This window comes from Elgaria multicarinata, chromosome 5, assembly GCF_023053635.1.
Source record: "Elgaria multicarinata webbii isolate HBS135686 ecotype San Diego chromosome 5, rElgMul1.1.pri, whole genome shotgun sequence".
Taxonomy (NCBI): Eukaryota; Metazoa; Chordata; class Lepidosauria; order Squamata; family Anguidae; genus Elgaria; species Elgaria multicarinata.
In genome coordinates, this window is record NC_086175.1 from 42,591,178 (window position 1) to 42,663,266 (window position 72,089).

General features: G+C 39.1%; 1 protein-coding gene across 1 annotated transcript; it reads right to left on the bottom strand.

Moving 5' to 3' along the window:
• Window positions 1–554: 554 nt before the first annotated feature.
• MRPS9 (mitochondrial ribosomal protein S9) lies at window positions 555–51,291 on the bottom strand. Its single transcript, XM_063126223.1, has 11 exons — window positions 51,126–51,291; window positions 34,525–34,704; window positions 25,544–25,606; window positions 25,428–25,458; window positions 23,668–23,747; window positions 16,158–16,243; window positions 11,469–11,544; window positions 8,056–8,224; window positions 3,341–3,449; window positions 1,295–1,464; window positions 555–721 (listed from the first exon to the last, which is right to left on the bottom strand). The coding sequence occupies exons 1-11, from the start codon at window positions 51,216–51,218 to the stop codon at window positions 630–632; spliced, it is 1,149 nt and encodes a 382-aa protein (XP_062982293.1). The 5' UTR covers window positions 51,219–51,291; the 3' UTR covers window positions 555–629.
• Between the last annotated feature and the right edge of the window lie 20,798 nt (window positions 51,292–72,089).

Here is a 72,089-nt window from a genome sequence, read left to right on the forward strand (position 1 = left end):
TAGGTGGTACTAAGAACCAGCATAACTAATTTAAAAGTTTCAAAATATTTGTGTGTGTGGATTAAAATCTAAAAAGCTATATTTTTGGAGGGTGTAAAGTAGTTACTTTATTACATAAAATATGAAGACATCACTATGGTTCTCTATTTTCACTGCGAACAGAGCAAATATAGCAATGATATGCCATTACTCTTCTGTATCCTGAGGAGGGTATCACAGTTTACAGGGTTTGCAACTGTATGTGATATAATATTATGATTATTTAGAAAGGAGCTGCAAATCCTATTCCTATTTAGGAATAGGTTTGCCATCACTTTCCCATTTGCCCTTGCACATCTCTAGATCTGCTGCATGTTTCTTAACTTTTTAACATCTTCCATGTCTAGTTGCCTCTGTCTTGAATTTATTGAGCTAAGCTTTCACTGGTCATTTGGTAGAAAAAACATTCGTTCATAACCTCCCACCGATTAGGAGACTTAGTGCTTTTCAGTTAGTCAACAGGCCGAGAACTGAATGCTTCTTCCAATAAAGAAACACATGGATGAAAGGAAAAAAACTTTGTAAACTTTCATTGAAATTATATATACACAAAATATAAAGAGCTGCAATGCAGTGTTTGATTTTCAGATTTAGCGCTTCTTCCAGGTGAATTTCCTGCGGGCTCCCTCTTGACCAGGTTTCTTTCGTTCTCTCACACGTGGATCACGTGTCAGGAGACCAGCTGTAGGGGTAAGAGGGAAAGTTTTAAGCAGTGCAGTTACAATGATTTAATACTACATTAAAAACAATAGTCAAGCTTGAAGCAGGGGAAGGGCAATGTGCAAGCCCATGGGGAACCTAAGTAAGAGAAACTTCAGGAACGTTTACATTTATCCAATGTTTGTACATTGGTATAGAACATCTGAGAAGTCCCTGAGTTGAGCTCTATTTTAAGTAGTTAATTAGCATGGTGTGTAACTGAGGCCATCGCTTCTTGATGCAGGCAGTTGCCTCATAAGCAGGTAAGCTCAGTATTTTCCTCATTCTTAGGAGTAATGCTCTGGAATTTAGTTAATAGATAGCTGGCTGACATAAACAGGGACTTTTGTTTTCTTCTCAACATCCATAAAAATAGCTTTTCATCTGGCCAACACAAATCAAAGCTTACTATTTCCCAATACAGGGCTGGCCATTTTTATACAATGGAACAAGTTATTTTCCATGGCATGCCGTTTTGTTCAAAATATGTTGAACATTATTATTTAGATAAAGCACATAAAGGAAGTCAGGTCAACTGTTCTCTTTATGCTTGTACCTTGCCTCATGAACTCCACCTCGCTTTCAGGGACAAAGCTGCATAACGCCTTTGCAGAAGCTAAGCGGATTGCTCCAGCCTGTGCTGCTCTTCCTCCTCCAGAAACAGAGCAGATCATGTCATATTTCTCCAGTCGATCAAGAAATTGGAACGGGAACATCAGCTGTTCTCTGAAAATACAAGCATAAAAATAAAAAAAGACCCTTGAGGTCAGATATGAATAATCTAGTAAACCATGAAAACTGTGCTGTCCATGGATCAGATGAACACAAGCTATTATGGAATTACCTTCTTGACATACAGATATACTCTTTTGCAAGCCACCCTACCTTAACAGAATAAAATCAATCTACATTTCTATTTGTTAAAAATCAAATAAAAAATCAGAGTAAAATGAACTAGATCAAGTGATAATTCATGTAACACAAGTGCTTTGCCCAGGTAGCCTTTCACCCTCTCAATTATACAAAGTGTTTTCAAGTGGGAGCAAAAATCAAAAAACATTCTACAGTGTGGTGTCAAGTATGATTGGCTTAAAAACTAGCATGCTTCCTTTGGAGTATGTAAGGTTTAATGTCAGTGGGGGAAAATGATGGTGATAAAGCACCAATTCAAATGCTATTCAAATGCTTTTCCCTTATTCAAATGTAACAACCTGGACACAAAAAATATGTGCTGGTGGCATGCAATCTGCTTTTAATTCCAGCAATAGTGTGATAACAAGGGAGACTATGTTAAGAAGAATCACTACTAATGTCAAAAGTCTACTTACTCCTAAAGCAATGCCTAAGCCAGAGACATTTGCAAGGACAGATGACCAACGTGAATCAACTGAAGCAGATTCTGAAGCCAGGCCTGCATAACTTGTTTTTCAACAAGCCAAATGCAGCTTAGTGGCATTGTAATGTGCTCTGTGAGATGCTTGATCACTACTGGTTTTTGCAGTCTCACAGGAAGCAAACACAGAAGTTATTTTTGGCTTGGCATGGGTCAAGTTATGCAGGCCAGCTATAAGCAGTGGTAGGCAACACATCTCTGAATATGAGATGCTGGGGACAACACAAGAAACCTGCTGCCTTCTGTCTGGCCATAGTTGGAAATGGGAGGCCTTTGGCTCAATTCAATAGGGCTCTTACATTTATTATTTATTATTGCATTTATATCCCACCTTTTTTCTTCCAAGGAATCCAAAGCAGCATACATAATCCTCCTCCTCTCCATTTTATCCTCACCACAACAACCCTGTGAGGTAGGCTGGGCTGAGAGTCTGTGACTGGCTCAAAGTCACCCAGTTGGTTTCCATGTCTGAGTGGGGACAAGAACCCGGATCTCCCAACTCCCAGTCCAACACTTTAGCCACTACACCACACTGGCTCATAAACGGTACCTACCAGATCTCTCAATTTGTTCTGTAAATCTGTGCCCAAGATTAATTAGACTAGGGTCTATTATACCCCCACCTCTGAAATACTCGCTTTAAGAATGGATTTGCATAAATTACGTTCTCACATTTCATGGTTGTTTTTGCAGACACTTTGTGGAGCTATCCACTCGGTGAAAGGATGAGCAGTTATTTTGCTTGCAAGCGGGTTTTCAAGAGGGCACAGGAGTCTGACCTGTGTTTCACTCTTTGACAAGTTACGGGATTCATGTGGACTTCATAGCCAAGTGGAGTGCAAACAAAAAAGAAATGGTAGAAAATTGGTTTACCCTCGAAAGTTCTTATTTCAACAATGATCTAGTACAGCCTTCTCCAAAACTGGTTCCCTCCAGACACCAAAGTGGAGGTTGCTGCTCTAGTTGTTTACAGAAATTTTGGATCATACTTCACTCAGTTTTTGGCTCAAGTAACAGAACAGTAAGGCATGGGATACTACACAATTTTCTTAAATGTATATGAAAAATAAATTGTTTTGATAATGAGTTACTGACAGTACAGGGATATAGACATGTTATACAACCCTAAGGAAAGAACTGCAAAGACTAAGAAAATGGCTATAGTATCAGTTTTGAAAATTAAAGTAAACTCTCACTTAGTGTACTCACCTATCCTGCAATACTGGAAAGTATAATACATAATCTTCTCCATTTATAGTAATTTTTCCACTTCCATTGTCATAAACAGTAGCAGTAGCAGATGCTGTCTTTCTTTTTCCTTCAAAAGCAAATCACATTGTTTATTCATTTATCTTTAGCATTTCAAATAGCATATGCAACAAGCTGATGACAGGAAAGTCCTAGCAAACCTGAAGTAAGTGGAGATTCTTACAAAAATATTATTTATTCTAATATTGTTATGCAGCATTCTTTCCTGGTCAACTGCAGTATTACCAACAAACAAAGAATGCATCACAGGCTACCACTGCTTCTATTTCCTAAGATGCCACTTTTTCAATTTTTAAAGTGGCAAAAACTACTATAACCAACTCATGGAGATGGTTACAGTAATGACCTAGATTCTAAATTTGTTGCAGGCTGGGGAAGACTCAAGTTGCCATGCTTCTGACACTTGCCTATCATCAAGATTATCTCAATTTTTCAGGTAAGGAAAAAAAGAGCCAGCAGACAGGGACCTGGTTTGCACAATCACCACTGCTTAAACAAGCCACCATAGCTGGTTAAAGCACTGCACAGCTTGTTTAAGCTCTGGCACACGTTGGGCACCATTTGCTTAATTACCCGCCTGGGCATTGTTTGTTGTGTCATCTGAACCTAGGCAGCATGATTCATTGGAGGGGAAAACAACCATCATAGGCTGTTGTTGGATTATGTGAGGGTTGTTTCCCCTTCCAACAAGGGAGGGTGCCTGGGTTCAGATGACATGGCAAGCTAGACTTAGGTGAGTAATTAGGCTAATGGTGGCAGTCATGTGTTGTGTCTTAAACAGATTAACACAGGTTGTTTAAGCCACAGTAATCATGCCAACCAGCCTGCTTAGCAGTTCCAGGTATTTACCACTGATTTGTTAAAATGCTGCCAAGGAAATCTCTAACATCTCAAAAACTTAAGTGGCATGGTTGAGTCCTGATATTAGCAAATTGTATTATACCAAAACAGAGACATTTTTTAGAACAAACATATTTCTATAACAGGGTTAGAAACAATCTCTCCCTGTCCCTGCAAGTAGTAGTTATAAAAACACTTATCTGAATAAATTACAAAGCAAAAGGAACAAAAACGACTTATTCAAGTTGAGAAAAATGGATTTTTTTTAAAAAAAATGTTATTACAAATTATACATACAGTAAGAGCAATATGATACGTACTATATAAACAATCAGTAAGAAAATATATACTACAATCAATAAGAGATCACTTCTCTGGGTTACTAAATTAAGGCATATATGTTTTCAGATTCACATATTATACATTATATGTTTCATATGCAGAGTCTAAAACAACCCAGCTGGGAATTGTCATCTGTTAAATGTTACTAGAGTTTAACTGTAGGAGTTCATTACAATCAAATCAAGGTCTTTACATCTTTATTTTACTTCTGATAGCAGATCTTTAAGTGAGAGTCCACAAAAGCCAGGATGAGCACTGGTTATCTTAAAATAAAATAACAACAACACATGGAGTAGGGTTTAACATCAATAAATTTGGAAATTGACAAGGATATAAGGTGATGTCAATCACAGAGGTTTTAGAGAGTACATTGATAAGCTTCCCTCTTTGCTCAGGTTATAACAAGGAGAAACAGTTATATCTATCGATGTCTAAATTATATCTACCTCTCATACAGACAGTGAAAGGGTGCCAGGCATTGGAAAAATGAGCAATTTTGTTTGATCAATTCCATATCGCCCACACTGGTCTTCACAGTTCCTGTAAATACGACTCAGTTGATTAGGGGTCACATTGTACTGGTATACTATTTTATAATGGTTCTCTTTCATGTTAATACAAGGGGAGCATGCTGGGCCTTGTAAGAATATTTTCCTCCACATTTGTGGTATAATTGGACAGCCTATTGCTCTTCCCCATCTAGGTTTGAAGCTGTTACCCTTGTTTTCACCTCTCTATATAATTAACAAAGCAATCTGTGATAGCAAGCCCTTCCATTTCTTCTGTTCATAAATTAATTGTTCAAAAGCAGTTAGATCTGAATTCAACATGGTGTTACGAACGTTAGAATTTAATTGGTTACACTGCAGCCAAAACGGGCCTGTCCTATTCTGTGTGTAAGATCTTTTAAGAAAATGCATGTATAGTTTTTCACCACTTGTATGAATCTATATACTTTTATCCAGCTTGATAAAAGTATATAGACTCTACCAATTACTGTGAAATGATCATTATAAATGAATGATGCAAGTAAAGAAATTTTGGAGGAAAATATATTCTTAAACTTATCCCAACTAGCGTAGCAACAGTAATACAAGGGTTATAATTGGTTAATACCTGTGAGTCATTGATTTTCTTTTTACTATACCATGGCAAAATTGCAAGAGGGACCTTGTGCATTTTGCTCGATCACATACCCTGGTATACTAGGGACGTACGTTACTACATTGTGCAAGCACCTTTAAATGGGTTGCATAGTAGTATGCTATCACATTAGAGATTTTCAGTCCTCCCTTCTCGTAAGGTTTTTCTAAGGTCTTTGCTGAAACTGAAAAATGATGGATTTTTCGTATAGCCGCCATTGCTATGAATTTTTCCTTTTTCCCCCCAGTAGAGGGTAGCATACTCTGAGAATTCAAAATGGCAGCCAGCATCTTAAACAGAAAAATATTAGATTTCTATATTAGATTTTTTCTGCTTAGGTTCAGAGCTATATGACTACCATACACAAGGAATTCTTCACTAATAGCAACCCACAAACCTGTTTAAGTAGGAATACTTCAATTTAAGCATCCTTTGTCTCATTAATGTAAAATGAAGTAAAATATGCTTCTTAACTCCAAAGTACTCCAAGTAAAGTGGTTTGCATGGTAAATATGCACTCTAGGACAGTTATTTATTATTTAAATTGATTTTTTGTTGATTAGTTTCTATTGTTTTTTTAAATATTGTAAGTTATTTTGAGTATTACAAATACACTGGAACAGTGGAATACAGGTTTTACAAAATAATTATGATGTTCTGAACCTGAACTTTAGAAACAATTTGGTTCTGAATTGGGAAGAACAAATGCACTTTAGCACATTGTAACAACCAACAGAGGCACACAGGGCACTACATGTATTTAAGGCTGCAATCCTAGACACACTTTCCAGGGAGTAAGCCCAACTCAGTGGGGCTTATATCAGAGTAGAAATGCATAGCATTGCACTGTAAGACAGACATTTTTTTTCTATGCTGCAAAATGACAGTCAAGTCATTTGAGAAAACAAGTTTTGTACTACAATTAATCACACTATCATACTGCTTATTTCTCAAGGAAGAAAGACTAAAGTTATAAGCATTCTATATAATAACTTATAGAGAAGCTTGTATTAAAAGACATTTTGATCCCCAAACACAGAACAAATTTAGCGAAGTAAGAAAATGAAATGATGCAGTTTTGCTTATTTGTCTAATTTAACTCCTCTTAATACAAAGAATGTCTTCAAATACAAAGAATGACTTCAAAACCAAACTCCCTTTTCTTTGGTAGAAGAGTTTGATCATCTTTAAACAGTATCAAATAGAAGAATTTTTGGGGGGTTGGGGGGGGGGATAGCCCAGAAGGAAGAGGTTTATATTCAACTGAGACACTGTGGTGCTGAAATCTTGTCAACTTGGTAGGTTAAAATTTTGCTCATTTTTCTACATTATGTTTTATTATGTTTTTATATTGTATGATTTTAAGCTTTATTTTGTGAACTGCTCTGAAAGCTTTATTGCAACAGCTTAAATTAGGGGTGGGCAACTTCAGAAGATCCGGGGCCAATTCCAACCCACTCCCCCAACCCACCACAAACTATAACCCCAACATCACATTTGGCAACGGCAATAAAGCCGCTCATTCACTTTAAGACAAGGCACAAGTTTGCATTAAAGCAAGGTGTGTACACTCCCTGAGCGCCTTGTTTTAAAGTGAAAGACTGCCTTTTTTGTCGCTGCACCACTGCAGCTTAGCAGCAACCACATCAAGGATGGCAGAGCCACAAAAAAACAGGCAGGAGAATTGCACTTAACCCCTGGCCTAAATGAAGCTTTGCTGGATTTAAAAAATATGAATGTGAAAGACTATGTTGTAGATATAGTCCCGGTTCAGATGATCACAGGGGAAGGGGGGATGGCTTCTCCCCCACCCCCATGTGTGCACCTGCTGATTACAAAATTACCCGTGCTCCAGAGCAGGTGGTCTGAATCTGGCATCTGGCGTGGCAGAGTAAACTTCATACCCACCCTACAACCCATGACTTGAAATAGGGATTGTAAGGTGGGTACAAATCTACCCCCATCGCGGTGCACACAGGTTCGGGCGACACACCAGGTAATTATGTACACAATGGGCATGTGTGGGGGAGAAGCCACAATAACTTTCCCCCCTGCGATAATCCAAACACCCTCAAAATGACAAGTGTTTAAATGCTTCCTTTTAGGTGCTATTTTTTGTACACATATATAATCATTTGAAAGAACTATTTTGCCCACTATGGAGAAGCAGCTAAAGGATCCTTATGCCCTGGTCACCTATTGGTTACTAAAGCAAGTACTGGAGCAGCATCTTTTTTCAGTGTTAACAGACAGCAGCCCAATATTGGAACATCTTTTGATTTCTCAGGTATCCAAATATGTCTGAACTAAGGAAATAAGCCAAAAGTTACCTTCTGCAGTGCTAAAGGCCACTCCTCGCTCATCATACTTCAAGGGTTCAATTGTCTGTTTCTTGGATTGGATGGGTAATTGCTTGCGAAATTTTAGCACAAACTCTTCTTCAATGCCACAGCATGGCAATGCTACTAATCTTTCTAGCAGCTGAATACACCGTGAATACTGTAGACAATAAAAATTCATTAAGGGGTGGGGGTGCAAGTGTAATTGCATTTGCCAACAACTTCTATTTTTACATGCTTGATCTTTTTGGTTTTGCTCTTATTGATAACTTTTTGACAGGATGACACTTCTGCATTTGCATGCTGCTTTCAAAACAACTCGCAGATGTATCATTTTCTATGTGAATAAAGATACCTAATCCTTTCCCCCCTAACAAATGAATCCATAATTCAAAAATATAATCAAACTCTTTGTAAGACAGGATTACCACATTAAGATGAAGTTCCATCTTAATTTTCAAAGAAATATTTAGTGGGCCTCGAAACAGAATTCAATTCTTTGATGAAAAGTGGCAAGAGGTAAGCTTCCCAACTCATTTGAAAAGAAGTTGATGCATTACATTTAAATGGAAATAATTTTATTTTCTTAAACTCCACTTGTTAGGTGATTATATTTCATAATACATACAGGAAATGTGTATCTATGCCATTGGCTGTTCATGTGAGACTTACTTTAATGTTTATGATTTTCTTTAAAAACCAAACAATCAAGCTTTTAAAAAATTCAAGAGATACTTGACTTAAAGGGCAACCTCTTGAAATAAATTATCCTTTGCTACTGTATACTTCTCTTCCTACATCTTGAACATGTGATTAGAAAGTAAAATGCCTCACTGATAATGCATGGTCTTGTTACCAAGACTTATTTGAAGGCCTTGTGCCCCCCCGCCCCCCGGCAACAAGGAATCAAACCAGTCATAGGTATAAAATCTTTTCACACAATGACAAACATTTCTTTGTCGATGGAAATTCACATTGCAAGTTGAGGAAATGCAGAGAGAACATACCTTAAATATTTATTTAGTGCCCCAAACAGCATAAGGCTCTGTATGCATGCACACGTGTATGCATACGTGTACACACACACACGCGCATATGCACATGAAAGCAACAATAAAGAAAAGAACAAACAGGATGGGAGAATCAGTCCACAACAGAGATGAGGCAATGATGATTCAGGGAAAGCTACCTGCACTCTAAGCATTACCTTTTTGTTATAAGTAATCTGATGGCAGACATACCATCCTAGCATCCCAAATGTATCATCACTATCTATAGTGCTGCACATTTCTTAAGTGCCAACAGTGTGCTAGGCCTTATAGATGGGCAACATTTTAGGAGCACTTATTACTATGTTTTTGCAGTAGTTCCTGGCTATTCTGTTTTTCTTAACAGACAAACTGGTTGAAATTTTTTTAAAAAAGGATTTCGTTATGGAGTTTATTCTGTTCTTCCAGAGAATGTCCAATTGTCTTAATATTCACTGCAGAACTTTGTGGTTTCCAAGCATAGCTGCCCCCCACAGGATAGTTTGAAGAGTGTGGAAGAAGGGAAGCAGCCAACAGCAGTCAAGAAGCTTTAATGCACCAGGTTTCCAGAAAGCCTTGCTTTGGTATTAGTTAGGAGAAGCCATCAATGATTCCCAGGCATAAAAATGCAGATGGGTTGTGGCACATGGTTGCCAGTGGTCTCAAATTGGGACAGATATGGGGAAAAAGAATCATGGAACGTGGGTCGGGAAGAAGTTGGGAGCATCAGGGACAAAGTGGTCAGAGAATAATTGAATGGGTACTCAGATGAGAAAAGTCAGATACAGGAGGGGCACAATGCACAATGAAGTCTTAGGGTTCAAAAGAACAGACAGATTCTTGGATTGATCTGGTGATGCAACCAAGTCAGATTATTATAGTAGTAGGAAGCAGAAGTCAGATTTTTATAGAAGTAGGAAATTGTATGTTTGAATGCTCATCCATGGCCAAAACCCCCTCACTGCTTCTGAACATACTGACACAGTTTGCACATAAGGTCAATTTAAAAACCACCGGGTTGTCATGCACGAGTGAGCGCACTGCCACTTTTTCCTGTTTTGTGCACAACTCATGATCAGCTCCTTCATAGACTGTGCAGCCTGACATGCAAAGCCAGACTACTGTGTTGTTTATTGTCTAAACAACTGAGTTTTTAGCCCATGATTTGTTGTTGGATTAACTGCTGGGTAGTTCAGCCCTTAAACAACCCAGTAGTCCAGGTTCAAATATCGCACTCCACAACCTAAGAAGGAGCTGATTGAGAGTTATGTCAGATGCCCAGTCCCTGGCTTCCTTTGTAGTCAAGCTCCCAAGCTGTGCTTCTAGTCAATTACTTTTATTATGCAAACTACAAATAAATAGGTCTTGCTTCAGGATACAGAGAGTATCCTTATGTAGCAATTGACAACAAGCTTTCCTAGCAGGCTTTACATAATACAGTAAACTTCAGATAACTACCTGGATTAAAGAACCATGAATGAGAGTTGCCACGCTGGCTGCTACAGACCCACCATTACAGAGTGAGTGGCCTACTGAGTCCCACCCTCAAGGTGGATTTTTCCACGGGGTCGCCTCCCTTGCTGCAAGTCTCTTGGAGTGCCTCATGACCATGTTGCTCTTTCCTTTTCATCTGATGTCTCACCCTTGGGTCTCTTATTCCTACCTCCTCTTCCTGTTCATTAGGACCCTGTGATCCCACGAGTTCAGGAAAAGGCCCAGCCTGGCAAGCATCCAACTGATTAGATTGTAGTTGGGCTTCACTCTCTCTGTCACTGTTATTCTCCCTGGGGCCCTTGATCCTGCAGCCTTGATGCCTTGACAACTCTTTCCACCTCCACCTCCCCATCGTACTCAGAACCAGTTCTCATATTTTCTTGGAGCACATCACCAGAAGTGCTGGGCCCAATTTCAGAAGTGCTGGGCCCAAGGTTATGCACTAAAGCAGAAGAGGCAAACATGCTTGCAGGCAGCGCACCCACTTCTACACAACAACCCACTGGGCCACTGTGTACAGAGAGGTGTTTTGGGAGGGGGGGCATTAGTGTTTCTTCAAACATACAATTTCATACTCCATAACATTAAGTGACATAGTCTGAGAACTGCTTTACCATTGGATTCAGTTAAATCTATGAACTATTCCACAATTTTGGTAAACAAGATGCCCAACCGTTACTTAAATAATTTGTACAGGAATCAATTAAGTTATTCCATTGTGTGTGCGTGCGTGTGTGTATGCACGTGCATGTGACAGAGTTGAGAACATGAATAATCCCTGTCTCCAAGGAGCAGATTTCCCCCCCAGAATCCTTAAAAAACCACCAGTAGCTGTTCCGTTAGGATACAGGGTTCATTAAATAAAGGAGATTAATTACTCACATCTTGATCTGACAGTTTTTCCACTAACATTTCTTCCAATTCCTCTTTAATCAGCCATCTGCTGCCAATCAGGTTGCTGTTTAAAATATCACATATATTCTCTTTTTAACTAATCATGCAATTAGAGTTAGATTGCAAAGGACCACACATACAGTCATACTTCATTTGGAAATATACTTTTCTTTCTGCTTTGAAAAAGTGCAAGTTAGAGTTTCAAACTTTATTCTAAAAAGTGAAGAACAGTACTTCCAACCTGATAATTTCATAAATTAACTACGGTAATAATAATTTTCAATCTGTTAAAGTTCAAATCAATTTAGTTTAAAGATTAATTTTCTGCAGGATTCTCACAAATATTTAAACCATTTGTACCGCAATGAAATTTGATACACAAAGTTTCAAAAACAACAGCAAACAGGAAGTATTCACACTTTTTATCTTTCCTTTAACTTTCCCCTCAGATTCAATGATTGAAGTAATACAGTAGTAATGGCTTATTGAATCTTACTGGATTCTGCTCTGACCCAAGAAAGACCAGCCACTGGCCTCAATGCATCAAATTTAGCAGTGGTCAGACACAGTAGGGAGTAGCATAGGATTGGATTTGCCACATTTTTAAAACAAAAAAAATTCTAATGAATTGTCACATAATCATTCTTTGGTTTCGACTATTCCACAGGTCGTGTATATCGCTGAACACAGGGAAGTGGAATGGTAACAGTCCCCTGGGTTTGGTGCTGTTCCTTCATTTAGCCACTTGTTTCTATGTACCTTGTCTTGCCTCGCTACACCTCAGGCCAGGAGAAGACAACCTCTCAAACTGGCCTAGGCTGGAGCCCAATCCAGCCCACGAATGTTGAGCAACCACTCTGGGATTGCCCCCTGCTCTCCCTAAGCCCCGCCGCAAAGCCGAGTAGTGCAAAGGGGGAATCCCTTTGTTATTTCCAATCAGAGGTAAGCTGGGGATTCCCCGAACGCCACTTCCCCTGCCCCTCACACACCAACTGGGGTGTAAACAGTACAGAACGGAGCACCTTAACTTAGCCAGCGCTCCCAGGCAATCCCTGTGCAGAAAGGCATGGCGCTCCATACCCCTTTCCATGTGTGTATGTATGTATGTATGTATGTATGTGTGTATATATATATATATATATATATATATATATATATATATATATGTGTGTGTGTGTGTGTGTGTGTGTGTATGGGGACTTTGGGTGCAGCCTCTAAAATCATCTGGTTTGCCGGCTTGAATGGGGTGGTGGTGGTAATCCAACCCCCAGATCAAAAGTGGTTGCCTTCCCCTGCTTTAGGCCATGTACTTTTCTTCTGCTCCTTCTCATACATTCTCTACCTCAATGACTTTGTTTTCTACTCAACCTTCTGCCCTTCAACCGACTTCTACCTCTTTTTTCAAATTGGATCCCCTCCTTTCATGCTAGACTCCTCTCCCCTCCCGCCCCCAATTCATACCTATTACAAACCCTCACTTTGACTTGATGGTTTATACTTCAAGCTTGGCCCTAACCAATTCTGTTCGAAGTCTGAACTTTATTCTCAGGGACAAGAAGACTGGTCACTTACTTTGAAGATTCCTCCTGGTTTAGTGTGATGGAGACATCCAATAATGGGTTAAGTCTACCCCACCAACCTGGAAAGCTAGGGATCCCATGACCAAGATCTTCCCTTAGTACCAATGAACTTGGCCCCCTCCTCCAGTTCCATCCATGACTGAGCTTGAGTGACACAGAGAAGCCCCGTCCTAAAAGTATGGCATATTGAGACAGAAAGGAAAGACGATGGCTTTGAACCTTGACAGGGCATGGCAGAACAGATAGCATCACTGTTATGTAATGAATCCTGGATGCTTGGAAGACTCTGCCAGTCTTGGATGCTTGAAGACTCTATGCTTATGGTGTAGTCTGCATGTCTCTGTCACATCAAACCAGAAGGCGCCTTCATGGTAAATAACCAGTGTTTCCTTCTCAGTTTGGTTTCTTAGATAATTTTACTAGGCCCTTGTAGAGGGAAGCCTGGCCTAGGTCCTTATTACTGAGATCTTCCACTTGGACACAGAATGAGGTGGTGGAAGAAGCTCTGTGGGTTAGTGCCCTCCACATATGCTTTTTTGAGATCTGTGATGGAAAATCTCACCAGGGTCTCTGAGGGGGCATCACTGTCTTTCGGATAATCAACCCCGTCCAGAGGTGGGCAGCTACTGGGGCATTCACCACAGGCACCTTTAAACTGTCAACAGCCTGCTCCAGTAACAAGTTAATTGGTATTGGAATAGTCCTCTATGTGGCTGATTGGACCATTCTTCCTCCTCACCCTGAGAAGTCTTTGCCTCTGGTTTGGAATTTGAGTGAGTCATGCTGCTATCCTGTGCTCAACTAAACTATGGGGGTCTGGAGAGTCCTCCAGGTACTCTTCAGAAGAGGAGTGCAGACTTAAGAGTGGGTGTTTTTGTTTGGCTAGAGAAGGGGAGGATTCAGACAAATGTTCCCTTCTATTATCCTGTTGCTATTGTACTATTTGATCAGAGAGCTTCAAAATGACTGCATGGTTAAATCTGCTAAGAAGCGTGTCCACTAGATCAGAGAGAAATAATGCTGGGGGCTGCGGTGACTGGTTGAAGGAGCTAGAGGTCATTGCAGAGGGCTGGCTTGATTGGAACCTCAAAGGATCCTTGGGATGGCTAAAAAAGTCTCTACAGGTGTGTTGGAGCTGTAATGAACCCAAGGGCCAGCATATGTGGACTTGCCAGATGACTCCTCCCTGGCTAATGTTTTGGGTATGGCGACAGCAGAGTCAGAAGAGCTCTGGGTTTACACTGGCTGCTTAGTGATCTTTGCAATCCAGATATATTTGATTGCCTTGTTTTTTGCTTTGTAGAGTTAGAGGCAATCTTTTTCTTCTTGGTGCCATAGATTGAGCAGCAGAGAGGAAGGGGAGACTGGAAAATGAAGCAGGAGAAAAGGGTACATTATTTTAATTGAAAGGAGAAATCGCAAGTAGGAGGCACAAGAAACTATAGGAAAGGTAGAATAGTAGCTTAGAATAAATCTAAAGAGGAAAGAGGTAACAAGGAACTAGGTCTACTCTGGACAAAATGTAAGGACAAACTGAGTGAGTACTGAGGCAAAGATCTTGGTCATGTGATCCCTGCTTTTCTTGGGAGGTGGGGAGAATTAAGTCGTTGTTGGATGTCTCATCACACCAAACTGGGAATTCAATTTTCACACTGCTTCTCTAGTCCTCAACTTCAAATTCTTTTTCTGATTTCAACTTCTCCCTCATTTTCCAATCCATTGTGAATAAGACTTGTCCGTCTCTTAACAATGACTTTGTTTCAACCAGTCTTCCTTCAACCTCCAGTCTAAGTAATGGCCTTTGGTACCAGCCAGACTGCTAGTTCTTCTGAAATGCCCAGTTTCAATTCTGTTTATTTGTTACCTCTTGGTTCTAACAAAGACACTGTTTGGAAGAGTCTCAATACAAGGTAAAGAGCGCTGCTTTATAGTGATGCTGTAATGGCTGTCCTCCATGAGGAAAGAGCTTCTAAATGAAACAGCACGAGAGGATCTGTGGAGAATGTCCCATAGCGATGCCATTTTCATTAGCATCCCTCTGGTGAATGCAACATGTGATCCAGCTCTTGAAAGGAAGTTGTTAAGGATCAATCACACTCTCAATGCTACTCTAAGTTCTGTTCTTTTCCAAGCAAAGCAATGATACTCTTTCCCCTTTAACTGCTACTCTCCATCTGTGCTTTACCTCTGATTCACTCCTGAAATCCTTTGCTCCATTATTCTCTTTCCTATCATTAAAGAGCTATCTTCAAGGAGAAGACAGACACAGTCCACCAACCCCAACTGCTCAATCTTTTCCTTTCCCTATTGCCCTCTCCAAACTGTTTTCTTCCAATCCCAAAGCATTTAGCAGTGACCCCATCTCCTCCCATGTTTTTCAATCCCTCTCCTCCTGTCTTGGCCCATCCCTCCAGCTCATTCCTAACAACTCTTAAAGAATACTCTTATAAAACTCTTTCCTGCCTTATTTCCTCCCCCAATCATATGATCTGTACCAATTGGCTTAACTTTTTGACATCTTCTTCTTCTTCTCCCAAATTTGAAGTCTACCTCCATACGACCATATAGATAACTGCTTAGTTTAATGTTATCTAATAACCTTTTTCTACCTCTTCCACCTTTCCTACTCCTTTATCAAATACTGTTTGATAAATTTGAACATTCTTTTGGTTGTTTTCAAGATTTTTTTAAAAAAAAATTCAAGTCAGACAGCCCAGCTTTTCTAATCTCTCATATGATCATCAGTTGCTTTTCTCACCCCAGTAAACTGCCTGGCAGAAAAACTGCATACAACCATTAAAATGTCATAATTCAAAAACAACAACACTATAGGTTGGATTCAGACTAAACTAGTCTCATGGTTCTCACTGAAATCAGTGGGAGGTCAGTAGTAATGATTTAACTTTCACATTGATTTCAATCAACCTAAATGCAACTAACTTAGTCTGAATCCAACCCAATGTTTTTAACCCAAATTAAATGACCTTGCAGGGAAATGGCATCATAATAAAATAATATATCTTGAAATTCTTGGAGGAAAATGCATCTGGATCCCTCACCCTCAAACTTGCATTACAATCTCAGAGAGACGACTTACGATTGGGTTTTATTCTCAGGAACTAATCCTTGAGCATGCATTTGATCCAGGTGCTCCTGAATGCGCAGTAGTTTACCATATGTTTCCTAGAACATAGGGGAAGAGGGCATTGGTGAGTTCTAGTTATAAACTTCTACAGAAAGTTAATTTGTATTGAAGATCTGTTGGAAGATCAAGTGCAAGAGTATTGTCCCACAATGCTGTTTTTCTGATCTGAGATGCAAGGGGGCATAACACATACATAAACCAAATTTCAGTTATAGCAAGGAAAAAAATATCAGTCTGTTTGTAGTAATAACCAAAAGAGAAACAATACTTCAGACAATCTAAGCTTTTTTGGCAGCAGCTGAGTATCGGCTTTACTCTGTGGTAAATACAACTATTTTATTAGCTACAAGAAGCCAACATACATCTTGACATATACAGACCTATACTTCAGCACCATCTTCAGTACATAACTATGATTGCAAATTGGAAGAACAGCAAGCTGCTCACATAAGTGACTTCTTCTGTCCTCTCCTCCACCTCAAATGCTCTATTGGAGTATTGGGGATCATCCTGAACAACATAGACTATGACGTAAGGGGGCTGCAGTGGAGGAAGGGAATTGCAGTCGCACCTTGCGCAAGCAGAACTCTGTTTGCACAAGGTGTTGCTACCCAATTTTCCCTTTCCATTGCAGCCCCTTGTAGCACATCCCAGGCCTTTCCTGAAGTTCTGTGACACCCCCCCTGAAAGGTATTCTGAGGGGCATAGGGGGCTACACTCAGGAGGAGGGTTTGTAAAAGTCACATTATGTGAGTGGCTACCACCTCACTAAAAAATTATGGATCCAAGCCATTTTAGCCAAAACATAAAGAACAAAAAGGTTTATCCCAGTGCAACAGACTACTAAAAAGCAGTTCCAAATTGAATCTGAAATCGACATTTCAAGGTGTGTACAAGTTACAGTCCATATAGCCACTTTGAGTATATTGGTTGAAAGGTGATATGCACATGTGTACAATGATTACCTTCAGCAGTAATACCAATGACATTCACTTTCCCTTGCTGTAGAGTAGAACTAAAACTTCAAAACACCTCCAAATGCCTACTGCTTATGAAGTAATTGCTATTAATATTTGATGCTTTATTTATTTATTTAAGAACAAGAGACTGAACTTGTGAAGAGCCAATCAAGAAGGTTTAAGCTAATAAGAGACTTCCATTCATGATAATAACAGAGGTAGAGCTGGATTACATTGTTTCTTGGCTAATAAGAAACATATTTAGTATTTCAACCAGAGATTCCAAAAAAAGGATTACATTTCTTTTAGAATCTTCTTCGGGGACAAAAAATCTAGGCAGTCTAGAACCATGGAGAGTGATGGTGATGGTGGGGAAAGACATCCACATAGCATTTCTGTCACAATGGAGCAATACTGTTTTTAAAATAAAAGCTAGTCAAACCTTAGCAATTATGGCAGCTCTATTTTTCTCACCTCAGCTCTATTTTTCTCTATTCCCTTGTATTTAAAAATCTAATAGCAAACTCTGAAAACTTCATTCAAGTATCAGAGGAAAGATTACAGCTTGCTATGTTCCATTATCCTTGCAAGATCCTTCTTTCTTGAGATTGGCCATGATGTACGATAGTAATATATGGCTAGAAGGAAGGAAGACGTTGCTTCACTTGTGTTAGCTGGATTTATAGAAGATTCAAAAAGCTACAGAGGGCAGGACTGCACAGCCATTTAACTTGTGATGGTTCTAAGTAGAGAGTTGGCTGTTTCCCATTTGCAGCCATGCAACGAGCAAAAGTTTACTTGTACTTGTGATTTATTTTGTAGTTCTCCTAAAGATTTTTGTTGCTGTTGAGATCAAAGCCTTTGGATTTTGTGCAAGTTTCAACTGTGCTTTGGAATCCTTTTATTTTATTTATTAAATGTATCTACCAGTCAACTGGCAAATGCCCTTGGAATGGTTTACAAACATACAACTCTTTGCCAAAGATGCTTTTTCTTTTCAGACTTAACTATGCCTGAACATTTTAAAGTTTCTCTCTGCACACAAGAGCAGTAAACTTTTTTTTATTAAAAGACCAATTCTGCACCAGGCATTACATCCTATGAATTGTCTATATTTAACACTATTGATCACTTGCAAGTCAGTCTGAACAATGGTGACAATCCATTCTCCCGGCCTTATTATAATGCTGTGTGCATTTGGCTAGACAGTAACAGCCCACAAAACTATAAGGAGAAAATAGTACATAATACCTCATAAAAGTGAATGTTTCATTTCACCTTTGCTAAACATCTATCTTATTGTTCTCAAATAAAGTCTTTGTAAACAACAAAATACAAACCACAGATAATTTGAAGAGTTTTTAACCTACTGACAGAGCACCTTGTCATATGGGGAGTTTTTACCTACTTTCTCATTTCAAATCTTATTTCCTCCATTTCTGAAAAACATTTTGATTATTCTTAAATTGTACTAATGTGCATAGATGTAAAGGAAGGCATGTGCAAAATTATTTGCAGAAGAGCAGATCAATGGGCAGGATAATGATACATGCTATCTTGCAAACGTAAAACAAAAGTAGAAGCATCTGAGAAGCATGTCACTTGGCAAATGTTCACACCTGAAACATTTCAGAAAGGAATTCTTACTTCTTCAAAATGAATAGGTGAACATTTTACTAACAGATTCAAAGGCAACAGCTAAAGTCATAAATATACATGCCTGTATCCCTTAGAAACATAGCTATTATGCAGTAGATTTTATAAGATACTTGGAGCCATATATATTTTGTCATAAAACAGGAGAACTGCATCCTTGATCTTGTCAATTAACAAGATAGACAGTTTTAAACAATGCTGTACTGTTGCTGAATAATAAGTGAAGAGCACAATCTTTGAAACACATCCTGGAAAAACAGAGTAGAGCATCAACATCAGTACATTTTGATATAGTTTTCACGCCACAAGGCTCAAATGCTGGGAAGGGGTAGGGGTAGGCGAAATAGGTGAAGAAACAACCAGTTTCTAAGAAAGGCTAGATTCTATGCTTTATTTTTTGTTGAAAAAAACATGTTTTTATATTGGTCTGGTTTCGTAGTTAAGGGCTTAAGATAAGCAAATTAGTGCATAATGTCTCTTTTCAAAAGTTTGAAAAGATCGAATTTGGATCCACTAATATGACATAAACCGTTAAAACTTCTACATTTACAGTTGAAGCACATAAATCAAAACATTGGGCTTAAAAGCAAACTGTTTATGTCCCAAACCAAACTGTTTTCAAGAAACAGAACAAAGATGAAAACAAAAATATAAAGAATGCTGAAGTTGTAATAAACCTCAGCATGAAAGCCACATATGAAATGGAATATGAATGGCTGGCTGGTGTAGGCCCAATGAAGAAGCCTACAAATATAGATTAGAGTTACCTATAAAAATGGCACAGAATAACTGTCTCAGTTGGAATAAATAACTGAGATATGCTGGTAAAGAGAACGCTGGTAAGACACATATATGCAACATTTCTTTTATCAAGATTTTAGATATTATGTTACAAATTATAAAACCTACCTATTCATGATGAAGTCATTATTTTACATTTTACATTTATGTTTTTAAGTGACAGTTTTATACTTAACAAGTATATATCTGATTTCTGTTAGCCTAAGCATCTTATCTTAAACACTGTAGTCATGCTTCACATATTCTTAGTGAAAGGTATGAGAAATCCTGTTTAATGAAATGATTTATCTCATTCTTTTTAAATGAAGGTATTTCTAAAGCCTTGACACTACTTAACTAAATTTACAAATATTCTGTAATAATTACATTTGTGTTTGTCAAAAGGATTTCATGTTGAGGGAGGTTTAATCAAGTGGCGAGTGGGACTACTCTTTAAAAAGGCTGTGTCTCAAGAAGATCTTACATACCTTTTTCAAAGGCAAAGAAATACCTAAAAAAACTAAAGTTCTGCTCCTTGTAATTTTTAATTTCTTCATTATGATGGAATGCAACAAAACATCTTGCCCTTGGGTTGCTCTGTTTCAGCCAAAACAAATGCAAATGGCCTGTCAGATGACAGCTGCTTGATAAGGCTCCTCTACAAGACCTGCATGCTTTACTTTTTGCCGTGAAACTTGGGATGAAAGGCAGAAGGCAGGAAGAGAATTAATGTAGCATACAGTCTAAAGGCAATGCTACAACCGTGATTAAGTAGAAAAGCTAAAAGGCACAGATTTTCCACAGCCTCTCTGCGTGCAACCCATCCGTGTAACAAGTTGACAGGCCTAGCGCGTCAGCTCCATCATCCTCTCCGACAGCTAAAACGCAGCGCTGCATCCCTTTTCAGAGAAAATTTGCGTCTGCACCATGAAGCGTTGTACATTATTTCTTAGCACTGCAGGGGGCTCAAGTCCATATGGAACCTTCACAAATATTACCACAGATCAAACCAGCGGCGTTTCGAGGCAGATTTGACATACCTATTTAAATGAACAGTAGGGGTCCTCAGGCTGCCTCAGGCTGTGCAGGAGAAAACCTCTCTGCAAAGCCTACACTGCAGCTCCATTACTCAGCAAAGACACACTCTACATTTATCATTCATTTCATTTCTGCCAGGGCAAGAAGCTCATTTGCCCAAGGTCAACCAAAAGAAAAAATAATTCCTCTCTTCTCCCTCTGAAGAAATAAATGTACCTGACAAGTGGGGATTTTGTCCTTTGGGTGTGTAAAGTACAAACACACAAGAGATAATTCTAAAAAGCACAGTAAAGCCATACTTTTTTAAAAAATAGAGGAAGTCCTCTAAATGCTACTACTACCTTTTTTCAGTACACGGTAACAAGGGAAACAGAATTTGACAGCATCACCATACTGAAAAGTTATCACTCTACCAAAACAGGGCATTTGTTTTCCATAACTGAATAGCAGTACATATTCAGTCTTCCAAAAAGTCAATGAATCAAGGTCCACAAATGATGCATATAGTGCAAATACTACAATATGTTACTTCTACAGTAAGTACATTCAGATATTCTTTAGTGGGGCTTTTTAGTTATCAGGGAGTACAGTATAGGCTCCCCTAAGAATTGCCTTGCTGGACTAACCAAAGTTTCAGCCAGTCCAAAAAAACATCTCCAATAGTGGTCAGCCAAACAGATATACTGCTTCTGAATATGGATGTTTGATGCTTAGCTCTTATAGTAGCAGGTATGGAGAAATCTTTCCTTCAAAAATTCCTGCACCACACTACACAGTGTTGGACAGTACCTGCAGACTTTTTGTCTGACCACCTATTTCTTTAATTGCTAGCAAATTTTGCACAAGCCATTAACATTACACATGAGTGCATTACTCACATCTTTGCACTTAGTGTCATTTTCTTCCCCACTGAGTACAGGTGTGTGTGCTTACACTTGGCCTGCTAACCCCAGAGATGCCCATTCTTTTTAAAGCTCCCAGAAAAAAACATAGACAACTGCAGATGCTTCTCACTATAGTGAAGCAGCACATCTGCACAAAAGTAAATCTAGATTTCTACAACTTGGCCAAAAAAGAAAAAGAAAAGAAAAAGGTACAACAACTCACATGTTATCTGATTACCAAATGTCTTAAGTGAAAAGAGCAAAGGCATCAGAAGAAAGGCAAGGTATGATAAGTTAGGGACTAACACAGCAACCAAGCATAATAGAGATTTCTACCACACAAATGCCTAAGTCATATTACAACTGAGTGGACAGAGGCCTGTGGTAGCTCTCACATTCTTTACCTTATTGGTACTGCCAGTGAGTCAGTTGTCAGAGTGGATTCAGATGACTGAAAGCCATACAGTGCCTATGCTGCATGGGGGGGGGGGCTGTTATATGTAGTATCTGAGTGAAGCTAATGTGCTCATTCCTTAACAACCAATCAGAAATCTGGAAATGGCTTAATTCCATTATCACAGTGGTTTCAAAATTTAAAGCAGTTCATAGCCATACAAACCTGGCCTCAGGATCCCCCTCTAAGAAAAGGGTAAAAAGAAGCACACCACATTTTGCCTGCTCCTCACTCTGTTGTTTAGAATTCTCAGCCAGCATTAGATTATAGTGGTAGACTTAAAAAATAATAATAGAAAGACTAGGGGACTCTTTTACCTCCAGTTCCACATTCTGCTTTAATTATCCTCTGTGTGTGTGTGTGTTTTAATCTCTACCCCACCCCACCCCATTCTTGTATGCTTTCTTTCATTTTCACATTTTCTTGGCTCGCTTCTTGTACAGCCCATTGCATGTTCCATATTTTAAACAGAACATTCTGAACTCTGGAGGAACCTATGCCAATACTTAGAATGATAAAAGGTAGGTTAGTTGTCATCCAAACACAGCACGAAGTGTGGCCTGAATGCTTGGGCAAACAGGGCGGAATCCAACCCTCCCTCCCCACCCCCCGCATAAAAGGAAGCACTGAAAATTAAAAGAAATAGAACAAGTTGCTCTTGCTTTCTGACTCTGCTCCAAATTTCAAGTCTCTGCTTTTTTAAAGAGTATTGTGTATGTGTTTTTGGCACATTCACATAGAACAGTGAATTTTGGATGTTCAGAACCTACTGCCCATGCTTACTCCTGAGTAATCCCATTCTTTTTACTTCTGAGAAGAAATCTGTAAGGCAGATTTTTTTTGTGCTGCGTTTTGTACTTTTACTTCTGAGAAGGTATGGTGGGAGTGGCTCTGGGGATGCTCAGAACTTGGCCATGCTTAACCCTAAATAATCAAGTCCTTCTTACTTGTGGGTGAATATATACCAGCTGGATTTATTTATTGTTTGGTACTGTGCTGTTTCTCAGTTTTACTTCTGAAGGGGGTATGGGCAGGGTTAGCTGTGGGAATGTTCATGGAAAGAGGTGGATTTTGGATGTTTTTTTCTACTGGTCTTAGGATATTGATATCATCATCATCATCATCATCATCATCTCAGTGTCCCCTTTTGCAATGTATTGTCGCTGGATCCAAACAACATTTTTGGGGGTATTTTTGCTCTGAGATGATGATCAGCAGCAGCAGCAGCAGCAACAACAACACGAGAAGAGGTGGATCTTTTGGATAGTCCCACCAGCTCCAGTGCACAGCACTGAGCAACAAACTTGCTGTATGCATTAACCTCAAACTATTAACTTGATATGTTTTAAAGTTTTAAATCTGCTTCACACATTACACATATAAGGTCTTTCAAAAGATGCCACAAGAAGCATCTTCTGCAACTTTTCTTTCCTTGAAGAATGAGTTACATTTTAAATGAAATTGTGAAAGGGGTTCTGTTGAAATTTCATTTATCATAGCCTGAAATTCTTTAATAGCCAGTCCTGTTTAATAATTATGGAAACAAATCAAAGCGTAAATGGAAAATAAGACATTCATTTCTGAATTTGATTAATAATTTGCTCTAAAGAATATTATAACTTAAGCGTACATATTATAGCGCAACTAATTTTATTTTGATCCATTAGGAAAAAAAATACTAGATCACTTACATGCATTAAAGAATAATATGACTGCTTGCCGGTGTAAAAAAGAAAGTGAAATGGACGGCCATCTTCACTCCATTGGATTGCTGAAAAAAATAAACAAAAGGAAATCATAAAAGTCTTTCATAACCCTAAAGCCCACACCTCCAGCCTTAAGTAGGACTAATTATTCCAGTTCATTATCTATTTACTTTTTAATTTAACAAGACAACATTCAGGAATTGTCACCACAGTCTCAACTGGTAATTCATCCCACTGCTTAACCACTCCAAGGCTATGATCCTGTCTGATATGTGAATTAAGTTTCTCATTTTTCACTTTAAGCTTATTATCTCTCATCCTGGTCTTATTGGCCACAGAAACGTAGTAATCCCTTACAGAAATATTTAGCATATTAAAAATGCATCTATTACCTCAGTTTTATCATCTGTTCTCAGCTAAGAATGCTTATTTTTATAATGTATTTCAATACTAACCATATTGTGTTGGAAGTCAGCCCCACTGATTTAAATAGGACTTGCTTCCAAGTATGTATGCTTTAGATTGCAACCTCAAATTGGCACAATGCATATATACACACAGAATTATAACAGAGCACATAAAAGAAAAACCAAGATCGAACTAGTATGAAAAATGTAGATCCAGCAGTATAGGGCTCTATGTCAATGTTATGTAGTCAACACTTTTTTAAACATATAGACCCATGCCTGGAGCTGTTTAACCTACAATGATCCATGGTGTGCGCCAGCTGGCATTTTGAATATGCAACCCCAATCCGGGTGATCGGGGATCACTGTGTCATGCAAACCCAGCCACCACAGATTATTTGAGGGTTAAATCCTCGCATAATACTTGATTTGATGTAGTTATGCAAGATTTGACCCTCAAATAACCCAAGTTGGCTGGATTTGCATGATTCAGCAACCCCCTCAAGTGTTGTACATTTAAAATGTGGCTTATCATGGATTAAACACGCCCCCAATGAGTCTGGCATGTTGTGCGAACTGGGCCATAGTGTTAGATCCAGATTACGGGTAAACCACAATGTTGCACGAGTGGCTCTCTGCTCACAATGGGACTTTTCCTATTTTTTTTTCCTTCAGCAGCCCTCCTGCACCCACCAAGAATCTGCCTGGAGGGTCCCCAACCCATGTGCATGGTATTCAATTAACCCAGTTGGACAACTTAACTGAATACCATCTAATGTTAGTTGAACTTAGGTCTCACTGAACTCAATGGGACAAGTTAGTCATAACTTAAAATTCATTGATATCAACCTAAACTCTCGAGCTAAGTTTTCAGAATACTTTTTAAAAATGAGATGGCAGTAGGCTTTAATCACCATTTGAAAGGTAAGAACACCAAAGTTTCAGTATTATTTCAAATTATTTTTTATAGTATTTGGTTCACTGCTAAGAAAAAAACCGCAGGAAGATAAAAGGAATGGCAAAATAAAAATAAAAGGAGTGACGAACACGCCAGCTGGGATCCAAAGAACCACCAATTGTTTCATATACCCATGAGAACCTTTGGCTTATGTTTCTTGGAATGTATTCCCATTCCAGTGATACACAGAAAGCCACTTTTGCAACAGATTTTCCAAAGTAATGTGATATAGTATGGACAAATGGGGGGCGGGGGAATCCCAGTGGGCATTATCAAAACTTTGGGAACACATATATAGCTGTTTGGATCCCAGGTTTTGTGTAGATACTTCAAGATAAACAGAAATAAATCACTTCAATGTATTATATATCTTCACGTACCTCTTTGCTTTGGAAATATTTCATAAGGATGCTGTTTAAAAATAGAGCAAAGAAAATGTTAGCATTATTGATGCAAAGTCTATCTTTATTTCTACAGCACTGAATTACATTCTTACCTTCATTTTTGGCCTGGCCCTTTTCTCAAACAGACCAGAGGGAAAGAGATATGCAATAGCTTTCTGCAAAGAGAGAAAGCAGACTTTGTTAAAAGTAATAATAATAACAGCATCATATAATAAAACTCAAATCCCAGGAAATCTACTACAGCAACCATGGAAACTAGCCATTCTAGCATTTCTGGAATGGGACTGATCAGAGGAGCTCCCTTTCACAAGCTCTGCTGACTTGTTCTGTTCCACATATGCTAGCCTGGGATAATTTCTGGTTGCTGTATAAAAGCACTAGTTTTCCTATTGCACTAGTGGTTATTCCCACTAAGCAATGGTAGCACTGGATACTGCTCATGAGATCTCACATGCCTGAGGTCCACTAACTGGAGCTAGGTGCAAAATAATGACTGGGAGAAGGGTTAGGATTGACATACATTTAGGAGCAGGGCCTCTGAGCACATGCTCAGGCAAGGTTTTTGTATTCATGTTCGGAACTAAGCTCATAGTCCTTTAACAGAAAAAATCACTACTGATTCCACACACCCCCAAAAGCTTTTTGTTTCAAGAACCTTATTAAAGAGGTGCGGAAATCCCGTTTTGCTCTTGTTATTGTTCAACAAGTGGGAGTCAGAAATCCTGTCAATCTACTACAAATCATCCAGAGATCTACCAGGAGATCACAATCTACCTTGCGTTGGTTACATAATTCCATCTGCTACTTATATCTAGTGAACGTATCTAGTTCACACACTACCCTTCTAATGAGAGAACATATTTATCTGAATCCCCTCTCTGATTTCAAATACTGCAGAAGGGAACAAATTCCCTTTCACCAATAGTAGGAAGTGGACAGAAGAGGAGGAGCTTATAGGACTGGCCTATCTTGCTTTGGTTTATGCTTCCAGAAGAAGTCATCATCTTTGACATGAACAGCTTTCTCTAAAGCTTCATCATGTGATTTCTAAACAGGGGAAATAATTGACACTGAAATGCCCTTACTGGATGCTGTCATCTTCTAGTCTGCGGTTACCCTGAAAAGCATCATTTTAAGCTCCACTTTTATTCACTGCCAGAACAATATTAACATAAAGCCTGCTTCCAAGACCATATTAACCCAACAATGAAAGGTGAGCAGGAAGGTTGAACCCACATAAGAAATACAAATAATGATTTCAAACAGTGGGTATAAAGCATCTCTGATATAAAATATATCCCTGATGTGTTTCAAACTAAGACTTATTAGGGAAAAGAAAATTGGCAGTGTTCTCCCCACCAAGTGCAAGTGCTTTCCAGGTGTCCATGTAGCTCCTCAGATTCCAGCCAATGTTTGGACACCATCTGTAGGAATTGAGACAGTATTGTGTACAGCGACAGGCAAGGATGCCTTCAAATGAGCAGCTTCTCTTAAATTGATGGAGACTTCTAAATACATGACCACAATATGAGGTTCACCAAGTATGCAGAAGCTCTGCTGCACAAATATTTCAGCTACTCCAACGCTGTAACAAAGACAATCCATGATAGCTGTGAGTTCCATGTGAGCAAGTACATGGAGAGATCTGCTTGGCCTCAATGTCTTTAGGATTGAGGTATTAGGAAGGTACCCAGTCTGACATGTTTAAATGGTCATTTGCTACATCCCATTAATTATTTTAACAGCATCTCTGTGATACAGCATAGTACAGATATTATGTAAATTATGCAAAATTCATTAAGATCCTGAACCTTGAACTGTTGTCAAGAAATCACTAGTGTAAGCAAAATTTTGTCCACAATGACAAGAAATAAAGTCTCAAGTCTGCAGTTAATATTCCTCTCTCTGAAGAATTGTGTTGCATTGCTGGCTACATTAATGCAAGGCTATTACGTACTGATAATATTTTCTGTGGATACAGATTGGTTTGTCAACGCTCTCAACCCACTTAATATGCATGGAGTGTATAAAGATCTCACCTATTACTTTATTAATACCCTATTGGCATTCCAAACAGAAATTCTGAGAATTCAGCAGCAAACAAAAAGGATTAACTTGATTTTATGGAATGGTATTTTGGTTCTCTTAGTGACTTGATGAATTCCCATTTGTTAGTCAATGGGGATATTGTACATACACAGAGTAGGTGAACATCCATTTGTGAACAAATGGGGATTAATTATAATGACAATAGAAAAACCCACTGTGAGCCAACGGATATTAAACACTATATAAAATAACACATCAAAAGAATATATTATGGAATACTGGGACCAACTGTGTACACTTATTAAGTAGTCTTTCTATACTAGCTTCTGCTTGGTGATTCAAACAATAATCTCAGCTATGAAAGCAAAAACTCTGACTGCAACATATCCATAATTAAAGAAATAGAGCATTGTTTGAATACATGCTAAAGAGGTAGAAAACAAGACTAAGGAAGTGATGGAAACAAACCACAAGTATTAAGCATAAATTAAGACTTTTCTAGACCTTGCTTCCTTTAGGTGGATGGTAAGAGATCCATTTGGTGATTCCCAAAAAGTCTGAACTATAATTAAATGGCTAAAATGGACTCACATAAGCATGCACCTTGAACAAGAAACATCCAATAGAATTTCTATAAAAAGACTTGACAATAGCAAAACTTTTTATTGTTTGCTTCAGGCTTCAAATCATGCTTTGAGATGTGGCATAGTAAATGGCACTCTTGTTCATCTAGACTGGTAACACGGAAAGATCCATGATTGCTGGTGGAGCTTATTCCTCATCACACAGGGCCTGTTTGCATAAACATTTGGCTCTCCTACGTACAACTAACTATAGATGAGATTACTGTGCAATGCCAGTATGAAAAACCTTGTTGTAGCCCACGGGTGCAGAATCTCTTTCAGCCCAAGGGCCAAATTCCATTTTGGATAAGTTCACGGGAATGTGGCCAAACATACCAACACATTTTATCTTGAAGCTCTTATTGTGAAACGCCTTAGGAGAAGCATTTTATAATGAGGGGAAATGCACAAAAGCCAGGAAACCACCAATAACCATTAGCTGAGGGGAAAGGGCATGTGGCCACCTGGAGAACCTGGAGGAGCAGACCGGAATCCAAAGAAAGTTGGATTTGGTCCCCAGGCCTAGAGATGTGAAGGCCTGGAAACCTCCCCGGAAAAAATGGAACAAAACACTCCCCCCCGGCCCCCCCCCCCGGTCATTTTTGTGTTTTTTTCTTCAAAAAATTTAACAATTTTAGATTATGAAATATTTTCTTTTAGGATTTAAGACAAAGTATTCATATACTGTTACCCAGCTTTTACTCCCCCAAAATGATTTCTAAAAACTATGTAATAAGACCACTTTTATAAAAAGACTAGAGATGTAAAATGACTGGACATAATGAAGCCATGAGAAAAAAAAGTGGTTTTTTTTTATTCTCTCTGTAAGTTGCCCAGCACAGTTATTTCTTTCATTCCTTATTAAAATTACTGATCTAAAGTATATTTTACTGATAGACATCTATGCTCAGCTTCCCAACATGTAAGTAGTCACCATTGTGCATTCCTGACAGTAAATGTGCATTCTTGATAGTTTGAGTTTTGCTCTACAGAGTCCTGTGTTTTGATGCTGTAGCAGTCATTTAATGTAGTTCTAATCTATTCAGACAATAATTACAAAAATACTGACTGTGTTTACTTTTAAAAGTTTTAAAGTATAATGATAATTTTATGAGCAAACTAAGTGATATATAAACTGTTAGGGACAGAAAGGCTGCTTTATGTTCCTAAATCAGCCCTCCCCAACCTTGTGCTCTCTGGATGTTTTGGACTACAGTGCCCAACATTTCTGACCATTCGCCATGCTGGCTGAGGCTAATGGGAGCTGAAATCCAAAATATCTGGAGGGCACCAGGCTAGGGAGGCTGTATTAAGCAACACAGTGGCTTTAGATCTGTTAAGAGCAGTAAAAACTGTGTCTTATTTTTCTATTTTCCAAAAAAAAGAGGAAAAAAGTTTTTTTCCTCTTGAAAACCTTCTTTGGGTAAAGGTGCAAGCAACAGCCATTTCTATTTGGTTTGAAGGGGAAGGTAGACTACAGAATTCAATGCAAGTATATAATATTTGTTACATGACCATTATTGTCCAGTTAATATGTACTTGTCTAATTTGTAGATATGATTTGTTTTATAAAAACTGCATCTTTCATCATTCTTTATATACCAACTTAACAGTGGGGAAGACAGCTGCTTATACTAAGTTGAATACTCAACAGAAATGGATCTCAAAAAATTGATCACTTTCATGCCAAATCAAAAATAAGGGCTTAAAAGTCAGTCTACGATGGACTGAACCTGCTGCAAGGTAGGGAGTGCAAGATACGCTGTCATATATTCAGGACCCAAAGTACACCAGACTTTATACATCAAAACAGTGAAATATTCATTCTGACCCATTCCCTTCATGCAGACCTTGGTACAGTTTTAAAATCCTGTGTGGACTTACAATCACAGATTTAAATAGACCTTGAATGTCCCTAATAATATAAGCAAGAACAGAAAACTATAACTTCACACAAAATGAAAATAGATACTTTGGCTTCAAGGAGATGTTTCAACATTAATACAAATCACTCCCATTCAAACACAAACAAACATGATGCTCTGCTTCTAGATTATATCACATAACTGAATCTCAGATTCTTGTGTCTTCTTAATATATTGTTTTGCTGACTCTTATAAATTACCATGAAAGGTTAATTTGTCCTGAAAGGTGTTTTGAAAATCCATTCAATAACAATAAAAATAAATGGATAGAAGTTTTGTTCTCTTCTAAAATCTGGGTTTAAAATTTAGACTTCATGAAAACATCTCCAACTCCCTTCAAAATCAACCTGTGGCAACTTTATATTTTGGCAATAAAATTGTAATAAACCCTCACCATTGCAACAAACGAAATGACATGTTCTTTTTGAACAGGGGAAACTCTTTCCCTGCCTTTTATTTCTTTTAATAAATATGCTTTAGGCCACAAAATTCAACGTAGGAGAACCATGCTCCCACTACTTCTTGTCAATGAAGCTAGTTTCTTAAAACATTTGTTTTACATTTAAGCATTAGACAAGTAGTCTGCATGTCAATATCAATCAAGACCTTTGGCCTACCCCCTCCCACAAAGATCTTTAGCGCTCACATATTAATTCAATATAGTAACAGCTCTCACTTTTCTTTATCTGGCTTTGAATAATAAGGAAGCTGTCTTGAATTGAGTTCAGAGATAAGTAACAGGATGTTGTGACTTCATTTAATGGATAATAAAATATCATTTTGAATAGTCTATGGTACTGTTTGAGCTACTTTTTTGAATGTTTAGATGTTAAGTGATATAACTGTTCAAAACTAAGGCATATTTTTAACTCCTTAAGTTAAAAGTGAAATCACTTTTCACTTTTGAAATAAAAGGATTACATTCTCAACCCAGGGAAAAGCACTAGGTCAGGACTGCAATCTCTATTAATTAGGTATCCCAGCTGGGCAGCGGGTATGCAGCTGTTAACTTGATCAATGACTTACCTAAATGTCATCTCTACTGATTCGCTTATAAATTACCAGCAAGTGAGACTAATGTACAGGTGCTAATTTATTTAAACTGTTCTCTACAGTTCTACATAGCTTTATAAACTGCATCTGGCACCTAATGTTAGCTGTCAGTTGTACTTAGACATGCTTGTCCTAACGACTCTGTTCATTAGAAATGAGCACAAATTATGAAATATTGTGAAAAATGATACATCAAATGGAATGGGCAAAGCGAATCAATTAGAGAAACTTCATACTGCATATTCACACATAGGAGAATAAAACATCCTGATTTCAGAGCACGGTCTATAATACCAATTAAAAAGCAATTGGTAGACTTCTGCAGAGTTATATATCAATTTGCTGGGCTTTTCCCCCCTAAGACACACAGTTGTAATTTACAGCTTAACTTTTTTTTCTTTCTAAAAAATAAAACCACTAGTAAAGCACCACTATGTGCAAATATATCCTGTGAAAGCAATGACAACACTGTTAACATATTTCTTTGTATGACTTGTTTCAAAACACACACATCCAAAATGCCAGTAAGAAAAGAACCCTAGGATGTCTACTTTGGAAATGCACTGCACGCACTGATTAACAGTAGACGACAGGAGATGCATAAGCACTCATCAGAAGGAATTATTACCATTCCAAGTGTAAAGCCTGATAATTCTGCTGCCAGTGCTAAGCGGCTTTTATATTTTTATAACAGAAATTTAATTATGCATAGCAGACACTGTTATACAGCCTAAGTATTTACAACATCTGATGTTATGTGAACAAATTGAACAAGCATTATAAGTGCTATGCCTTGCTAAGTAAAATGTTGCTCTTTGTTGTCTTCATCATTTTTTTTTAAAAAAAGATAAAGCTTTGAACTGGTCTTATTCATTACACCTGCAGTAAGGAGAAAATGTGGTTTTCAGGATGTACCTAATTTTCTTGAGGACAGGGTGCCAATATAACAGGAACTTTGGGATAAAGTAGGCTTGGGCCTAGCTGCTAGTCCATAAGAGTATATATATATATATATATATATATATATATATATATATATATATATAATCCAATCGTTCCTGTAGCCACAGGTCCAGGGTCTGGCACTGAACCTTGAGTTATTCCATATAACTGAGAATACTTTATTTTTGAGGCTCTGTTCTGGTCTTCCCAAGATTCAGGTTTATTTGCTTTTTTAAAAAAAGCATGCAATAGTGCCAGAGGTTTTTGCTGAATTGCTGCAGAAGGATGCGTTTAACAGTCTAAATCAACTATTTGGCAGCAGACTGTGTTCTAAAACATGGGCACTGCTAAAAAGATATAGAAGTATTGGTAGGCTGGGAAGGCCAATTCTTGCAGAGGAAAGGTGAGCAAGCAAGTAGCACTGAACCCTTCTCACGCCTGTGCTTGTCCCAGCCAGGTTCCAATGCTAGAACTTAACATTAAAGGAGGAAAAACAGCTAGAGGAATTGCATGCAAGGGATGAGTTCAGCATCTCCATCCTGCCTCTTCTTCTTTGTCTAAAATCCTTTCCCCAGTACTTCATAGTTGCTTGATACAAACTGCGTTCTTACAAACACAGGTTATACTATGCAATTCAAAATTGCACACATTTTCTTTCAGCATGTCTAGTCATATGTTAAGTAAAAGGCAAATATTTTTTAATGATTTTATGACGAAAGGAGGACGTAAGTGAAAGAAAAGCAGAACAAGAGTGACAGCGTGGATACTTAGATTCCAATGAAAGTGGATTAAAAGTAAACTATTCAGATAAAAGTTTTTTATTTTCAATTTCTCAACATTTTGATTTTATACAAGGTCCTGATTTGATTTTACTAGTCCCAGCATTTAAATAGGTTGCTAGCAGTCAATGGATCTAGGCCAATGACATTGCTAAAGTGTTCTGCATGCATAACACACGGGGCTTGCATCTGCCTGTCTTCACACACTCCTATCACGAATCAGAGTAACTTTCTCTGCTTGTTAAAAATCAAGATTTTCTCATTCCACCTAGGAGTTATTACAGCTCAGTATTCCTTTTTGCAGAACTATGGAGCTGGCTTACTTATATATTAGACACCTCCTACCTGCTGTGGCACATACCAACTATGACTGGACAGGAGAAGATGGAAGTGCACCTAGAACACATCTTGAAGTGGAAGTCAACAAGTATAAGCTTAGTCTGTTAACCCTAATAAAGCTAGTAAACGTTATTCAAGCCCAAATAATTGACTGGTTCTGATAAGGGTTTGAATGCTGACTTGAACTCTCTAGCGTGTGTCTACAACAGAGCCACCTTGAGAACAATGCAACTCCATATAAACATGGCTTCATGCTGAGGCAGACAGTACCAAGGTCAAAACTTGAACTAGACTAATACATAAATTTTAAATTGACTCCCACTACAAAATCATTCCTTTTGTCCCAGTGCCATGAAAGCTTCAGCTGTATGCTACAGAACCAACACTTGCTAGCAAACAAGATGCATGCAACTTTCTAGAAAGAATAAAAGAAGAGGAAAATGTACTAAGAGTGAAAATAAAGAGCAATATTAACAAATATGAAACAGGAAAGGTAAGAATCACCTTGCTAGATAAGAATTCTAATACAGTATCTATTCTCAACTCTGGTCAGTTAGATGCCTCAGAGTGTTCAGAACCACGCTTCTTGTTTGTCCCACTACCCAGTATTCAGAGATATTCTGCTTCTGTATATGAAAGTTAGATTAAACAGTCATGGCTAACAACCACTGGCATACTGTGCCATATTACCACTGGCAACACAAAAGAGAATGAGTTGAAAAAATAGGGGCAAGGAGGAAATGCTAGTCCCAAAAACTCATAGAGAAAAGCATCTAACACAAAGAAAATTAGAAAGAAATGTATAAACTTACAGCTCATGTGTGTGTGTGTGTGTGATAAATCAAAACAAGAACAAAAGCGTAAGCCATTATGTTTATTTGGAAGTTCACTTGGGTCTTAATCTAAAATAAATGTGCACAGGGTTGCAGCTCAAGTGTTGGTCCTAAAGCGTAGGAAAAGGTCACTGACTGTTATAGTATCATACATGAAACCCCAGCATAAGTATACCCAGCAGGTCAAATTACGGGTAAATGCTTCCAAATGCTATATAAACCTTGATAGTGGTTCTTACGACCTCAGATCAGGGGGATTATCCATTAGTAGTTTTAAAAAGAACCTGCTGTGCTTTAGCAAGGTATAGTATAGAGTTCTACCCTGTGATGTCTGACCTCGCACAGTAGTAGGGGTAGAATCTCTATTCAGAGCCACAGTTGCAATGTTTTCTATGTATAGTAGTATTCTCTCGTATGCTGACAGTTCGATTAAAATTCACAGAGAGCTGAGGGGCTCATGCTGAAGCAAAGAGCTTTCAATTCTGAAGCCCTGCAGTAAATTACTTCTCCAACTGAGCAACCATACTTACATCGATATCCTCTTGGGTAAAAGTTTCTGGATCTTCTCCCATCATGTTGGCTAAATGTCTCTTTCCCATGTCGAACTCTTCAATCTGTTTTCTGATAAAAACTTCTGTGAACTTTTCAGGTCCTAAAGCAGCAACATTTTTCTTCTGCACTGCTGCAGTAGTGCAGATTAGTCTTAACGTCTAGGGAGGAAAAACAGAGAGCAGCTTTTAAACAATCTGCGATATAAAAATGAAATCATGCATATCGCCTGAAGGCACTTGCTTCAGCAACCTTGATGCAGCTAAGCAGGTCCAGGCCTCTTCAACGTCTGGATGGGATATAACCTAGAAGCCCTATGTTTCTTGAGTTCTACAGTGGAAGAAAGGCAGGATATAAATGTAGCAAACATCATACAGAGAGATACATAGAGCAAGGCCTGCTCAGTTAGCAGTAACAGAAATGTAGTTAGCAGCATGGCTATTCTAATAGTTTAGGAGCCAATGTGGCATAGTAGCTCAAGTGTTGGGCTTAAACCAGGGAAGCTCAGCTTTAAATGCCAAAATCCACAGTTGCGGAATACTTCTACCGAAATGTCAAAAAATAGTGAGCAAGTTTTCAAGTTCTACAGAACTCTTCATCGGGCTGGATGTTGCACAAAGCAGAGGGCAGGGGGAAGCAGAAACAAGAGTAGAATAAAACATTGATTTAATGCTGTAGCCATAAGGGCTGTATCTAGATTAATCCTCAAGATGAAGATTGCAGACTGGAATAGTTTAGTCTCTGATAGGTGCAAGTTACACCTAGGATTCTGAGGCAAAAAAGAACAGCTGAGCCACATTTTTGGAAACAAAGTCCAGCAGATCTGTCTCCAGCCTTACATGAAACGCACTGGCCCCTTGTTAGGAAGAGAGCAGAACTAAACAGAAACATGGCAGTCTTTATATTAGCAAAACAGGAAAATAATTTGAGGTGGTGTTCCAGATAAAAAAAACCCAAGTGAAGCAAAATTGGGTAGCACGACCTAGTAGTTGGAGGGCACATGACCCTCAAAAAGCAAAGTCCTCCTTCAGTTGGTAGGAAATAACATCCTACCAACTGAAGGATGGTAGGATGTACCATCCTACTTTCAAATAGCTAAATTTAATATTCCTGAAGACACAGAAAAAGAAAAGGAAGCCATGTTGCTCCATAAGAAAAACTTGGTCCAGAAGAGACATTCCAAACGTCCCTTATTGAACAATGCAGCTTCCTTCTTATCAGCTTCAAATGGCCATTCATTAGGTTATTGGGTGGCTTCAGGCAAATAATAATTTCTCAACCTAATAACCCACTTGAAAGTGGTGCTGCAAATGCACCTTAAGCTCCAAGGCAACTTTCAATACATTTTTACATATGATATCCAACTCAGAACTCCTCTTATCCAAACATACTCATCAACGTGAAATACTCCTATACCAACATTTGGGCTTTCCGATTGTATGAACTGAATGAAACTTTATTGATCCTTTCATAAGCAAAGCTCTAGAAGCAAGTGCAAAACAAATAAATGCTTTAGCAAGATTAATGATTGCTCGGTAAATACCTGGCATATGCCCAGTAAATGAATTCTCATTAAGGGCTATTCTTTCCTAATAAACTTGGTGTTTGGAAACAGATGTCACAATGAAGCAAGTTATTATTTCCTTTGTAAACTGCCTGACTTTAAACACTACGGCACAACTAATTTACAATGCACTACCAAAAACCCAATACAGGCAAAATGTACCTACAAGATTTTGGCAAGGGCAGGGAAGAAGGGAACACTAGATAAGCATTAGCCAGCTTGCATAGTGCTGACATAAAAGCCAACTGGGGAGGGGTTTGGGGGAAGAGAAAAGGAGGTGTACTGGAATTCAACCCAATTTAGGCATTAAATATCAAACTTTTAACACTACCAATTTTTTAATAAGAAAAAAAATCCTCTTTGCCCAGGCATATGGCGGCACATCTTAATCACCCACATGTTTAGTTTTTTAACAGTTTTTAATGCTTTATGTATGTTCTGTGTTTCAAAATTTTAAATTTTGTATACTCGTTTTAATCTTAATTTTAGAACTTCTGTAAACCACTCAGAGAGCCCTGGCTATGGGAGTGGTATATAAGTGCAATAAATAAATAAATAAATAAATAAATAAAGAAAGAAAGAAAGAAAGAAAGAAAGAAAGCAAGCCCAAGATATACAGGACGTATTTCATACCAACAACACAATCTAGCACATATTTACTTCTGCACAGTGATTAACAGGTGTCAAAAATGGTAGGTAGACATTTCTTGAATGCATCCAGAATATGGTATTAAAACTCCATTCACTTGGAATAATTCTTACTGAACTCATTTACAAAAATGAAGCCTTAGTCACAAAAGCTAACTACCATTATTGGCAAACGTTAACCACTTCTTTAACCTTCATATGAGGATTCAAAAACGACTGCCTAACATATTGACTAAGACAGCCCATCTGAAAATCATGGTTCAAAGGCCTACAGTTTTGGCTGAACAATTTAATCCCTCCCTCTTAAAACCCTAGCACAAGTGCCATCAATGCCAACTAGCAAACACAATTCTTGCTCAAAACAATGGTCCAAAAGACAGTCATCTTCTGGCTTTTGTGGAAGACTATAAGATATGGCTAGACAGATTTGTTTTTCTTTTACCAAGATAATCAGTGGGTAAGACAACTGTAATTTCAATCAAGCACTCTGCCAAAGGAATAGAAGAATCACTGGCAAAGCAGTAATGGCTCAAGCTTGGCAAAGAGCCATCTTTATGCACTACTTTATTTGTCCTGTGTTCATATTAACAAAGCTTCTCAGCAGTCTAATTATTCCATAAACAGATTACTGGAGTTGTCTCCCTGGAAAGAAGAAAGTCACAAAGAAATACCCCAGAATTTGGAGGGTGCAATCTTGTAGGTGTATTCAGCATGCTATTCTAGACCAGAATTTAAGGAGATAGGCATCTAGCAGCCAGGTATTTAAATTTGCAACTTGACACCCATTCTTATTTCAAGTTAGTTCTGTGCCGCACAGTGCAATCTGATATATTCTACTCAAGAAAGCCCTAATGATTTCAATGGTGTGTTCTCCCAAATAAGTGAATATAGGATTTCAGTTTTATTTATTTTATAAGTAAAGAGTATTTAGGAGCATGAACAAGACACAGATTGGGTTCAGACAACACAATGACCCATGATGGGTTATTGAATCATCTGATGGGAGTTTTTTTTTAACCCACAATGGTTTATTTGGCCAAACTAACCCATTCTGATAACCCAGGATCTGCAAAATGGATTATTGTGTCATTTGGTGGTCACAGTGGGCTGGCTACAGAGCTATGCAGCAAGAGCAGTCAAAACAACTGCTGCTTTCCTGTTTGCCGACTTACTGAATAGGAAAATGTTAAATGGGCCAAGCCAGTAATGTAGAAGAGGCAGGCTATGAGGTTTGGACCTGATCCTGCAGCCCCCACCCAGGTGTTATAGACATCTCCCCTTTTTGGTGCACTTGGTATTTTCCACTGCATTCTGAGTTAGGGCACTGGATTTCATAGTGCATCAAGTGCCGCCTTATTAAAGGAGGTTGGCTATGAGGTTTGGTCCTGATCCTGCAAACTCCACTTCCCCTTTTGGGGGCACTTGGGATTTTTGCTCCTCAGGAGTAAATGCACAGGGGTTTGATGGTGGACTGGGTGAAACCTAGCTGTGTATGAAGTTCTGTCCTGATCCTGCAAGCCTACAGTCCTTCAGAAGTGAAACAGCGCCACTGCTTGGGTGGGAGGGCTTTAGCAGGACATGATGGCGAGTCAAATTACACACAGTAATTTAATAAGCTACTCACAGTAGCTTATTTGTCTGATCATGTGGGGGATAGCAGCTTATTTTCAAAATAAGCTACTGTGAATATCTTATTAACCCATTATGGCTTAAAGTGATGTCCAAACACAGCCATCAATTTGGTTTCTGTTAAAATTAGAGGTATGACATTTTTCCTGGCAAATATCTGAAGCGTTGAACTCAAGACATGAAAAGTAATGCATTTCAATAATAACACAGGCCTTATACCAAAGAAATTAAAGTATCTTCCTATAATCCATTAATGTGACAACATCCAAGATTGAGCTGAGGAAACCCTTTACCAGTGGTACCATTAGAAGCCAAAGCCAGACCTAGTTGTGGAACCCAATGCTCTTTTTCCTGATGCAACACAACAGCGTTTCCATGATGTTATAGGACCACCTTATTCAGTCAAATATGAGCTTTAAGTAGAAGCACAAGACAACATTGTCCATAGTCTCCAGTTCTGTTTGCTCTATGTATTGAACCTTTAGCTATTTCTATTAGAGAGCTTCTGTCCGAGGGATAAGAAAATATTGAAAGATTTGTTATATGCTGATGATATAATAATTTCTCATTTAAATCTGGTGAGGGTTTTGTCTCATTAAGTTCATCTATAAATGCTTTTTCAGAGATTTCAGGCTAAAAGAAATCAATTTTTCAATATCAGTTGGGATGGGTTTTAATTTATCAGAACACAGAAAGATCAATTTATCTAATCAGTTTAATATACAACAACAAAAAACCAGAACCCAGAAATTAAATACTTGGGAATTAGGGTAGTAGAGGACATGGAGGAATATCAGAACTGAATCATAAGAAATCATTTCAGTAAGTACAGGGAGATATGAAAAGATAGTCAGAACTGAGGTTACAATGGATGGGGAAGATTTCTTCAATCAAAATGAGTATTCTATCAAAACTTATTTTTATATTACCGCATTTCTTCAATTCTAAGACGCACTTTTTTCCCTAAATAAACAGCTCTAAAAATGGGGTGCGCCTTAGAATCGATGGTGTCTTAGAATCGAAGAAATATGGTAGCTAACACTCCACTGAAGGTTAAAAGGTCTAGACTGAAGGAATGGCAAAACATTTGCAATATGTTTATCTGGTCAAGCAATTGTCCTAAGAATGCACTACTCATTTTGAGGAAGAGGAGAGGAATTAATTATTTATTTATTAAATATTACAATGCCTGTACATTGGCAAATTGTTCATATTGGATCAAGAAAACAGACACGTAAATGTATGACCAAATCAGAATATATCCATGTTTAGAACAGGCAGTATGGTATTAGAAAGAAGTAGATATGGACAGACTGTTAAGGAATCCACATGTCAAGCCTACAATGGAAATATATTTGATTTCCCCTATAGATCCTGGAATATCTGTCAAGGAAACAAATAAAACAAATATTTTGAATGTGTTCAATAGGAGGGAAAAAGTTTAACAATGGTTAAATATCTTATTTGAAGAAGGTACTATTTATAAGTTTCAATATCTTACACTTCTGAGGGTGCCATATGCTCCTGAGGTTCGCCTCAATAGCACTTGCAGTAGAGCATTTACTGTTGCAGCCCCTACCCTCTGAAATACTTTCCAAATTGACATTAGGTAACCCTGCCCTCACACTATACCCCTGTAAAAAAATTGAGGTCCAGAGATTCAAATCAACATACAGGTATTGATGTATTGTTTTTGATTACAGTCAGATAAGTAGATTCTCTTCTTATCCTCTCGCATTCCTTTACTGACAGCTGCAAATACCTGTCAAAAACAATACCAGTTCAGCTTGAAAAATCTGGTCCTCTACCTCAAACAAGACAAATCTGCAGAAGCTAGCATGAACAAGATTACAAGAGGAAGCAGGAAAAGCTATATTTCCACTGATATCTAGTGGTTCAGTCATTGTACGTTTGTATGTTGCTTTGTCAAGAAAATGAGAAAACATTTCAGTGCCATCTTGGAAAATGGTGGAAGGAGAATTCCGACAATTAAAATAACATATTCTTTGAACTCCTTGACACCAAAGACCTATAATTTGATACCAAACACAAGATACACACAACTTCTGTGGTTGACCAAAACTAGTGACCTAAAAAAAGTTGTCCACCATTTTGAAAATAGTGCCTAAAACCCAGCCAAATATAATTTGAAGCACACAGTAGAAAGTGTGGGTTTTACTGCTGACCAATTGCATTGTATTGTTTTTATTGTTATATTTATTGTTGTTTTAAGCTATATTTTATGTTCACCACTTTGATACTATTGTGGAAAGCAGAATATAAATTTGAATAATGAAATAAAAATACATAAAATTATAAATATATTACAGAAAGATTTTTCAGCTTCATCATGTGATCAATGCCCTTGTGAGGAAATATGGAAGTGCAATCCTACAGCGTCTCAGATGGTGTCTGAGGAGCCATAGAATGGTGTGATTCACAGCTAGACACAGCTACGACTTCAGGGTGGGAATCTGCATATGACTTTTTCTGCCTTCCACCTGCCATGGAAACTATTGCAGCAGCTTCTCTTACAAGGACACAACAGCATCCTTAGAAGCGACTGAAGAGGGTGAGGTTGATTCTAGAGCCTCCGCGTCACCATCCCCACCCAGTGCCTGGTAAGTCAGCTGGACAGGTTGAGGCCCGTCAAGCTGAAATCTTTTAAAATGAAGGAACAGAAGGCTATAAAACCTCCACCCTCCTCCTGCCTGGCTCTTGCTGGTAGGCTTTGGACAGACAGATTGTGCTCCGAGGAATTTAACTCCTATTGGAAATTGTTATTATAGTTCCTCTAGCAAAGAATAGGCAATTTTTATTTGACCAAAGGAATAATAACTAAGTTTTAGAAATACACAGGATAAGGATTTAGGATTTGCATTGCCACACAAACCACTCCAGCTGCCTGGGTTCCCAATGTGACAGCCCCACAGGTAAATTAAGCCATGGTGGGCTGCTGTGTTGTGTGAACAAGGTCATAGTAAGAAGTATAATTGCAATGCATTTGAAAAAATATATTTTAAAACATTACATCAATTATATCTAACACCATATAAAATTAAATGTGGTTTTCATGCATATATTTTTGGCACTGTATAAAAATAAAATATTATAAGATTTTGGTCTTGTTTTATGTTGAGCAGATAAAGGGATATAAGCTTCCAATAATGGGATATAAGTTCTTAAGACACTTCATAATTGGAAGAATTAAGGCAGGAGGGAGATTAGCTCAGTAGCTCTGCTCACTCGGAGCTCAGTAGCTCTGCTCACTTTCCAGGAACAGTACTTCGAAGCTTTTATATTGTATTTTATGTTTTGGTTTTATACTGTTGTTTTATACTTTGAAAGTTTTTAATTTTTGTGAACCGCCCAGAGAGCTCTGGCTATTGGGCGGTATAGAAATGTAATTAATAAATAAATAATAAATAAAAGGCAATTTCTTGGTTTTGTCCCTTTTGTCTGAGACAGGATTTTGCATCCAGAGCAGATAACTACATTAGACTGGTTAATAACTACTGGGTACTAAAACTATTATATGCTTCTAGTTCCAAAGAGCAAGATGTTACAGAGGCACCACTACAGAATTTAACTTCCTTTGGATGAGAACCCATTGGAGGTTTATAGTATCTTTCTAATATTTGCTTTATTTGCATATATACAAGCAGAACATTCCTGGGCACAAGTAGATCCTCCTGCAAGGCAAAACATATTCCAGGAAACTTGGATGTTCATCACCCTTGATTTCAGCCATCCCCCACTACAAACTCCCAGTGCTCTTATCTATGCAAACTGTTTTTCTCCCCCACTCTTACGCAACTTCTTTTAAATCCCCCTGGGGGAAGTGATAAGGCAATTCCTGCCAATCCCCCCTTCCTCTGCAGCCCCAACCTCCACAGTTCTGGAGGTCCCCTCAATCCTCTGGATCATTTTTTTCAGAAGGCACAAAGGGGCTGCAAGGGGAAGGAGAATTTGCCTTCTTTACCCTTCTGACAGCAGAAGCAAAGTCTAGATCCAAGCCATCTTTTTCTTTCTCTAACCCAATAACCTTGAACCTTTTCAGACAAAGGATCCATTTCTGAATGTTTTGCTATATGTTTGTGTGGTGGTAGTATTACAGGCTGCGCCCCAATAGCGTAACCCAATACAGCAAATGAAAACCAAGTTTCTGTATCTAGCTAAGTTTATGTATTTTGTAGTGCAGGGATCCCCAATGCAGCGCTTGCAGGTGCTACTGCTTTTCACTCCTGCTTTATAGGGCATGAAAAAGAACCCGCCCCCCATGTAAAAAAAAAAAAAGGTACAGGGGGTTACAAAGTCCAATCTTACCAAGGATCTTTAGAGCCATTTCTCCTATTTTGTTTTGATTACCTACTTGGCTGCTACTTTTATTTAAAAGGAGAATTACACACATAGTTGCTCATCCAGTGTGGCTTGGACAAATTTAATACCCAGATTGTTATCCTCAAGGTTGAAAGCTTTCATAGTAACAACCAAATTATCTTTGTATACTTGAGGGAAATGGAAGGAAACTCAAGGAGTGGCAACACCAGCAATAGAATTCTTACTCCAACAGGATGAGGTGTGAGGCTATCCATAGTAGTAACCACTGGCCTGTCTTGCCTAATTCATTCTTCTCCACAATTTCTTCCCCTTCCTTTCTTGAGCATAAGGTATTTCCAACACCAGATGCTGTTTGAGGCACTTCCTTCTAGTCATGCTAATAACTTTTTTTTTAAGTATCCATTCTGGTTGGCAGGGTCAGCACTAGCTCTCCTGGCACTTGAGTTGAAAGAGGACATGTGCACCTCTGCCACGCCTCCCCCCCCCATCCATGCGCCAAGGTACACAAGAAAATATAAAGCAGCAAATAATTAGGCATACTGCTAAAAACTTCAGAACCTCCGAGGGCACTTCACAATATATCAGCAAGGTAGCGTTACCAGGTAGCGAATTAGGATTGCAGACAAATTGCAATTTCTTCAAGCCTGCAGTTTCAATAAATACAATTGTGTATGTTGATCAAATTTCAGCCGAAAACACAGAGAATGACCAGTAAAAAATGGAGGCAAACCTGGGAACATCTTTAAATAGCCAACCTTCTTGTAAGTAGAACTAATACCAGGTCATTGGTGAGACCACACACACACACACACACAAAAGGTTGAGAACCTAAAGCAATATGGAAATTGCTATATAAAAGGTACAACAAACAGTACCCAACTCATCAAACATTTTTACCCTTTCAAAGCATGCACTTTGTGCAGGAAACCAATGATCAGCAAATTTGGTGTAGCCATAGAGAAGATTCTTCATCCAGTTGGATGTAACCCTCAAGATACATAATTAGCAAGGTTACATACTAATGCACAGCAGCCACATATACAGCCACATATGTGGAGGCACCTCTCAGACAAATAGTAGATTGGAGGCAAGATGCTCTAATGCAAGCATATGAGGGCCACTATTATGTGTAAGCTGGCAGTTTACCACTTTGGGGCGCTAGTAGCCTTTTGGAAGATCTTACTTCAGCATAGTGAAAGAACTGTAAAGCTGTTATTTTTCACTGTTGATCTATATACTCTTCTATTCTGGTATATGAAGTGTAACAAAATTGTAAGCACACACCAGTTGAAATGTAAAAGCTCAGGGGGGGAAATGAGAAAAGTCCAGGGGGAAATGTTTTTCCCCACCAAGGACCCTTCTTGTTTTTTCCAAAAAAAAATAACAGCTTTAGTTTATGAAATATTTTCTTATATATTGTTATCCAGCCTTTACTCACAGAGAATGATTTCTAAAAACTAGATATTAAGACTTTCTTTTAGAAAGACTAGAGATGTAAAAAGTCTGGAAATAATGAAGCCATGGCAGTGCTTTTTTTTAAATCCTCTCTGTAAGATACCCAGCAGTTATTCCTTCCATTCTTCATTACAATCATTGATGTAATGTATCTGGGTGAGCATCCCAGGGGCCATAGGATTGTTCGAATTCCTCCTTCTATCGGAGACAGTGCTCTGACCTTGGAAGAGCGTGCTGGAGATCTGACCTGCCTCCCCTGACCCCTCACATCCAGCATGGAAAGAACCGCCCCAGCTGCCCTCCAAGGTCAGAAAAGCAACCTTGAAGCAGGAGGAAGGGGGGTTCAATGAGAGTGGAGGAGAGCAGAGAGTTCAGGATACAGTTATTCTGAGCCTCCTTCAGCTTCCTCCACAGATAGACAGGTTACAAAACCTGCATAGCAAACTCTGCAGGGCATGGGGACAGGGAGGTAAAGATAGCCTCTGTTGCTCCTCCTGCCTTGCCCTGAATAATCAGATGCCTCCAATCACTAAAGGTACAATCAACAGGATTGCATTTTTACGGATGCTCCAAGTCATGTTCACTTTCCCAATGTGTGAGTAGAGTCACCGTATTATAATATGGAAGAAAATGTGCATTCTTGACAGGTTAGGTTTTGTTTCTGTGCTTGTCCTGATTAGATGCTGTAGCAGTCAATTAATATAGCTCTAACCTAAGGCCAGATGTTTTGACCATATGTGAAAAACACTGTAGGTTATCCCACCACTGACATCAGATCCAATGGAACAGCATGAGGTTTATATTTCTTTTTAAAAAAATTAACTTTGAGGTTTGAGTCTACAGAACACACGGACACAATTTTAATAAAGTTATGAATTAGATCTCATCACTACAGAATGCTGCCTCTGCTATAAAAGCTTTTAACTGGTGCCACTAGAATAAACCTTCTTTATCTAAAACTTTGTAGCTTGATTCCTATGGTGTAAGCATGGGATTGACACCAACACTATGACAACCTTTCAAAATGGAACAAAAAGATGTTTAATTCTTCCTATTTCTTCTCGCTTCTGGATGATTCAGATGTTTCAAGGACTACTTGCTGAAATTCCTCTGGCCAGACCTAAAATAGGAACCTAAAATATGTCATACTTGGTTTGCTCATAAAATTATTGTGTTTGGTATATTAAATTTAAAAGTACAATTTATTCAGGCAATAATTACAAATTTACTGAGTTTACTTTTAAAGGGTTTTGCCAGGAATATAAGACATGGCCATGGGGTCTTGTAGTTTAAATGTATGATCTGAGGTTGGACTAGCTCTCTTGGGTGGCCTATTTGACCTTTCAAGAATTTGATCGCCTGAGAGATCATATCAGGAATCTTCCCCTTCCCTTGTCCAGGTATGGAACCCGTATATAGATAATCCTTCCCTTGAGTTCACATGGAGATGGCAACGGGGAAACCACGTTGATGGGGAACTCTTCATGGTAGTAGTGAGTAGCTTTTGACTGTGGGACTTTCTCCAATAAAGAAGTCTCACTGATTTGGGTGTCCCATGTCACATTTGCTAGAATGTGTGTTTGCCTGATGGACTGATAAACCCGACACTAGGCAGACTTTAGATGTTTTAAATAGAATGCCTTTCTAAAGTATACAGTAATAGTCTAAAACTAGAACACTGCAAAACAAAAAGCAATATATATAGGTTCCAAAACAAACAAAAACAAAGGACTTCTTCACACAAGCAAAATAAGGCATGCTCATGACTGGCCTCACACGGCAGTTCGTGGGTCCTTTTGATGATCTTAGCAACGTCCTGCATGCCTCCCACACCTTCACCTCATAATTCCATTTAAAAATAACAACCCTGTGATATCCTGATTCTGCTGAAATATCTTGGGATTTACTACAATGTACAGGAGAAGTTAAACTACAAATCACCCACTAGAGGGCACTATCCCATTCAGCGGGAGGAGGGGAAGCTTTCCATTATAGACCATGTGGTCGCAGCTCTCCAGCCATGTAATGCAGCCCCATTATAATTGTGCAAGAGAAGTAGGAAGCAAATTCCCAGCAAAGAAACACCTTTCCCCCTTAATCTAAAGAAGCCCTGAACCAGCAAATGTCAGTCATAGCAGTGACATTCAGAGCTCAATGATGAAAGGAATTTAAGAGGTTTTTAATTGTCTCTGAGAAGTTGGCAAGGCAAGGAGGAACAACTTCAGCATCCTTCCAGTTTCCCGACATCTAACCACAGGTGGGCAGTAGCATTCTGCACTACCTGAAACTTCTGAGTTGTCTTCAAGCGGAACGTCACACAGTGCTTGATCCTAGAAGTTACAAAAACATGCACCAGTGGGGCACAGCCTATGTTAACAGACAGACCTGATTTAAGAAACATTTGACTGATGCTGACAGGTGTTTGTCAAAAAGAAAAGCAGGATAAAGTAGCATCCTTAGACTCATGATTACCACTCCATCCATCACGGCTAGAATTGTCCCTTCTATAGATATGGGATTGCCTGCCAGTAGTATCTGTCGCGCCTGGATTCAATTTCAATTTTTTAAATCTCCTCCACTCACCCACAGCCTCAAGACATTGTTTTAGAACAGACTATTAGAACAGCTACCCCTGGATGATTAGTTTAAATATTTTGGTGGAATTTTGGATTCTCCCAATAAATGAAAGTGAATAATCTTCCGATGAATGACATACAGGCTTTTTGTGTTCAGTTTGGAAAATTTAGACCCCTCAAGAGTGGTCTCCATGGTTGGAAACCCGCAGAGGGTCCATCAGGGATAGTGTGGGCAATTTCCCAGTGGGCTATTGCCCCAGTGTTCTCTGCGTCATCACCAGGGCATCAGGGAGATCCTGGTAGACAGGATGCCAGAGGGAGTGGAGTGGAATTCTCTTTTACATTTTCCTTGATAGGGAGAAATGGAAAATATTCCAGCAATCCCTGTGATGATGCAGAGTGCTCTGGTGTGATTTTCCCTTTCCAGGTGGGAAAGGCTAGAGATGTGAAGGCCTGGAAAAAAAAACCAGAAAAATTCAGGAAAAAAACGGCTTTTTCCATTCCCCACCCCCCAAAGTCTTTTTTGGATTGTTCCCGAAAAATTGGGGGGGGGGGGAATGAATAAAAAATGGATTATAGAATGTTTTACTTTAGCATGATGAATGAAATGTTTAAGGCATTTGTTAAATGAATAAAATGTTTAAGACATTTGAACAAAATGTTCAGATATTGACTTTTCCAAATGATTTCTAAAAACGATGTATAGTATCAGATTATTACAATTTCTGTGCACCGAGGACAAACAAATCCTAGGTTGCAAACTGAGTCTACAACTCTCAAATGCAAGAGCAAGATGAATTTCTGCCTCTAGGGGGCACTGCCACTGAAGCAGAGACAAACTGATGTTAGCTATATCTGATCAAAATGAGTCTGATTAAATTTCTTGCATATTCACTGAATTTTGGTCCCCGCCTTTTTCTCATTTCTTTTTAAAGGGAGTGAGTGTTTTATGTCTGCTTGACACTGTGGAGGACTAGTGGAGACATAATTTTCTTTGTTACTAATGTTGATGGTTTCTTCTGTTTGCTTTTTTAATTGTTTTTTGCCTGTTCCTCATAAACTGGCAAAACCAAAGATTACAGTTCAGGAGCTTGTAGCTCCATTTGTTACAAAAAAACCCTACAAATTTAAAAAAGTAAATTCAATTTGTAATAATTGTTTGAATACACTGTACTTTTAATATACCAAATGTAATAATTTTATGCCAAACCAACTTGTACATAATTACATTTTATGTTCCTAAAGTAACCAAGTGACTTTCAATCTGTAAGCAGTCCTAATATTGCATATATATTTTCAATTTTACCCCAAAATTCCATCTTTTCCACACACACACACACAAAACCCAGGGGAAAAAAACACATTTTTTTCTCCTGTGGCTTCAAAATTTCCGGAAATTTTACATCTCTAGGGAAAGGCATGTGCTAGAAGGATCAAACGTCGTTTTGGCTTTCACTTGGACTGACTTTCCTTTTGGTGCTGGTGGATGAAGATGAGGAGCAATTAAATGAGCCACTAGAGCTGGGGGATAGAAAGAGGCCCATAATGGGGATGAGTTGACCCACTGAAACTTTGGAACCTGGGAGACACAAAGACCAAGAGTGGCCCTGGGGAAAACTAATAGTCTGGATGCTGTGTGGTTTATATCCTCTTTGCTGCCTTGAGAGGGTTTCACCCTTAAAGGTGGCCTGGAAATAATTTTAGATTAGATTAGAAATACAGGAATATTCATGCTTCTTCAATATGCAACTACATAGCCAGAAGTTTTGTAAAGGGTCATACACAAGATGAAGGAACGAGTCCAGTCAATTATCAGGTACAAATGTTTTTTGCACAAGTATAACCATTAAGCTTTGCCGTGTGATTTCCTCCAATAAAGGAGTCTCGCTGATTTGGATGTCATGTGTCAGTTTGCCAGAATGTGTGCTTGCCCAAGGGACCGGGAGACCCAGCAGTTTTAAAATATATTGATAATTTTATAAACAAAACAAATTATATATAATACAACTTTAGGAACATAAAGGCTGCTTTATGTTCCTAAAGCAGCCTTCTGCAACCTGGTGGCCTCTACATGTTTGGACTACAATGCCCAGCATGCCTGATCATTGGCCATGCTCCTGGAGGCTGATGGGAGCTGAAGTCAAAACTTTATGGAGACCAGGTTGGGAAGGCTGTCCTAAAGCAACAAAATGATTTTAGATCTATAAAGGTGCCTTATTTTCCAATTTCCCCCCAATTTCCATTTTCTCACAGAAAAACCACTTTTTCCATGGCTTCAAAATGTCTGGAAATTTTCCATCTCTACAAATCAGTGGCAAAAGATTTTTCTCACCTTTCTATTTAAAAGCTTTGGTGCTGCAAAAGAAGGACTCAACCCAAGCTCCCCATCCATGACATATGGAGTCTGGGAGTGGGGTGTTATCAGCTTCCCTGCAAGTATGAGAATGGTCCTTGAGAATGAAAGGTAAATGTTTCATTCATAGCTTCATAGTACAGCCCTGGGCTGCTCCACTACTGAGACTGTACCTCTGGCTTTCTCTGCATCACTAATTTTAACCAGCAAGGAACCATTTAAAAGTAGAAGGAAGAATTGAGTAACTAAGCAGTTATTATCACAGTAATATTGCTTGAGAAAGTTTTCACTTGACATAAGCAAGTAGCTAATTATGCCACACACAAAAACCTCTTGCCAACAGAGAATTAACTGTAGGTCTCTGGTGAGAAAGATGCCTAGCAGAACGTTTCCTTTCCCAAAAGCTCTTACTTGTACTGAGATTTAGAGAAGGAAAGAAACAGCTGTCTCTACACTTACACCTCAGCACAAGAGCTCTGCTTCTCTTCCAAGCCCTTCGCATATTCTAGATAAACAGAAGCCAGCTAACAATCACAGCTAATATCCACAGACCCATGCATATTCTTAACAGGTAGTACATAGTTTCCTGCATTTGTTTTTCCAAATTCCATAGTGGCAGCTGTGTTGGTCTTGCACCACCTTCAAGACTAACAAATTTGGTGCCACAGGATTGTTCCCCCCAAGATACATCCATTATTTTCAACCATTATCCTTTTTCACTGAATTAAATGGAAGCAATGTCAAACTGCTACATTTAGGACAAGGATCCTATCCCATCACTAGAAAGGAGTTAATGGATGAGTAACAGCCTGATCTATAAACAAGGTAGCCAGAACAGGCTGAATAAAAATAAACCAGATTAACACCATAATTTTAACTATATTAATATGAATGGATGCCACAGATTTAATAGCACTTCCAAGATATTCAAAGAAGAGTGGGAGCCTGAAATTAATTTAATAGAGTCCTATCTATGAAGGTCTAAGCCTCATGCTGCTCTAAACTTCCTAGAAAAATAACAGGCTATAAAGAAATAGATATTTAGTTAGAAAAAAGGGCAATAACCGAATGGGACACTTCACAAGCAGGATAGCCATATTTATGTTTTTGCCTTTCTTTTCTTTCAAGATCAGAGCTGAACATATCTCTCTCTGACAAACACCCACACACGTTTTTTATTTTAATAGAATGAGTTAAGTTGATTCGTACAATTGGCTGAGACATAGCGATAGTTAAATAGAGAACTCAGGACTGGGTAGTGATTTGAACCTGGGTCTCTCTGATCAGAATCCAACACTGGTTCTCCTAATTCAGGACTGAGATGAGAATTTTCCTAAGAGTTGCAAATGAAGTTATTACTTCAGGCTTCAAATCCAGCCTCTTCAATCACATTCCAAGGCAGTTATTTGATTTTTGACAGCATTACTGTACGGTATAAGAATGTATTTTATCAATGAATATCTTCTTTTTAAAAAAAAATATACCAACACACACCTCATGTAAAGAGTACGTAAGTATCTACAGAATGTTGTCTTCACCTGACAATGCTTTCTAGGTTAAGAGCTACGTTACAAGTTTAGCAGGTGACGCTCTCCAGGATGGAGAAGCTGTAAGAAGAAAAGGAAAACAAACGTGACCCGTCACAGAAGGTCAGAGAAGCCAGGTAAGAAACGCTGGCTTTAAATCGTAAAGTGTGGCTGTGCCTTCTCTTTTCTTTTGGGTGGCAACTGCTTAGTAGGCAGTCGTTTTAACCTAGGCTTGCCAAATGAACGTATCAAAGCATATGGGGGAGTAGGGGGCGCGTCGTTCTGAGCTGAGGGAGCCTTCGCCTCGCACTACGAAGCCCCGTTTTAAAGAACAGCCGGGAGAAATTTCGGGGATTTAGGCTAACCACATGGGAAGGAGTGGAGATACACAGCGCAGGCGCCGCCGACTACTTCGAAAGCGACACCGCAGCCGCCTCAGCTCGACGTAAGCCGTTGCTCAGCCCCGCCCTTCCTCGAGCCCTTCTCTTACCTTTGCGCCCACCCGCGGCTTTCCCGTCCTCACCGCTGCGCTCCAGGTGCGGTTCCCCGCCAGCAACACGCGCCCAACCGCCACCGTTGCCATGCTAAGGGAGAGGGAGGGCGGTGGGGGGGGCGGGGAGAGAAGAACGGCGAAAAGCGGCCTTCTTTTGCCGTATTCCGCCACTGACGCACGCACGCACGCGCGAGCACGACAAAAACGCCGCGCCTGATTCGCAGCAAAACTTGAGCGTGGGGTGGGGGTGGGGAAGAACGGAGAACGCACCGCCCTTGGAAACGCCCACGTGACCAACGACGGGGGGACGCGAGCTCGTATGCCGCTCATAGCTAGCTTTGCGCTGGCTCGTGCAAAGAAAAAGGCGGGGGGAGGGGTTCTTTAATCTTGTTTTTTTCTGTGAAACAATGGCCTGGTTCAGACAACAGGCTAAACCATGCTGCTTAACCACAGAATGGTTAAGGGCATACCCTTAACCATTTTGTGGTTAAGCAGCATGGTTTAGCCTGTTGTCTGAACCAGGCCAAAGTGTCCACACGCGTCCCTTTCTGCCCTTCTGTATTTCTGTTTAAGAGCTTTTAACCGTAGTCGGTTGTTTCAAGGAGGCTGGGCTTCTTTCGGGAGTATCTACCTGCAGTTACCAGATTCTGGATCAAAATGATATTCGTCATTATTTCTTAGGGAAAATCTCTACGGAGGAAACCCAAAGAGCTGACTCCTCCTTCAGAAGCTCTGCAATTATCTGCCCTAGGAACATTGATACGGAAATTGATACGGATATGTGGAAAGAAATTACATCTAAGGCTGCAGTCTTACTCCTGGGAGGGAATAATTGAACTCCACGTGTTGTACTTCTAAGTAGACACGCGTTGGGTTGCATGATAAAGGTTTTGTAGTGGGTCATCCTATGTTTATATCCCTTACAATTCACTGTTTACTAGCCTGCCTGTTTTCTAGTTTCAGTGCTGGAAAAAATGCAGTGCTATGGCTGTAATCTTCTGCACACTGGCCTGGGAGCATTACCTGACCTTGGGAGTACCTCTTAGAGCAATTTGTATTCAGGAGAAACGATCAAACATTTAATACAAATTCAAAAAATACTTTTTTAGTCTGAATAAAATAAATTCATTTTGTAGAAATTCTTTTTTGCGCAATGCAAAATTTGGGTGCAGGTAGAATTCCCACTAGTATTCAGTGAGTAACAGTACACTGTGCTTCTATAGTCTTTCTTCACCTAGCTGCTCTATAAATGGCTCTTAGGAGAGTGCTAAAAAACTGAAAACCAAATCCCAGTGTAGATCACAGATTGGTTCAAGTCAAGGTCGTATTGGTTTTCCAATTTAAGGATGCACTTTTGTGAACTGCCCACAGAGCTTCGGCTATGGGGCAGTATATAAAAGCAATAAATAAATAAATAAAGCACACTGGCTATTGGTGCCGTTTCATTGACTGTCCCAACGTGTGGTGACAGGTATCGAGTAGCTATGCTGCAAGTCCCAAAACACACAAATCAAGACATGGCCAGGTACAGAAGAAAATTACACAAGAAGCATTTTAAGAACCACAAAAAGGAAACCAAAAGGGGAAAATGGCCGTCTATTTGCTGCATGCATTTCTTGTAAAACTTTTTTATTATTATTAAGGCCTATCAAGGTTTTTTATTATTATTTAAGGCCTATCAAGGTTATTAACAGGGACTGGCCGGCGAGATCACATTACGCCAGTCCTTTTACAACTTCATTGGCTGCCAGTCCAGGTCCGGGCCCAATTCAAAGTGCTGGTATTAACATTTAAAGCCCTAAACGGTTTGGGGCCAGGTTATCTGAAGGAACGCCTCCTCCCATATGTACCTACCCGGATCTTAAGATCATCTACAGGGGGCCTTCTCCATGAGCCCCTGCCAAAGGAAGTGAGGCAGGTGGCTACTAGGAGGAGGGCTTTCTCCGCTGTGGCACCCCGGTTGTGGAACGAGCTCCCCAGAGAGGTCCGCTTGGCGCCTACACTGTACTGCTTTCGTCGCCAGCTGAAGACCTTTTTATTCACTCAGTATTTTAACACTTAATTTTAACTTAAATTTAAATTTTACTGTTTTAACTCTGTATTTTAATCCTATATCAACTTTGCTGTGTGGTTTTATCCTGGTTGCGCTTTTTATACTGTATTTCGTAATTGTGTTTTAAACTGTTGGGTGTTTTACTGTGGTTTTAATTTTTGTGAACCGCCCAGAGAGCTTCGGCTATTGGGCGGTATAAAAATGTAATAAATAAATAAATAAATAAATAAAAACCAAAACGGCAGCAGGGGCAAACATGAAACCTAACATGAAACCAACCACCAAAAGTAGGTGCACGGAGAATTGTTCATGAAAGTAAAATAAGCTAGACCCTAATGTAACCACAACCAGTAACTTGTTCAGGCATCCACAAGATCCTCACAGATGGGGCACCTAAGCAAAAGGTGCCCCATCATGATGCAGTGAGATTTGATTTGTCTCCTATCCCCCCAACAAATTGCACTGTAGTCTGAATTTTCTGCTGGTGCTCTCAAAAAGATGAGGTTATCAGACACCAACATATACACAATATTGCCTTCCTGCCTCTTCTTACTATTCTTACTAGTGCCTCATCATGGTAGGCCTGAGCTTTTCCTTGCCTGGCCCAACTGCTCATTCCCCAGGCCTTGAAAAAGTGAGACTGCCTTGCTGAATGGAAGAGAGGAGAGGAGAACTGGTCGATGTACCATTGTCAGGTATGTACTATGTGTAAGCTGGGCCCAGCCCACTCCCCATCCGACAAAGGAACTTCAAAATATGTTACAGCCATTCAAGGGACCTCCCACAGAAAGGTATCCATGATGATGTAAGAAGGAAGACAAGGGTAAGAAAAAAATACCCTATTCATCTTCAGGCATCCAGAGCAGTTAACATATAAAATAAAATACAATTAAAAACAAACAAAATGAAAACATAAAAGCATCTATCTAAACAACTTAACACTGTTGATGTGCCACGCAAACCGCAGTTCATCTCTGTCTGAATCTTCTTGCTACTGCTTCTGGAATTCATTTATATGGAACACAAAGACAACGCCTTGTGGAGATTTTGGTTGACCAAAGACTTGATTTGACTGCCAGGAAGGGGTGCAACTTGCTGGGTTAATGTCGTCCCCTGCTTTTAAGTTGTTTGATTATTATTATTTAAAAGAAACTTGTTTTAATTTTGAATTACAATTTATTGTGTTTTAATATGTATTAACCACTTCAGGAACTTATAGGTCAAAAAGCTATATAAATGCTCTGGCACAGGAGAGCATGTGCTTTCTTACTTATAAAGAGGTGGGAAAGCAGCAGCATAAAATGTAAAAAAAAACACCAACCAACCAGCTGCTATCCAATGTAGAGCCAACCACTGTGTCACTGTTTCCAAGATGCTCGCTTCCTCTCCTCCAGCAGATGTTGGCATCTTAATTGAACAATTGCAGGTAGAAGATAGTGAACAATCCCTTTCCATCTGGGTATGCTGAGTGCAAACGCTGCAAATTACTTTTCCATTAGAAAGAGTGGCAAGAACATACCATCCATATGAGCCTCCAGAATTCCAGTCACTGTATAGTCTGCCCTTCAGATGTACATGTGCGCATGAAAAACAAATTGGACAAGTGCAGTAACATAAAATTGTTATTTATTTATTTCTATATCAGCCTATATAGAGCTGATAAATCAGCTAAAATTGCAAGCCTCAAGAAAATCAAAGATCAAGAATGATATATCCAGATCAGATAAAGTTCCCACATATATAACTCCTGGTAAAGATGAGAATGCAATAATTTAAAAAAAATAATGGGTTTTGTTTTTTAAAAAAATTTAAATCCCTCCCTGCTGCAAGATACTTTACAGTACTTACAATAAAAAGCTAACATCTCAGAATCTTTGTGCAGGTCACAGACAAATAATATAAATGGTTTATTACTTTATTTTACCTTTTGCATGGATTCAACATTACAGTCTTGTGACCCCAAGGAAAATCTTGTATCAGGTTTTGGCCTTGAAACAGGAGATGGGTGACCTCAACTTTGTGTTGAAGGTCATCAAGTTTCATCTTGGGAACTAATCAGTGAGTGACCTCTTCTATAATGCGGAAGCTTTCACCATTGATTTCAGGTGTCAAGTGCCTTGTAGGGGGGTGGGGGAGGCACAGAGAGGCCCAAAACAGTGTAGACCAGGTTTTACTCTTTGTCTTCCCTAATAGGTGTTAGACAAAATAATAAAGCCATACATTTTCCAATGTGATTAATTAAATACCTTCGCTTTGTTTATTGAAAACAACAAGATCTTCATAACTATGTAAACTGGTTTTCTGAATAAGCAACACTTGCAGTATTGAATCCTGTCACTTGCTTGGATGTTTTCAATGTTTGACTAGGAATAGTGGTACAGGTAGGGATATTCCTTCTGCATCCCCATCTATCCTCTCTTCACCACTTTTCTTGATAGGCCTATTACTCTTGTCATGAAACAGGCATTTCCCTTCCGATCTTGGCAGGGCCATTTCTTCATCTTTACCCGATAATGATATCTCTCTCTTTTTGCTCACACTGATATCACATTTTCCTTTACAAAACACAGATATGTACTTTACTCTTAAGTAAGAAATTGGCTGATAGTAGTCCTTTCTCCTGGTGTCATTACTTCACTGGACTAAATTAGTCTTCTCTGTAATAATACTGTGGAGGCATGTGGAGTTTCAATAGGACTGAGCCATTGTGGAAGGTGGATTTTGCTTCTGGCTATCTTTCTGTCTATTACTTGAATTTGAAAGTAGTCATTCTCAAATATAAGAGGTGAAGAGAACAGGGAAGGCATCCATCCTCTGATCAGGGAGAGGCAACCCTTTGCCATCCAGATGTTTGCTACAACTCCCATAATTTCTGAGCATTGGTTGTGGTGGCTGGGGCTGATGGGAGTTGTAATTTAAAACATCTGGAGGGCACCAAGTTTCCTACTCCTGCCACAGGAGGTTTATACATCCAAACTTGCCATTTGATTTGGTAGGGCTGAAATCAACATTCCAAATAGGGGGCACACTATGTGGGAGATCCTTGATCAGTTCTCTCATTTTTTTCTTTGATTGAAATGTTGCTGTGGAGGGGAAGCCAATTTGGCAGTGATGGTGGAGGAGGAGGAGGAGGGTGTGTTTAACCCTTTCTCCCCATGTCACTTTCCTCATCTAAATTAGGCTCCTGCTGTCATTAGCACAGGTCCAAGCCTCATAGGTGAGGCCCAATCCTTGGAAGATCTGTGCTGGTACTAGACCTTTGTCACTGCTGTGGGTCTTCAGAGTCCCCCTCCACATTGGCCTCTAAAAGCCACTTTAGAAAGCTGATGGACTCACTGTGGCAACTTCTGGACCAGTGCAGTGAAAAGATTTCAAGTCAGATTGAAACATCCAGAGTACTCCATGCACATACACAGATGCGCTTATCTACGTGCATGGCATTCTATGGATCCAAGCCAAAGTGTTACTCAAAATTACTATAACTAACAAAGCTTTATCCTGAAGCACATTTGTATTTTGTTTAATTTAGTTTTCCAATGTGGATATTGAAGGATTTGTAACCTAAAGACCTTGGAATTCACTCCCATGCTTTCTGCATTCTTGAGCAATGCAACAATGAGGTGAACAAGCACAGGTGGCTGAGACTACAACAGTAAAAAGAAAAGGATAGTAACATATTCTAAACAAATGAAATTTGGAAGCTGGAATGGGAGGAGACCTGATCAGAATAATCTTTCATGGAAACTGGCATTCATTTCTAAGAAATATTTGGACACATTGCTCAACCACATACAGCTGAAAGATATAGATATAGATATTTCAGGCAGAATCCCTTCTAACCTATTATGTGTATAGCATATGAAAATTTATAATTTCCACATTCTATATTATATGTTCTACAGTTCTTCCCAAGAGTCTTGTATTATTGAAAATTTTGTGATCTCTCTCTAACTCCTATTAATCCTTACTTCTCTCTCTCTCTCTCTCTCTCTCTCTCTCTCTCACACACACACACACACACACACACACACACACACACACACACACACACACACACATGCACGCACACCATGTATATTATGCAGCTGAAGATGCTTTCCACATTGTTTGTCCTGAACTATTGTCTATATTTCATTGCTTAGACTAATGACATATTTATTATTTGAGGTTAAACTGACAAAGAAATAGCTTTCTCGATAGAACTATAAAGCAGCTGATTACTTCCTGAAGCACCTCTTTAAATAAGAGTCCTCCCAATAAAATGCCTTTAACAAATTCCTTTAATCTTCAAATACAACATTTAATCACCTTCAAGAGCCGATGATACTGCCTCTGAAGGGGTAAAAATAGTCATCTGTAGACTGATATATCTTTTGAGTTTTAAAATAAATGCTTTCAGTTGACTTGTTTTAATTAACCACCTGTAAATAAAATGCATTTATTTACATTTTTTCTTGATGTGAAGATGCATACTTAAGCACCATGATGATGGGAGTTGTAATCCAACAAATCTGGAGTATGCTTTCAGTACAGAAATATTTACAGAAACCAATAGACCTCTGTCAAAGTGCAAGTCATGCTAGCCAGCCCATTCTTGTCTAATGAGAATTAAGAGCAAGCCTTCCTAAATTCTTTTTCAAAATACGCTCTTTTACAGATTGTTTTTATAATAGAACAACATTCTTTGAGGATATTGGACAATGTGAAGAACAAATCTGAACTATCAAAATCAATGACACAAATAACAATTCCCTCTAAACCTTGGTTTTTAACATTGCTTGTACAAGCCTCTTCTGTTGTTCCAGTACAAAATATTTGAAGTGTAGGGCTCTGGTTAGCTCATGTGTGAAATGTGACTGATACTGACTGAATGGATGATCAGCAAAATGATGTTCTTTTTCTTGGAAGCAGGAATGTGATACGAATTACTTTCTGTTTTCAGCAGATGAATATAGTACCAGATGTCTACCATAACTGTGACAACTAGCTGTATCTGGAGGCAAGAGTTATGCTGGAAGCTAATATTATCTTTAAATGGGGAAGGGGAGTTTGATACCTTTAATCTCTTTGAATTTTATATATTGCTAGCCCAAAAGATGTTGGCACACATGTCCAAACATGCCTTTGCAAGTTTACCATGAATTGCTAAACTGAAAGATTAGCCACTATTTATTCAATATTGAAAGCATGGACTTGGGCTTAACTTGTGAACTCAAGAAATACTTTTACTGTCTTCTGCAAACATTCAATAAGGACCCAAGGAGAATCATTCCTCATTATCCTTATTTATTTGAGAGGCAATGAAGATTATGCCAGGTAAAATACGTCTCATCATAAAACATTGCACTTGTCTATTTAAAATTAAGTCTAACTCTTTTTAGTGGAGCCTTAGGTTGTGATCCTATACCCACTTACCTGGAAGTAACCCCCCACTAAACTAAATGGCTTATGACTGAGTAGACTTATGTCTGAGTAGACATGTATAGGAGATATAATCTGGGCTTCAATTGAGCCATAGTAGCCCAGAATTTGATTCCTTATGTCAGGTTTTGGTCACACATGCATATACAGCACTTGACTCTTCTACAATTGATGATTGGCAGCTGAATGTGCCAAGTGATTCCAATGAAAAACTTTATTGTTTTTCAGTGTTTGAGATGATATGAACATCAAACACTGCATTGTTCTATATGTAATGGCTCATTCACACAAGCAAGGCATCATTTCTTGTTTCAGTAATCAAATGGTCAGCATGATCTGTGAATTAAACCAGCTTGGAAAGAAATTTTTATAAAGTCTGTCCAAGTTGATTGATTGATTTACCATTAAAACATTTGTATCCCACCCTGTAGCACTGGGAACTCTGGGCGGCAAACAGATAAAATTGTACAAACAAACAAAAAACAATAAATATACACATCTAAAACTATGAATATACACAGCTAAAATAGAATTTGCAAATAGAGAATAAAAAACAAAAGTTTATTTTTTTTAAAAAAAAAATCATACGTAATTGTAATAAATGATTGACGTAAAGCATAATCCAATGGTACCAAAATAAAATTGCTAAAGTAGAACTATAGTCCAAGCCTTTGCATCTTTTCCAAGCCTCAGATATGTAACAGTTCTGGAAGATACACTGAAGAATAATCTAACTATCATCACACAATAAAGATCAAAGTATTTACTCATCCCTGAAGCATAGATATCAGGCATTAATAACACATTTGCATTATGATCTCCTACTAAAGAATATTATCCAGTCACCTGCTGGAATTGAATTGATTAATTAATATCCCACCTTTCTGCTAAAAAAGGCACCCAAGGTGGCTAACAACAAAAACATACACAAATTAGAACAATACAATAAAAGAAATTACAGCCTATTCTACAGGTTTACACTTGGCCAGCGGATTATGCAAGTCCTGGGGTCAGGGCCAGGGATTTCAACCAGCACATCCCTTATATAAATTTGAGCACTGGGCACAATGACCCTTTATAGGTAATGTGGTGCAAGAGCATCTGGAATGCTGACTGAGGGATTATTCACACTACTTCCTTGATGGGGTTTTCTCTGACAGTGGTGGCCAGATGGTACGTGATTTGGTTCTACCAGGGGAAATTTCCCCTGCCGTTGTCATAAACATTGTAATAGAGAGGGAACCACAGCTGTCCTAGGAATCACAACCTGCAGCTTCTCTTGTCTTTTCACATGACCTTGTCTTTTCCTGGTGAATTGTGGCTAGATTTTATTAACATTGTCTGTTTTGTCATTACATTTTTCTGCTGGTGATCAGCACTACTTTTTGAGAAGTGGAACAGATTAGCTTTTAACACTATTCTTGACACCTCTTTCCAGCATTTTGTGAAACACCCCCTTTTCCGTTATGGGAACCCTTTTGCAATGGGAAGCAAAGACTTTCGACAAAATGGATCAAGCAGCAGGAGCCAGAATTGGTTCCTACTCATTTGCTTGTGGTATTATGGGAAGACCTTTTCTGGCTGTTGATGTCAGTGGGGTATCCTCTCCTGCCAGTCATCAAACGGTGTATCCCCTTCCCTGATTCCTGCATTTTAGGACTGAGCAATATCATGGAGGATGAATTCAAACTGGATCTTTTGAAAGAGTACTTATTTATTTATACCCTACAGTTCTACCAAAAAAATAGCCCTCAAGGCAGCTTTAATCCTTTCACTTGTCTTACCTGTATTGAAGGCATCTACTTGACTCTGGGCTTCTCTACATTAAAAAAAAAAATGCACTGCCTTACCGTGGCTATCTGTATCCGCTTTCTTTCTTGGATGTGATTGGCAGCATTACATGGGTAGCCATGGTTTGAAATTGAATAGTTCCTGTTCCATGTGCTCAATTGAATTTACTGAGACAGCACCATCTGGTGGCATAATTATAGTGCAACACCGAGATTACACACTGGGAGATGGTGTGATTCCCTTGGTATTCCCACATTGGGGGGTTTTAAACCTTCAAAATTCCCAGATATTCTAGGGGTTAGCCCTGGAAGCTGACAATGTCACGAAATGAACCCACAAACTTCCATGAGTGGCCAATCACGACTGTGTTATAAATCACTCATTTAGAGAAGCTCTCCATTATTGTAGGTCGTACTGGAGTAAATCATGATTTTGCAACAAGACATTCACTTTTCTACCAAGTGGAAATTACCATTGCCATTTTAATTATTCTTGCTTTGTAGTCGTCTTTGATTTTTGGTGCAATTCCCATTTCCTTACCTTCCTTATAGAATATATTAAACATATATAAAGCTTTTTTAAAAACAAACAAGGGATGGCCTAGGTTTGTCTTTCAGAGTTTTCAGCTTCTGAGAACACATGATACAATACACACTCTATTTATGGCTTTTCACACCCTATTTATTTCTTACTCATTTTCAAACACAGGGAAGTATTAGCAGCATCTGGCAAAAATGTATCTTTATTGGATTTTGACATAAGTTATTTAAATGAAAACTAAGGCTATATTCCTTTATGCATTTACCTGGGAATAAGTCCCATTAAAATCAGTGGGGCTTACTTCTGAGTAGACATGTATAGGATTGCACTGCATGGCTTTTATTTTCAGTCAGAAGTATTTCTGCAAAGATTAGATCTCAGGTTAGTCCCAAGATATAGCTCAAACCTACAGATCTCTGTGTTATGTTTACTTCTATATCCCCACCCTGTTTTCTAACTTCTACCTTTGAGTATATGCGTGTATGTATTAGGCTGAACTAAGGAGAGCTTTCTCTGTTCATAAAAATAAAATATTTTGCATGTTTTTGGCACTTTTGAGACCTCTATTTTAATGATTAAATGTCTTGGTTTTTCTCTTTCTTTTTGCATTCATTTCATTTTATAGCTTCTTCATTTTCTTAAAAATGAAACTGGGTGAAAATCCTGCAAAACAAAAATACAGCTCTCATTTCAGCCAGGTAACGTGACCTGGAGAATGCTATACATATTGTCAAAACAATCAGAGGTCTGCATCCAAATAAAACAAATTCAGATTTTTATTTTGTGATGTTTTATGTTCATTTCCCTTTCTGTAATATTCCTATAGAGACTTTTCTGAGTTATTACGCTTCGCTTTCTAATTTCTGTTGCTATTTGTTTCAATATGTCTTTGTCATATTTTGATATATATATATAAATGCATGACTATTACAAGGGAGATGCAGAAATTGAAGCTTTGTTTCCAGATTTAAATCACTCATATTCACACTTTATAGAGAACATTCCATTTTCATTTCTAGTGTACATTAACTGACCCCCTTCACTCCCATTGAGTCAAAGTAAAGAGGATTTTGCAAAACTCAAATAATGTAAAAGTAAAGTAAACCAGGATAAGACCCCAATTGTGTCTCTCTGTGTGTGTATAAAATATATTGTGCATGCCACAGTATGGTTATGCACACTGTGGTTATGCATACTGGACTGAAGACTCCTGGTCATTCACGGCCACCATCTCCCTCAGGGTATTTTTCAGAAGCATCCAGCAAGCAATTGATCTCAGCATAGTTGTAGAAATGCAAACGGGAGGGGGGGGAAAACTGAATTCAGTCCACAGGTCATGTCTTGTTGCCCACGCCTGGGGTAAACTCTGCCCACTGTAGGAAAATACCCAATCTGTAGTACTTTCATTCTCAGACTGGCCTATGGAGTGATCTATATTGCTGCTAGACTGACATATAAGTATTTTATCTCTGTTGCTTTGTAATTAGGGCTTCTACAGACATTAATATCTTTTGAAAGCCATGCGCTGATACTTTTAATAACTTAGAAACTTGTCTCTAGTAAGAACTTTGCTACTTCTTTCCTTTTACTTCAGCCAAGAAAGTCCCTGGGCAGACTTTATTTATATATTTTAAATAAAATGCTTTTCTAAAGTATACAACAATAGTCTAAAACTATAAGAATGCAAAACAAAAAAGTAATGCATATATGCTCCAAAACAAAACAGAGGGCTTCTTCACACAACCAAAATAAGGCATGCTCATGACTGGCCACTCATGGAAGTTTGATGGTCCTTTTAATGATGTCTGCAACCTCCTGCACGACTCCTGCACTTTCCCCTGGTAATTCCATTTTTAAAAAACAACAACTCGTGATATCCAGATTCTGCTGAAATACCTTGGGATTTCCTACCATGTACAGGGGAAGTTGTGCTATAAATCACCCACTAGAGGGCCCTGTCCCATTCAGCGAGAGGAGAGGAAATTTTTCCATTATAGACCATGCAGCCCCATTATAATTGTGCAAGAGAAGTAGGAAGCAAATCCCTGGTAAGGAAACACGTTTCCCCCTTAATCAAAATAAACCCTGAACCAGCAAATGTCAGTTGTAGCAGTGACATTCAGAGATCAACAATGGAAGGAATTTTGGAGTTTTTAATTGTCTCTGAAAAGTTAGCAAGGCAAGGAGGAACAACTTCCGACTCCTGGTCTCCTAACATCTAGGTGGGCAGTAGCATTCTGCACTACCTGAAACTTCTGGGTTGTCTTCAGGGGCAACTTGAGAGCATTACATTGCTTGATCCCAGTGGGGCACAGCCTATGTAACAGACAGACCTGATTTAAGAAGCATTTGGCTGATGCTGTCAGGTGTTTGTCAAAAAGAAAAGCAGGATGAAGTAGCATCCTTAGACTCATGATTACCACTCCATCCATCACAGCTAGAATTGTCCCTTCTATAGATATGGGATTACCTGCCAGTAGTATCTGTGTCTGGATTCAATTTCAATTTTTAAAATCTCTTCCACTCACCCACAGCCTCAAGTAATTGTTTTAGAACAGACTATTAGAACAGCTACCCCTGGATGATTAGTTAACAAAATATTTTGGGTGGAATTTTGAATTCTCCCAATAAAGGAAAGCCAATAATCTTCCGATGCTGAATGACATACAGGCTTTTTGTGTCCAGTTTGAAAAATCTAGACCCTTCAAGAGTGGTCTCCATTGTTGGAAACCTGCAGAGGGTCCACCAGGGATAGTGTGGGCAATTTCCCAGTGGGCTATTGTCCAAGAGTTCTCTGCGTCATCACCAGGGCATCAGGGAGATCCTGGTGGACAGGATGCCAGAGGGAGTGGAGTGGAATTCTCTTTTGCCTTTTCCTTGACAGGGACAAATGGAAAATATTCCAGAAGCCCCTGTGGTGATGCAGAGAGCTCTGGGGTGATGTCCCCTTTCCAGGTGGGAAAAGCATGTGCTAGAAGGATCAGAGGTCTTTTTGGCTTTCACTTGGACTGACTTTCCTTTTGGTGCTGGTGGATGAAGATGAGGGGCAGTTAAATGAGCCACTAGAGCTGGGGGATAGAAAGGGGCCCATAATGGGGATGAGATGACCCACTGAAACTTTGGAACATGGGGGGCCCAAAGAACTAGGGGGAAAACTAATAGTCTGGATGCTGTGTAGTTTATATCTTATTTGCTGCCTTGAGAGGGTTTCACCTTAAAGGCGGCCTAGAAATAATTTTGGTTTAGATTAGAAATGCAGGAATATTCAATGCTTCTTCAATATGCAACTACATAGCCAAACATTTTGTAAAGGATCATGTATAAAATGAAGGAATGAATCAGATATAGAAAGTTGTAACAGTCTATTATCAGGTAGAAATATTTCTGCACATCAACTAAAGTTCAGTAATACATTAGTGCCAGCAAGCTCTTAGATTTTCAGTGGCTCTGGTAATGTCAGTTGACTGCTGCAAGCTATGGAGTTTATTGTTCTGCAAAAGAGAAAAATAGATTTGGCGTGAGATCTGGCTAAATTAACATTTGAGAGAATTTGATTATTGATGCATATGAAGTTATCATGTTAACCTTGACATAGAATTAGGATGAGTTTGTAGTAGCTGATGTGAATCCTGCTCTTAAGTTGCTTCAAGGTGTAGCATAGACTAGTTTAGACTGCGAAGGCTGTAATTTGGAGATTTGTATAGTTATCTGCTTTGAGAGATTTACACACAGACTGGCTGAAATGGAATGAATAAATATTGATATGTACTATATTGGTAGCTATGATTATTCTAGGAGAACATTAGAATTTGCATACCTTTACTTCCTTAATGATAGCTTAAAATAATAGTCTGTTACAAGGAAATCTGATGAACCTACAACCACGTATGATATTGGCTTCTTGAAGAGATTTTTTTTTTCATATAATCCCAGGCATATCATATAGGTTGTAAGCCAGTTGTATGAATTCTATATATCCAATGCGCTTGAAAGGCCATCAATTACACAGTAACGGAGTGCTTTGGAATGGTGGAGCTGCATACTATCTATGATCAGCCAGTGAGCCATGCCTTCTTCCAGTATACTCCATTTCCTTACCCTCCCTAGTTTTCCAGTGTCCCCCCCCCCCCCAACAGTCATTCAGCATTCTGGGCCTCCTGAGCTTTGTCTTCATGGGACTGTTTTGGGGTTCCACACTCTTTTAGGGCTTTCCCTAAGTCATTTTGTACTTCTGTTCCCTCAAGTCTACTGATAACCTGCTCTTGTGTACGGCTGATGCCATTTTGGCTACATAAGGATTCACATACATGAAATTAGTTCACATTAATATATCGCTTTATATATTTAGACAAGTGTCCAGTGTGATGCCTATGGGTGCAAACCTTGGCATCTATTTCGTCCCTATGCCCTTCTGGGTTTTATTTCATTTCTTAAGATGTTTTGTAATTAAATAATAATAATTGGGAGGCTAGCACAAAGCAAAGTGCTTCCGTCCAGCGCCATCTTAATTTGGGTTCAAAAGAGTGGTTTTGTGTTTTGGAGCTCAGGTCCTACTTCTGCCTTGTATTTGAAGTTCTTGGGCAAGTTACTTTTCTTTTAGTCTCACCAGTTTTCCTTTTGGAAAATGAGTGTTTTCTGATCAGCCATGCCCGCTCTGACAGAATGAACAAGTCCCTGGCAGCAGCGATTTTGTGAGGATTCCCATGACATTTCCTCAAAATTCCAAATGTGCCCAAGCGCCCAAAATGTAGGGACACATATATAAATATAGGATGCACCAGGGGATTACATTCAATGGGAGAATGAAATCATGTCCTGTTCTCTTTTAGAGCATGACATTGCTATGAAGACGAGGAGGGAAGTGTACAAAATGCCTCTGCCGATATCTTTCTCATAGGTTTTACAGTCTCATTGTTTCAGTATTTGGATACAAAGGTTGGAACACAGACTGTTTGCTTTATCTATTTCCATGGAAATATTCCACAGTGAACTCCCCCCCCCCTTTGCTAGTGTTGACAGACTGCTTGGCCTAGAACGGAAAATATATTTCACCCCAGTATTTGTCCTGACATGATACTGTCACTTTAAGAAGTTTGGTCTGGCACCTGACAGAAAGATGAGCTTGTGTCTCCGGCTGAATGGAAAACGCTTAGCAAGCAATCTGGTCATGCGATCTTGTGCATCTGGTCACCTGCTTAGGAAACGATTCCAATATATGAATTCATCAAACAGCACCAACCTAAATGTTTCACCGTTAGCTTAGGCATAGCAATAGGAAATAGATTTGAATACATCCAAGACCAAGACTTACATACCTGCCAAGTGTTACTTGGAGTTGGTGTTAAGTAATTGGACAGAGGTCTTGCATCTTCAAGCACCCTAATCAGTGAGAAGTGCTGCCATGACTTTACTTGAGTCCATCCCATTTCCATCCTATTGAATCCACTGCCTGCAGTACTCAAGGCCATTTCTCCCTCTTGGGTGTGTTTTGTCTAAGTTGGATCCAGCGTGTTTTCCTTTGAACCTTTTTGCCAAAACCCTATAAGAAAAATCAGGGTTCTGTCACTCAGGGTTCCTGTCCTCCCAAGGGCAAAGGTACCACTTTGCTGAAGGTACCACTCACGGAAACCACTTGGATCTGTTGCCTTCCAAGGTCCAGAACCATGAGGTCGCTCTTTGGTTGTGTGACACTCACAGTTACTTTGGTGGCATCCATTGGCTCTCACTCCTCCACTAAAATCACTTTAAGAGTGCAATCCTATGCATGTTTAGACAGAAATAAGTCCTACAACTCCCAGCATTCTCCAGCCAGCATGGCTAGTTGGGTAAAGCTAGGAGTTGTAGGATTTATTTCTGTCTAAACATGCATAGGACTGCAGCTCTAGCCAAGGAACCCTGAGTTCTGTTAGACCCTTGTAAAACCCAGTTTACCCACAACACCAGTTTTTTTTATGCACAACAGTCATCAGTTCAGACACCAAGCAGATTTTTTTTTAGTATTTCCCCCCCACACATTCCATGCCTTATCCATTTTTTCCTATGCTTTGCATGTTCAATATATCTAGGCTTATTCATCCAAAATACTCATTAATGCTAGCCAGTTTATCAAAATTCTGGATTTTCCTCCAGATGAGGATATGGCAATTGCCCTACTTGTCTTGTGCAATAAAATAAAATAAAAAAGAGTCAGTAAGTTTTAGGTTGTGGGAAATTTTAAACAGTCCTGGAAGCAAGAGGAGCAGATATATTGTCCAGATATAATATATTGTAAAGATACTGAGACAATCTACTACGTGCTGATGAATTATATAATTTCAAGCCACAGAATTTGGCGCGGATTCTACTTCCTAGCATAGATGTCATAGAGAAGCCTTCGCAACCTGGTATTCTCCAAATGTTTTGGACTACAACTCAGAATTCCTCACCATTGGCTAGGCTGGGTGAGGCTAATAGGAGTTGAAGTCCAAAACATCTGTAGGACACTGGGTTGGGAGAGCTGGCATAATAAGAACGTTCCTAAATACTAATCATGTTCTGTGGCTTTCCCTCAGAACAGACAAACATATATAAATTGTAAGTCCTGTTCACTATAACTCACCTGGGGGCAGAAGATAAGTAGTGTCATACCTTTCTGTCTTCTTCCTAAGTGGAAATAATTTGTTTGAAACAATGCAGGCATTCTTTAGTGGAGCAGCTACCTGACTGTGGGTCTCCCACAGTGATCAAAGTGATTACAGAGTTTTCTGAAATCCCTCTAATATTACTCCAGGGCCCAATCTACATGGAAACAGCATGAGACACGCTTTCTGGTTATCTCTTAGTTTCATGAAATTTCTTTGGTCCATCAGCAGCACATAAAGCAAGAAAAGTGCAGCATACACTACCTAAGAACCCACTTTCATGGGTCACATGGCACTTGAAACCACCATACATCAGGGTTGGGTGGGCAGAGTCCAGTGAATAGAACTGAATATCATCAACTGCATAGGTGCTGCTCAGCAAATGAGAAAGGCTTGTTCCCCGCCCCTATCCATGCTCCCCTGCTCAGGGAAGTTAAATGGGAGTGCTGAATTAAGCCCCTGTAGCTTATCCCACATCTCTCCCCTCTCATCTACCATTGGGATATTGTGAAAGGTTGAAAGAGTGCTGCTGCGATATTGTAAATGGTTAACACAGTGCTACTGTGCTATTGTGAATGGGAAAAACAGATTACATATTGTGAATGGGTAAAGCAGGCTACTGCACTATTGTGAATGGGAAAAGCAGCACTACTATGCTATTGTGAATTTGAGAAACAGGCTACAGATTGTGAATGGTTAAAGTAGGCTACTGCACTATTGTGAATGGTTCAAAAAACACTACTGTGAAGTAGTGCTAAGTGGAAAAGGAAGTCTGTGTCCCAAATTGCTCTACTGCACATGGGGGAAAAGAGGGAATGCTGGGGGAGGGAAGTCCCCATCCCTTTATCAGGTCACTGCCATGTCACAGAAATACCTTTAGGCTTGCCTTGGATTTAATGAGGGGGGATGGGGCACACTGCAGCAGAACCACCGGGAGCTGCATTTAAGGGAAATAATGCACTAAAATGACTTTGCGAAAATGCACCTTTTCCAGAGGGAAGCTGCGGGGTTGTTGCAGATCGGCAACAGTATCATCTGTCACGAACGATCCCAGTGTGCTCTAGCTCTGCACTAAATCAGCTGTGTAGATTGGGCCTAGGACTGTATTCACAGTGAAGGAAATGAATAAAATGTTTTGTGAATTCCATAATGTTTTGCTTGTACTCCCAGGGTGGGGAAGGTGGGGACCCTGTGACCCTCCAGATGGTTTTTGACTCCAACATGCATCATCCCTAGCCTGCATGGGTAACATTCAGGAATGATGGACATTGTGGTTCAACAACATTTGGAGGGCCACAGTTCCCCATCCCTGCTGTACTCCATCCCTGTCCATTCTGTCCATTGTCACCACTGAGCTCCCACTACTAGCAATGTCTCTTTTTTGCAACCTGAACATTCTGATCCCAACTCGGATGTTTTTTATATTGTGAAGTTCTGTTGTCTTCACTGGGGTTGTTTACAATTAACCCCCATTTTATGTGAGAACAGAATCTGGTAATGGAGATACAGCTTCCCAAAATGTCACTGCAAATCACATTTTTACTAAAAGGGCTGCATTTCGATTATAAATTTTGGATATAATTTCTAGAGTGCCTGAGCTGCCCAAACACTACTCACCATGTTATAAATGCTGAGTGGTTCTGAAAATCAGGGCCAAAGTAGGTAACTTGCAAATGTCATTCCCTATATTTGGCTTAATAAGATGACCCTTTTCCCGTCTCTCATTTTAAGGTCCTGGTAGCACTTCTCTCCATTTGAAATTAGAGCAAGCACAAAAACACAGCAGTAATCTTAATTTCCAAGCCTTGTTGAAACTCTAAACACACATATCTGACAGATACAGCAGAGATTAATGAGCCATGACCAGAAGTTTGATTTTTCTGTCAACTGCTCCCATCCGTTTTTAATAAACGGGAACAACAGAAAACTCCAGAACTTGCTTTTAGTGATAAAGGAACCTGCTTTGCTTAAACAGCAATGTGTCAAAGCTCAGTTATGACTCTGGCACCCAGTTCCTAAAAATATGCATAGTTGCCACAGTGCATCAATATAGCTACATCATCATTCTGTTTAAAGGCAGTGGAGCAGTTTTGTCTTGCTTCCAGTTTCACTCCTGTTTTACCACTAGCAGTAACCTCATCCAAGACTCGTTATTATAACATGGGGACTTGGATGTGTTCACAGAGCTCCTGCCATGTGCAAGTCCTCGCCTGTGGTCTGCAATGTAAGCCTTACAGGAAAACTGTCTTATCAGTGATTGGAGATAAGGTAGGGAAGCTGGTGGGTCAGACAGGCACCTCTCATAGGCTATAGGTATCCCCATCCCTGATGTAAGGGGTAACTGTGGCATTAGACTCCACAAGTCAGTTCCCTAATGTATGTCTATATTGGTAAATCTGTGATGTGTTTAGAACGTTGACCTAAGTGGATGGAGTTGGAATGTCTTGGGAGTGGGAGGAGTGATATATAAGGGAATGACTGAGGGAATTGAAGGAGACTTTTAGGTACTCTTACAGTCTTTAGCTTCTAGTGCATTAGCTCTCTGTGTGTAGAGTACTTGGGTTCCGGAGAGATTGAGGTTCAGTATAGAGTCGTGTTTTGTGAGGGTGGGGTGCAGATAGACAGTTTGTGTATAATAAACAATAGTGATAATAAAGTTCAAGAGTGATTGTGTGAGAGAAAGGAAAGTGTGTATGTGAATGAGTGAAAAGATTGGATGAAAGGTTTCAAAAAAGTTTTTAAATATTTTATTCCTAAACAAAGCTTGTGAACTTTTAAAATAAATTTACATTATTTTGTTTTAACTACCACAAAAATCCCACATGTCTGTTTGGCATTTATCATCTGAAGTTTATATATTTAGCACCCACTCTAACAATAATTCACCTCAGCACATATAATTCACAGCGCATTATTTTATTATTGAAATCCTTCTCCATTTAACCCCTTTCTCCACATAGTTTGGAGAAAGGCGGTGTTTGTCCCTAGCCTCAGGCGTATCAAGTGGTGGTGCTTGGCTTGAGTAGAGAGTGTCCGTGGCTCGGCCTGTTGTTCAGAGACTGTCGTGGCAGTAACATCCATTCACAGAGCCAAATCTGGATTGGAATGTAGTTCAGTTCTCCCCTGCCATGTTTAACAAGCTTTTGGGGTTCTGAGATTCATGGATGAGTTGTCCTAGCACAATCCATTTCTGCCTGTTTCAGTGCAAGTCCAGCTTTGTATAAACCACTGCAAAGCACGTGCCTAGATTTGCAAAGTAAACCAGTCCCTCTATGGATCTATTCTCTCATATGTGCAGTGTTGCATACACACAAAGAGGTTTTTCATAGCGATGGAGCTCTTCCTCCACTGGGTCCCTTCTCCATGCACAAAATTGTGTGCAGCCCCAGAACTGTGTGCAGTGCTGGATGCATGCATTGCTATGCACAGGGCAGAGACTGGATTGTTCCCTTAGCATTCACTATGGGTTTACACTAGAAACACCAGTATATTTTCTACAGCTAGTGTGTACAGTATGGCATCATTGCTCCATTCTTGACTCCAATAGAAATGCCTAAAACTGAATAGTATTAGCTATGTTTTATTCTTTTTTGGCCTTGGATCTACATTACTTATGTCTAAGTACAAGGGAAGAAGAAAGTCTATGTGGTTTATTGCAACAACATGAAATTCTTTATTTTTGCTTTTAGCTTCTTACATGACACTTATTCCTTAAAAATGCAGCACAAACACATTTGAGCCAATCTGAAATTAATGTTTAAGTGATTTCATACAACTAAAACATACAGCATTTGCTTCTCATTCTCTTTCCTTCTCTCTCTCTCCCCCACCCCAACTTTCTCAAAAGATGAAAGGAACTGAAAACAAAATAGAAGATTATGGCAGGGCTTTTGGCACCCTGGGGATTTGCAAGAAAAACCAAGATGCCATAAATCTAACTGACCACTGAATGTCACTGTTTCTCCATACTTGCAGAGGTAGAAGGGAATTTACCTGGTAGGGTAAAACAATGTTCTTAAGGTAGAAAGTTTGAGGACACCTATGTGCTGAGGGAGACCGAGAGAGGGAGAAGGGTTTTGCCCAGATTCTTAAGCTTTTGAAGTTCAATGCTACCAAGAAAGCTATTGCCGTATTTGGATTTCGTAAGTCTAGCACTCAAAACTCTAGAAAAGTCCTAAACGCTGGAACAATGTTTCTTCAATGTTCCTGCCTCCTTCTGAATGTGTGCAAGAGAAGTTCTGAAGACTTGCACATAGTGGTGATGGTGTGTGGGTGCTATTGTTGCATCATGGTACACTTGTGCAAAACACTCCCAGCATGGTATAGAACAGTCATGGGGATGGACTAGTGGCCGAGCAGTTCGGTGAACCACTACTGGAGTTCTACTCTTAGGAAAATGTGTCTGTGTTCGTGCGCTGCTATTATCCCTTCCTTCTAGTGAGGTTTTACATGTCTAGAGCCAAAGTATCTAGCTCAGGATAGCTGCCCTTTCCCTGCTCCTTCCTTGATTAGTCACCTCTAGATTTTTAAAGATGG

What these genes read in the sequence shown, in the direction of transcription:
- MRPS9 (XM_063126223.1), bottom strand. Translation starts at nt 51,218, where the DNA reads ATGGCAACGGTGGCGGTTGGGCGCGTGTTGCTGGCGGGGAACCGCACC. An exon ending in AGCCGCGGGTGGGCGCAAAG is followed by an intron (nt 34,705 to 51,125) that starts GTAAGAGAAGGG and finishes TTTCCTCCCTAG; the next exon opens with ACGTTAAGACTAATCTGCAC. An exon ending in GGGCCAGGCCAAAAATGAAG is followed by an intron (nt 25,459 to 25,543) that starts GTAAGAATGTAA and finishes ATTTTTAAACAG; the next exon opens with CATCCTTATGAAATATTTCC.